The 72089-nt window shown below is 37.8% G+C and overlaps 3 protein-coding genes across 6 annotated transcripts; 2 read left to right on the top strand and 1 right to left on the bottom strand.

Moving 5' to 3' along the window:
* The first annotated feature begins 12903 nt into the window (after positions 1-12903).
* Positions 12904-22197, top strand: LOC145093703 (rab GTPase-activating protein 22-like). 4 transcript variants are annotated; one of them, XM_079031928.1, is made up of 13 exons: positions 12904-13180; positions 13786-13980; positions 15020-15118; positions 15266-15369; positions 16332-16805; positions 16878-17047; positions 17699-17821; positions 18222-18310; positions 18529-18729; positions 18925-19335; positions 20069-20152; positions 20546-20718; positions 21946-22197. In XM_079031928.1, exons 2-12 carry the CDS (start codon positions 13846-13848, stop codon positions 20585-20587), a joined length of 1932 nt encoding a protein of 643 aa, XP_078888054.1. In that variant the 5' UTR covers positions 12904-13180; positions 13786-13845; the 3' UTR covers positions 20588-20718; positions 21946-22197. The 4 variants fall into 4 exon arrangements, with proteins under 4 accessions (XP_078888054.1, XP_078888052.1, XP_078888051.1 ...); XM_079031926.1 differs by having other exon boundaries at positions 16332-17047; positions 20546-20685; XM_079031925.1 differs by having other exon boundaries at positions 12905-13180; positions 16332-17047.
* Positions 22198-22753: 556 nt separating this feature from the next.
* LOC145093705 (putative peroxidase 26) lies at positions 22754-25735 on the bottom strand. Its single transcript, XM_079031929.1, has 4 exons — positions 25451-25735; positions 24426-24605; positions 23895-24054; positions 22754-23365 (listed from the first exon to the last, which is right to left on the bottom strand). Exons 1-4 carry the CDS (start codon positions 25703-25705, stop codon positions 22944-22946), a joined length of 1017 nt encoding a protein of 338 aa, XP_078888055.1. The 5' UTR covers positions 25706-25735; the 3' UTR covers positions 22754-22943.
* Positions 25736-69387: 43652 nt separating this feature from the next.
* LOC145093706 (uncharacterized) lies at positions 69388-71670 on the top strand. The gene has a single exon (XM_079031931.1). The coding sequence runs from the start codon at positions 69530-69532 to the stop codon at positions 71456-71458; it is 1929 nt and encodes a 642-aa protein (XP_078888057.1). The 5' UTR covers positions 69388-69529; the 3' UTR covers positions 71459-71670.
* Positions 71671-72089: the final 419 nt, after the last annotated feature.

A 72089-nucleotide genomic window follows, 5' to 3' on the forward strand; every position in this document is an offset into this window, starting at 1 on the left:
TTATTCGACAAAAGGGTTTTATTCCAAGTTTATTTCAAAAATATAAATAATAAATCTCCAGGATCTTCAACAGTGGCAGTGTGTACGTGTCACGCCGGCGCCTTTCCACGGTCATCACTAGTACCTGAAAAACATAAACACAACTAGTAAGCATAAATGCTTAGTGAGTTCCCCAGTATACGACTTACCCACATACGCCTTCCGGCCCGAACCTTTCGGTCCACATAACATTGCCTTCCGGCCCGTAATATAATCGCCTTCCGGCCCATAATATATATCGCCTTCCGGCCCGTATTAGATTGCCTTCCGGCCCATAGTATTTTGCCTTCCGGCCCATGATAGTATAAAACATAACACATGTAACATAATACACATAACACATAAATCATACATCATACCGTCCTTTCTATCACATAGAGTCTCGCCTTCCGGCCCGTATAAGCATACATCACATATAAGCACACATCACATATAAAGCATCTACCTCTCTAGACATAGCATGAATATAACACATACGACCTTCCGGTCTCACAGTCAAACCCTTCCGGGTGAAGTATAGTGAGAAGACTCACCTCGTAGTATGCAAGCTATAGACTCTTCGAGCTACTCGCACACGATCCGCTAATCCGCAGGTTCCCTATAATACCACATCCTTTGTTAATGATCTTATCAAACAAGACAACTGACCCTACTAAGTTATATACAGGTCAACGGTCAATCTTGACCGGACTCGTCGAGTGCAAAGGGTAACTCGACGAGTATAGACACCCTGACACCACTCGCCGAGTCTGAAGAACGACTCGACGAGTTCCAGTAGATCTTCAAGCTACTCGCCGAGTCTGAAGAACAACTCGGCGAGTCCTAGTGAACCTTCAAGCTACTCGCCGAGTCTGAAGAACAACTCGGCGAGTTCTAGTGAATCTTCAAGCTACTCGCCGAGTCTGATCATTGGACTCGGCGAGTCCTCGCCATGCAATCAATCCGCTGCCTCCTGTATTTCGCATGATTTCGAAGTATATAGATATAGGGCTTCCTGGACTTTCACATATACTATTACAGGGGTTTTTAACACTTATAACAACAATATAATCTAACAAATCCTTAAATGGGTTTCCTAAACCCTAAACTCGCATACAACGTAAAAGTTACAGATTTCGATCCGAAGATTACCTGGAAACGTGTTCCCTGTGTCTCCAAACCTCCAGTACTCGATTCCTTTGATCACCACCTTGCTCCTCCTTGTCTAACAATCTCTTCAAGCCTTCTCAAGTCCTCTCTCTTGCTTCAGATGCTCACACACTCCCAGGGGATCTTCAACCGGCCAAAAGACGCGACATGACGGCCATAAGATCGTTATATACGATCAGAAATGAAACGGCTAGGGTTCAGCTGAAACAGCGTCGACTCGCCGAGTCCTTACTTGGACTCGTCGAGTCCAGTCGCGTATCTGCGACTGCGACCAAGACATGGCCCTACTCGGCGAGTCATGCACCTACTCGCCGAGTTCCCTCTTAAATGTGCCCAAAAATAATTTAAAGAAATACCTGAAATTCCGGGCTGTTACAGTTCGATGCCGGGGGATAGCCCGATGTAACTTATATGTTCCGGACTTCGGTCTGATGTCGGGGCGGTCTCAAGAAACGTTTATATATATGCTTGATGTCTTTGTGATTCTTGCATGTTATGTGTTATATGTTCCAGACTTTGGCCCGATTGCGGGGCAAGCCTGATGAATGTTTAGCTTATATGTTATGTGTTCCGGGCTTCGGTCCGATGTCGGGGCAAGCCCGATGAATGTTTAGCTTATATGTTATGTTGTATGTGATGGGTTTTAATCATAAGAACATCCTATGTGCTCATACAAACCCTAATGCTTGGATCTAGGTTTCTCTATTGTACATGCAATTTATCCAAGACTATAAACCCTAGATCTAGCATATGATAATCAATTTAACATATAATTAGGGTTTAGATCATACCTTGATTGTTACGCAGCAATAAGAATCTCAAATCCTCCTTCTAATGACTTTAGAAAGCTTAGAATCACAAATGTCACTCCTCTAATGGTTCACAAACACCAAGAGCAAGAGGATGAAGAAGAGAAGAGAAGGAGGCTCTCAAAAACGTGTGGAAACCCTAGACCATTAGTTCACCACGTTTTTGGAGCATAAGGGCTCTATATATAGTGAGGTTATTAGGGTTATCTAACAAGGAAACCCTAATTTGGATGCTTAAGCCCTAAGCAACCCATGGACTCCTTTCCTTAAAGGCCTAGGACGATTTCTAATGGGTTTCCCCATAGAATTTGTCCAACCTTATAATATAAGGCAATCCATAGCCCAATTGCAATTATCTTATAATTACAATTCCAGTCCCTTAAATTTAATTAATCTCTTTTAGTCACAAAACTAATTACCAATTAATTCTTGACTAATATTAATTAAACAATATGATTTCTCCTTTAATATATTATTCTCATAATATATTAATAAATCATATTTAATCCTTTCTCTCCATAATTCATCCTATCAAGTTGCTTTGGTGAAGGCAACCCAAAAGGACCATGCACCATCGGGTCAAGTACATACCAAAATAGTTATGGACTTAGACACTAATCCAACAGTCTCCCACTTGGATAAGTCTAATAACTATTATGCGTATGACTTCAGATCCTGATCTGCAATTGTAGCTTTCCAAAGCCGTTGTCAACTCTGATCCTATCAGATACGCGTGTCCTTTAGATAAGGGATCATATATTCCTCCATTCTAGATATCGTAAGACATGATTTCTAATCATTCTCTCTGTACTATTTCTCGACTTCCGATTTATGACGACTGACTAATTGAACAAATCAAATTAGCCCTAGCCCGGCCGAGCATTTACGTTTGTCATCACTAAATCATCGAGGGGCCCAAAGATATCGCTTTTATCCTACTTTGGATAAAAGGAACGGATAAACTTTGATTCAATGCTCGCTTGCACTTACTCACCGAATCACACACAACAATATGTTTTATAACACCAAGTTACTGGTGCGTTTACATATTATCAATGTGCAACCGATTTGCAAGATACAACTCACACATCTCGGTTTCAATAATATAAGATATTATCGTCTCACCAATCACTTGTGATACAATTCATGGAGTGATCCAAGTGAGCGTGGGTTTAATCCAATGCTCAAATCATATTCATAAGCACTCATGAACGTTGCAGCAAACATTTGCTTATGACTAATACTCTTTAGACAATCCACACACCAATTCATGACAGTCTTTATTCATACCTACTTCCAACATATGAAACGACTGTGGCCCGTTCGAATAATTTGACTGTTCTAAACCAATTAAATTATTCAGGAAGTCAAAACATGCAAAGTGAAACACAAGAATAATACTAATCCCATATGGCCTCAAACCTTTAAGCATAAATAAAACACCTTTTATTTATCACCATATCGATTACTCATTATTTGTTGTTTCGGGTAATCAACCTTTTACTTGAATTATTACAACACTTGTCCCATGCTCTTAGCATGCACACAATGTTTATCTATGGTTCTTACTTTGTGAAATAGATCAAATGAACACATTTCCAATCATACTCATTTCACAACTCCAAATCCTTTTTCATAAGTGAAAGAATATCAAATTCTTGCCACTTATAGAATATGCTAGATTCTAACATTTTATGCAATGATCCTTTCGTAATGTCATAGCACAAAAGTCACAATGACTATTGCCAATGGTGTTACAAAGTCCTCTATCGGAGATTGTTACAATACAATTCCTTAGATATGATGTCTCTCACTCAAAGTACATTCATTTGAACATCCTTTTGCATAAAAGTTTCTAATCTAGACATAGATTTTCAATATTCAATTCCCAATATGAAAAACTTTCCATACTTACCATATGACGACTCATTCTCAATAGAATCTTATCTATTCATAATAAAGTCGATATGGTCCATCCAATACTATACTTCCAACTACTCACAAGCGACCAATCCTCGGCGAACTTTGGATTGTCCTTTGATAGTTGTTTAATTATCTTAGTCAAAACCGATTCTTGTCCTTTTTCCCTCTAAATGCGCTAGACATTTGGAAAATTTTAGAATGGTCAAATATTATAGCATTTGCAAACGATCCTATACCTGAAGCGTATGGGACACGATGCATAATGTCTTACATAAAGATTTGATACTTTATCAATCTTTTGCCATAATATTTTATGTGCTACGTTCTCAAAATTCGAATTATGAAGAGGAATGCCGTAATCATAATCGAAATTTGAGAACACACTATGTATCCTTGACTAAATTTATTAACATTCCACAACCTAAGCCTTTAGATTTGAAATGTAGCATAATATTCTCTCCCTTAATTATAGCAAAACAACTTTTCAACTATTGCGACTCTGCAAAGTATAACTCTTGTTTTCTATAATTAATATTGCTAACTTGCAATACTTTCCATAATAATCATACAATCATAACATTTATGCTCCCACTATCATGATGATTATTATAAACATAACACTTATGCTCCCATTAGCTTTGACATGTATTCAGAAACCAGCTTAACTTCTAGAAAAACAATACTTATTGAATTTCTTAAGTTCATGTTTCTAATACCTAATGCTTTGATAATCCTTTATCTAAGCTTATACAACTTTCCTTTAGATAGCTCATATGTGTGTCTAAACAATTCAGACTAATTGCCAAACCTCACAATTCAAATCATGGAAAGGGATATCGTAACCATAATCGAATTCGAGAATACAATTTTTCACAATCACTATCCTTTTAATATCTTTCTTAGTGAAAACATTTCCTCACAGTCATGTTCATGAAGGAGGGAATCTTATGACACTTAGATTTTAATGGTGTATGTGTTCCTATCCATGTGAATTTGTCAAAACCAAAGTTTACGACAAATTCAAACTCATATGGACCGAACTTTCTTAATCTTGATTTCTTGCCTTATGATAGCATAGCTGCCCACCATGTCTTCCAAGTAGTTATGCAGCTCACCCTTTCTTATCAATGTACTTTTCATTGATCAAGGTCCTTGCCTTTTATGCATTCAAATGAGAACTCATAGAACTCACAATCATAATTAACTCAATTGGAATGGCACAGAAACAAAATAGTGTCAATACGATAGGTTGTAAACCTCAACTCGTGTGCTAGTGATGATCGATAAGGTTTATTTTGATTTGTTCTTGAAACCTTTGAAGACCATTAAGACTCCCACTGACTCCTTGACATATAAGATTCTTTTTCCAATAAACATTTCTTAACAAACAAATATGCAAGAGTTAGTGTAGTTTTTATCAAAACACTTCATAAATTGGTCCTAGTTGGTCTTTGTCTTATCCAAGACATCACAACTTTCCACATTTGATGAATACTTTTCACTCAATGTCACAATCTTAACTCTAATATTTGTTTTGGAACGAAGTATGATTGACTTCTTGATTTAACCATTTCTTCAATTCTTGATTCCTCTTCTTAGACATACAATTGTACTAAGATTCGCTTAGAGGATCAATTGAGATATGGTTCTTAATCATTAAGACCTATCATAAAGCATAAAAGGTACTTTCCATTCTTCCTAGAATGGAGAAACTTTTATCTTTCTGCCTATTTGATTCTTCTTATTCGTTCTGCTATTGATTTAAACTTTTTCAATCAATTCGGAATTACACTTAATCTTATAAGTATAATCATATTTACTAAACCTTTAGTAAATCATGACGAATATCTTTGTTACTCTTATGGTGGAATTGATCAACACGCAACTTTGTATACTCGATCTCCTAGTCCTTCACTTGAAACTTTGTCAATGAATTAGTCTAATTTCCAAATATGTAATTTCTCATTCATCGTGCAACCAAGTTGCATGATTCCAAGTTTCTGTCCAATTGAAACTTGGGCGATGAGAAACTTTCCTTATTTGATAAATTTTCGACATTTCCACAAACAACATAATTAAGAATCAAATCCATTATTGATAATATTAGAAACCTTCAAACATCAATTTTCATGCATGCCATTGCAAGGATAAATAAATAATATAAAATCAAAATTTATTTCATTGCGGAAAATTTGTCCTTACAATGCAATTCATTGAAAAACTATGCTAATACATATTTCTTAGTAATCTAATTCTAACTCTAAGTAGTAGATCAAGAATCTAATCTTCAAGTAATGCGATCGAAATCCATTTCTTCACGGTTAGATTCTGCTCACTTCTTCCCTTAAGCTTCCTCTCTTTTCTTTGATCCTACAAAACATCAATTGTAATCTTATCAGATTATGTATTAAGAATCTAGAATAGGAGCTTAAAGATTTAGTCAATGGATTTTACCTAAAGTAGAGCCATACGTTTTGACTCTCCCATCTCTTAGATCTCTTAGGTAAATAGGGCAGCTTCGTCTCTAATGCCCCTTCTCTTGGCAATAAAAACAAATTGACTCTTTTGGAACAGGACATGGAACTACTTCAGACATTGCCTTTCTCTTATGATCAAACTTTTTGATTATAGCATGTCTTTCGTTGCCATTGTCTATATCCATAGAGGTCTTGAAGGCAGATTCACCAATCAACTTTGCTTTTCTATTGCACCAAACCATTGCTGATTCAACAACAATAAGCATATAGGTGAGATCTATAAGGGTCACGTCGCAGTTCATCATATAGTACTCTCTTACGAACTCACTATATGAGTTAGGAAGTGACTAAAGAACCCAATAAACATCCATCTCCTCACAGACAACGGATCCCAACATTCTTAACCTATCAATGTGTGACTTCATCCCTAGGAAGTGTGCACACACCGACTTTCCTTCTTTATGTTTACTTGCCAAAAGGGCTTGAGTGAGCTTGAACTTTTCAAGTCTTCGAACTTGTGGGTTAGGGAGAATAATTGGAGGAGGTGGAGGAAGTGAAGCATGATCTTTTGTTCCTCGATCAAATCGTGGAATATCATCTTTATGTGGAATGCTTGTTCCACGGGATTTGGGAAGACCATAGTTGTCGTACTTTGACATCTACAAAACGGGTGAAAACATATTCAAGTTAGTTGATTGATTGAGTCCTTAGTAAATCACCTAAATGAGATACTAAGGCTAGGACCCAACACAATACGCTACAACCTAGAAAAGGGATGCCGTAATCTAGTTGCAGAATATTTGAAGGTAAGTGAATGACGATTCACTAATTTCCACCATGAAAAACGAAAAAGAAATTTAAGTTTTATAATGGAAGGTTTAGTTACTTTTGTAAAACATTTATAATGGAAGGTTTTGTCCTATCCTACCCGTTCGGCTAACGACCCTCCACTAGTCAAGATTGCGGTGGGTAAGAGTGGATACTCATGCAATCGCCATTTTATAGGCAATTTCCTTAAATACCCCTTATAGACCAGCTTCGTGAATGAGGCCTACTAACGGTAAGACTGACTTTTACTCATACATATATCCAATGTTAGACTTTTAATGTTATATATAGTATAGGGTGTATTTTACACTTTTAAAATACTAGGAGGTCAAATTTAACAATTATACTTTTAATTCAATTAAATTGTAAACCTACACTTTTATGGATTTATTAAACCTCTTTTAATTATACACCTTAATTAATTAATAAAACTATAAGGGTGTGATTTGAACTTTCAAAATTCAGGGGGGGCCAAGACCCCTCCTGGCCCTAAGAAAGATGCGTCCCTGGATACATTGACATTTGTTATGATATTTTGAGATACATGTCTTATGATTTTTATATGATGAGGATATAGGGTTTTACTAATGATTTTAAAAATGAAAATTTTGAATCGTATTTTTGGGATGTTTCATACATTGTTACTACTACAATTATTACATTCACATCAAGTACAATTGCCCTTGATGTCCTTTGCGACATCAGACATGAGTGTATACTAGTTTGTGTTTATGCTTTTTTATTCTTGTTCCTATTATCCACTTATTGTTATTGTTTCATGTTTGATGTTTTAGTTCCAACTCATGTTGTCAATGTTCATATTCATGTTATTTATGTGTACGTGCTTCTATCATATAATATGTGTCTGTAGTTACCTAATAAGAGTAAAATAAAGAAAGACAACTTAGTGTTATTATAAATAAAATAAATATATAAAATAAGTCATTAGTTTATGAGAAAACTACAAATTTGGTCCATGTGTTTGTTCAAAAATTAGGGTTTAATTCCTTTTCTCCCACCATCGTCTTTTTCTCTTGTCACTCAAACACACATATACACACACCAAAATTTTATTGCTACCCACAACTAAAAGAAACGTACATATAGACACGTCGAAGCTTAAGAACACATAATAGATCACAACAAAACACTAATAAAATATCAAAAGCTTAATAACACATTACACATCAGCTACAAGTGAAGGCAGAAAACAAAATAAAAGTCGAATTTTTTCTTAACAAATCCAATAACACATAACTGATCCAACATACCCTATATTTTAGCATAAACCCAAACATCATCATGACATTCTTGATTAACCCTTTGTATGATATTAGTTCATGTTCAACAACTATATATGATTTTATATTTTCCGTATATTTGGTGTCAGGTTTTTGCTTGTCGTACTTGACATAGACAAGTTGGATTGACATGTTATATATAAGTCTGTGTGGTTATCTGGAGGATCATTCTGTTTGTTTGAGGTTTTCTTCTCTGGAATTGCATGGAGATCCCATGATCTCATTATTGATTTATTTAGAGAAGTTTATTGAGGTTTGGATACTTGATATTTTTCACCCTTTCAGTTTCGTCTTTTGAAACAATGATTGTTTATTCACCTTTCTAGTCTATTTATGTAGCACCTGGTTCCTGGTATGTAAAGTTTATCTAAGTGTTTTGCATTTTTAGCCTTGGACTCAGCGAGTTGTAGGCCCGACTCGCCGAGTAGAGACAGGAGATGGAGCACGTTTAAGTTGGCGACTCGGCGAGTCCATATTCTGGACTCGGCGAGTCCCCACTGTCTGATGAAACCCTAATTTCAAGGGTTTGCACCCTATTTAAGTCATCTTATGCGCCCCCAAGCTCGCCCCCTTCACCCTCAGAGCTCCCTATATCGTCCACCCCTTGTTCCTTGTGAGATTGAAGTGCTTTGGTGTGTTTTCTTGAAGATTTTGAGAGAAAAGGAGAGTAGATCAAGAAGAGAAGAAGGAGGCCAGACATCTTGGTGTTATTTCAGTGATTTCCTTGAGGTATAACTCAGTTTCCCTCTGTTTTCATGCTTATAGTCCCTTATAGCTCCATTAAAGTCCTTCTTGAGCCATTTCCAAGCTTGATTATGAATTAGGGTTTGGAATAAGTTGATTAACCTTTAGATCTAGGCATGATTGAGCTCCAGGAGCTCGGATCTACTGCCTTTATGGAGCCATATTGCATGAAAGCCCTAGATATACTCTTTTAGTGCATTTTGAGCCCTAAAACGTTCATTGGTGTTTATTTACACGTAAAGTTGGAAACTTTACGTGTTAATCAAGCCCTAGAAACCCAGATCTAGGTATGGCATGAGCTGGATTCAAGCAAAATCGAGTATATAGTATTTGCATGTGATAGACTCGGCGAGTCGTTCATCGGACTCGGTGAGTCGAGTCGCGAGTCCCCGATTTTTCTCCCTTTTCGTGTTTGCGGAGTGGAGTAGTGAGTCATGGGGTGTGACTCAGTGAGTCGGAAGCCAGACTCACCCATGAAGTAACTTGACGAGTCAATGCCCTGACTCGGCGAGTCCAAGACAATCTTCTTGCCTCAAGAACAGACTCGGCGAGTTGTTCATACAACTCGGCGAGTCTCAGCATAGAATGTTCTTCAGATGAAGATGAACTCGACGAGTTGTTCATACAACTCGGCGAGTAGGATGAAGGACTATTGGACATCGGTTAGAAGAAAACTCGTCGAGTCAATGCCTAACTCGACGAGTAGAGACGGGTTTATGGTCAATCGAATGGATAGGAACTCGGCGAGTTGGCAAGCCAACTCGGCGAGTCGGGTCAATTGGAAGTTGACTTTGACTTTGACTCTTGGCTTGGTTAGGGATAAATGGTCATTTTACCCTGAGGTCGGTTAGCAGTATTTGACTGAGTGTTTTGTGGGAAGTATAGACGGAGGATTTCCGGGGCAGCAGCAGCAGAAGACAGTCAGTTCCCACGCAGATCAGCAGCTACTTTGAGGTGAGTTACCTTCTAGTAGCGGTGGGTCTACGGCCATAATGCCGACCCACCAGTAGGAATTGTATGATAGATGTTTGTCTCTGTGATATTCATCTAGGGTTGCTACTACCTGTGATATGTTATTGTGCTAGTATGATATGATGCTATGTGCTAGTGACAATAAGGGGAAGATAGTCCCCCAGAATACCGGTCGATAGGGTCGAAGGGGCGGTCATGCCCAGCCATGCTAGATAGATTATGTGATATATGTGTTATGTGGTAGTAGTAGGGGTGAAATAGTCCCCAGTATCCGGTCGAGAGGATCGAAGGGGAGGCCAGCTCCCAGATATGCTAGTCAGTATCCGGTTGAGAGGACCGAAGGGGAGACCAACACCCAGATATGCTAGTCAATATCCGGTCGAGAGGACCGAAGGGGAGGCCAGCTCCCAGATAGACTAGTCTATACCCGGTCGAGAGGACCGAAGGGGTAGGTCGGGCACCCAGATATGCTTGACAATATATGTATGTTATGTGATTGTATGGTATGTGGTATGTTGGGGGAACTCACTAAGCTTCGTGCTTACAATTTTCAGTTTTGGTTTCAGGTACCTCTTCTTTGAAGGGGAAGGAGCTGGCGCGGTAGCGACACATCACATACATGCTTTATATTCCGCACTATGAGATCTTCCTAGGGATTTGTACTCTGACATTATTATGTTTTATAAAATGGTTTCCAGACACGCAACATCTTTTATGAAATGATATGATCGGTGAATGTTTTATTTCTAATGTTTTGCAAAGTATATGTTTTAAAAAAAAATGAAATTTTTGGCTCGTATTTTTGGGATGTTACAATTTAGGTGTGTATGTATGGGTTAGAGACGTTTTAGATTCAGTTGGGGTGTATAAGAGAATTGTTCATGTTGATGTTTCATTCTAAATTTGTATAAAGGTGTTGGGATTGTTTGTTTGGTATGTATGGGCTATAGTTTTTGTTAAATTATACACTTAGATTTGAAGCGACCATTATTGGTTTTGCTACCATTATTTAGATTTGTCTCCATTTGAGTATGTTGTGTGGGTATTCTTAGCTTTGAATGATGGATGATACACGACTCGACCGATCATTATTTGGATATTCATTTTGGTTTGTTATTTCTTTAAACATCATGAAGGAGTTTTGGTGTAAGAGTTGGTCTCTGGTGCTTATACACTTCTTGGGCCATCTTGATGTGTTGGGTAATTACCATGATGAGTATGGATATTTTCATGATTTTATTCATTAAATGAAGGTTTCATGCATATTAATATAAATGTTTAGTGGATGTTTTCATGGATTTATTTTATGTTATCTTTATCCAAGTTTTAGGTAATATACATATAAATAGATACTCATAAACAGGGGTGACTCAACCAATTTGGGGGCTCTAAGCAAACAAAAAAATTGGGGCCCTTCGGTTTATAATTTAAACTCACTTCCAAACTATTTCTTAATGCATCTTAGCTAATCACTTATATAAACATGAAGTTTGCTAAAGTTTTGATCTTCCAGCTAATGTTGGACTCAAAGGTAGAGTTAATATGAAGCAATAGGATGGTCGGGATTATATAAGAGAGGAAAGTTGGCCTAGTTTCATCCATGAGCGATGTGGGATATGTTTAAGTAACTTCCAAAATAAAATGAATGAAAGGTAAGCAAACAAATTCGAACCTAAGACCCTTAGTTTAATAAACCAACGCTTTTACCACCAGACCAATCTCCAACTTGTCTTTGTAAATGTTGTGATATGTTGGAGAGGATTGAGTTGGAACTGTACGAGACATCTGTGCAGGTATCTTCTCCTGATATCACAGTACAAAAAAGAGAGATGGTCGTTAGTCGACGTCCGGGAGGAGATCCCGGGACGAAGCTCCGACGATAAAGTTAGTATGAGATCTGAGAGAGATTATAGTAGATTACAGGAAAAAGAGAATTTCGTCCCCTTCTTCGCGAGGAAGAAGGATCCTTTTATACCTGTTCGAGAAGCGCGTCCCTCAAATGATTTTGTTGAGGCCTCCTTAGTGAGGTGCGACGTGGCAGACCCATATTGGAGGGTCCTCCGTCACGTCTTTTGCCTCATTCCCTCATTGGCTAAAAGGAGATCTTTTAATTGTTATGAATATCATGACTATCATCTAATGGGCAAGTGGAACTCTCTGATTGGTCCTACGTTTGGCGGGATGTAACCTCTTGGAAAAGAGGTTAAGGTGCGACTTTGCACCTTGACCACCGTACCAGTGATCTTCGCGTTGGTGAAAGCCCAGACTTGGCTTTTAGAGTGGGTTCTGACCAGGCAAAGCCCGACGTTAGTTTGACTTCTCCTTTTTTGACGTTATCCCAGAGGGATACGTTAACAGTAACCCAAGAAATACGTATACATACATATATAATTAACAGAATAAACTTTAAAATTAGGGGCTATTTAGAATTGAGGGCCCTGAGCCCTTGCTTAGTTTTACAAAGAATAGAACCGACCCTGCTCATAAAACACCTTCTTTTGGAACTAGTAAGATGTTGCACAATCCCAACAATCCCAATAAGAACATGATACATTTCTTATTATTATTGTGTCTAGGACTTTAAATGCGTGTAGGGTCATCCCAATGAATAATTTTTGATAGCCAAACTTCAAAGGAAATGAGTTCATAATTCTATAGATATCCAAACAATTTTGACCATCAAAACACTTGTATTCACACCCATTTCCCAAGTGCAAATGCCATAGTTAACTCTAAGGTGAGATCAACTCGTTTCAAACAAGTTTTATCTCAGCCCATTTTTTTAATAAAAATCAAAAGGGAAAAACAAAATTCAGGCGGAAACTAAAGAAACGGTCTCTGTTGTGTTGATGGAGACGAAGCTGGTAGACCGATCTCTGATCTTGAAGTTGAGGGATATTTCAATACCTTTGCCATAGTTATATGCGTTTATGTTCAGGTACAACTGCATCATATTATTCGATCGAATTTAACTTCAAGCAATTTTGCTGTCGATGATCATCTACCATTGTACTTACATGCCAATTAGTTCTTCTTTTTCACTGGATTTAGGGTTTCACGATCTGTCGTTAAAACCGGATACCATCTATTCCCTCAATTCGAGTACGCTTAGCAAATGTGGTTTTCCCCAAAACAAGCGTCCAATTGAAATACAAAGCGAGCAAATCTTTGTGTCGAACGTTTTTTTTTTTTTTTTTTCTTTCTGTTTTCCTTTTGTTTCTCCCCTATTCGCGAGGGCAGGTTAAAGTAAAGTAGAAATGAGGTCGAACTTGTTTAAGTTTAACTGAAATTCATGATTCGGTTGCAAATTTATTTGATCGTATTCAAAATTAGAGGTAGTTTTTGATCATCCAGAACATTTCTTCTTCTGATTCATCAGAAACTCTTGGTTTCTTACGAGTTAGGCCACTAATGTCGTCTTTTTGTTAGCACAGTAACTGCATTTCATAGTCATGGTGCATGCTTTTTTCTGATTGAATCTGATTTGTTAATTGTTTTGTGGTTTCCTGATTTGGTGTTTTTATGCAACTTGGCATGCTATAGGACTTTGATTTGATTGCTAGACATTGAAGAGAAGTAGTAGACATTGAGAACAATTTGGAGATGTCTTTTGACGGAGATCACAAGCAATGGATTTGTGGAAAGAGTGGTACAGTGAATTTACAAAGAGTTGGTTCTATTGTTCAACATATTGGGGAGCCTTGTCTTCATCAGTCACCAATAAAGGTTGTTGTTACTGTAAGACTCTGAAAAGCCCTCTTCTAACTGTTTTCTTCTTGAAATTTTCAACACTTCTTTCATGATAATTGAACTTTAAACAAGGATGCAGGGTTTTACAAAAGGAAGGCCTATGTGGTTTTGTTACATTGTTTCAGTTTAATATATGAATTGTGCTTATCTAATGGTTGTAGTAAATGAAAAGTGGCTTTTTATAAAGGGCTAAATGCAAGAAGTAGCAATGCAGTTCCTTTTATTTGTTTCTTACAGGATTGTATTTAATACAACATTGTGCTTTCAGTTTTTTTTTCTTATTAGAACATTTTACTTGAAAACTCTAAGTAATTATAGCAGTGAAACTAGCTTTGTTTTTGGATGACATTGCTATAATTAGGTAAAGTTTTCAAAGAATGATGCTGTAACAGGAATAAATGCATAAGATGTTATAATAAACAAATAAATGAAAGTACATTTCTCTTTCTTGCATTTAATCCTTTTACAGAATCCATGTATGAACAAAGTTTACAAAATGTATCAAGCTCTGTGATGATACTGAAAAGCTGTTGGTTGAAATTGAATTTGGGTTTCTATAAGGAATCATTAAGGCCAGTTATAGCAAATTTAGAGAGGGGAGGCTTTTGGTGGGAAGAATCATATTTTCTTTCACATGTTAAATGTTTTTCCCATGACAGAATTGATAAAATTTAGTAGAAAATAATATGTAAGGCATTTTTATAGGGTTAAATGCAAGAAACCACAATTTCCTTTCATTAATTTGTTGATTCTAGCACCCAACTTCCATTTCTTCTTATTACAACATTTTACTTTGAAAAATCTATCAACTATAGCAATGACATCAAAATACAAAGCAATCTCATTGATATTATTAGGTAGATTTTTAAAAGTATATTGGTCTCATAAGAAAAAAAATGGAAGTACAATACTATAATTGGGTAGTTTTCCAAAAGCAATGCTGTAAATATAATAGAAAGAAATGAAAGTAGCATGTGCTACATTTTCTATGTATTGCCATTAATGACTCTTTGTGTAAATTATGCAGATAAACAAAATGCTTAAACCAGAAAAGTGGCAAACAACATTTGATAGTGATGGAAAGGTTTTTGGTTTTCAGAAAGCACTGAAATTGATTATTTTGGGGGTAAGCTTTTACTTTTTCTTCATCTTTCTTTTTTTACCTTTTAGCTTTATTATGTGGGATAATTATTACCATAAGTACACAATATTATATTTTCCAGTTTTTTAGGCATAGAATATAACTTCCCTAATGTTTTTAATTTGTGTGTAGGGGGTAGATCCGTCAATAAGACCTGAAGTGTGGGAATTCCTTCTAGGCTGTTATTCTTTGAGCAGTACAGCAGATTACAGAAGAAGGCTAAGGACTGCAAGGAGGTCTGTACTCTGTACTATGTTGTTTATGTATTCTATTTTAAACTGCTTATTTTAATGTTTATTTAATTCATTCTTTCATTGTATAAATTCTTTTCCACCAATTACCAGATTTTGAATGCCTTTTGTGACACATATCATGTTGCATGCATTGACCTAGTTTGTAATATTAGTTTCTACATCACTCTAATCATTAGTATGATTGGAAAATATATAACACCAGGAGAGATAAAGAAAAAGGGATTACTTTAATTAATAAATAAATATTGTTTATAGGTGCTAGTTATTCTAAAATACCAACTAAAATAGTCTTAACTATTACTTTCTCACATAAACTTATCCTTATTATCAACTTTTAATCCTATTTAACCAAAAAAAAAATGATATACAGTGTTAATTGCAAGAACTAGCAACATACCCTCATTGATTCGTTAATTAATTATTAGGGTTAATATCATAAAAGACCTTATATATTGTGTTTCTTCTGGATTAAATCTAAATTTTTTTTTTCCTGAAAAAGACCTTGCATTTTTCCATTTTTTTATTTGGCCCTTTTAGTAGTTTTTTCTTTTCTGAAAAAAATTGTCAAATGTGAGGGTTTTTTCAGAAAAAAAAACAAAAAGTCGAGGTTTTTTTTTTCGTAAAAATGAAAAAAATTCAAGGTCTTTTTTACGAAAAAAAAAATAAAGTTGAGGTACAATCCGTAAAAAACACAATATATAAGGTCTTTTTATGATACTACAGTGTTGTGCTTTGAAAGATATAATGTCAATTAAAAACAAAGCAATTTTCACAGCTATGTTTGGATATATTTTCCAAACTACAATGCCTTAACAGTTAACACACAAATAAACAAAAGTATAAATCTATTTCTTGCATTACCCCTTTCTTTTTATGGACTTATCTTTTATATATACACCAATATATGATTTAGTAAAACTTTTTTATAAAAACTTTGGATGCAGGGAACGCTATAAAGACCTTATTAATCAATGTCAGTTAATGCATTCCAGTATAGGCACAGGTTCTTTAGCCTATGTTGTGGGGACAAAAGTCATGGACATGAGAACAAAGTCAGAAGATGATGAAAGAAGAAAATCTGAAGCAAAACAAGAACAATCTTCCACCATTGATTCTAATCTACTAGAATCTTCCTGCAATTGCTCTGATATTTGTGTAGAAACTTCTTCTACTACTCCATATAATAGAAGTGAAGGGGATGATGAATCACAATACAGAACTTCAAATTATTACGATTTCCCCCCTTTACCTGTGACAAATTTATTTGAAAAAAGTGATGTAGTGGTAGATAATAAGAATGAAGTTAAGTCAAAGTCAAACGATGAAAGAGTTTCCACAAGGCGGAAGCTTAGATTTGAAGAAGAAGAAGATGATGATGGTGATGGTGATGATGACGATGATGATGATGATGATCATGTGTATGATTTTCAAATTAATAACAATGTAGATTTAGTAATGGAAGAGAATTCTAAATGTAGTAACAAATCCAGAATTGAAGTCACGGGGTCTGAATCAAGATCTGACAATGTGGAATATGAAATGGAGGAAAGAAAGAAGGATGTGTCTGAAATTAGGGTTTTGAATAACACAGTGAAATCACATGGAAGAACAAGGAGTCAAGATAGAGTGTCTGAGTGGCTTTGGACTCTACATCAAATTGGTAAGTTTTTGTTTATAGTGTATGATAATCGAGTAATAGTCAATGTTAGTCAAATAGTCAACTACAATTGGTCAATGGTAGTGCTATATACAAGCTCAAACTTAGGAGCTTTTTTCATTGTTTATTGTCTTTTATTCTTTTTAATCTATTAACTAGGAAGTAAAAATTGTTTTTTTTTTGTTTAATTAATGTAACTTATATGCATAAAGTTCTAACCTTATAAAACGTGCTTTTTAATTTTGTATAAATGTAAATAATAGAAAGTTAGAATCTTGGCGACATTAAGAAATATATAAATTAGAAAATTTTCAATAGTTAAAAAATATATGAGTCTATAAATATTTATTATTATTATAATATTTTTCTAGTTTGTTTTATCTTTATTTCCTTTGTTGTAGCAAGTAATTAAAAATTGAATATTATTATTGATTTATATAACAAAAATAAGTATATATAAATTAAAATCAGTGGGACCCATGAATAAATTGTGGACAGGTTTTTGTTATGGTGGACAATTGGAGATATACCCTTTGACTATGTTATTAATAAGTGTGGAAAAGTTGATATATATTCCTTACCTTGATTTTGTTATGTTATGTTATTTATTTATTGTAGAAGGTAGTTATTGTTTCTGTTTGTGCCTTTTTGCAGTTGTTGATGTTGTGAGAACAGATTGTCATCTGGAATTTTATGAAGATACAAAAAATTTAGCACGGATGTCAGATATTCTTGCTGTTTATGCCTGGGTTGATCCTGCAACAGGATATTGTCAAGGTTGTGCTTTTTTTGCCTCTCATAATCTTGTTTTTTTTTTTTTTTTTTTTTTGAGTTAAATGCAAGAGATAACAATTTACTTTCATTGATCCTATATATAGATGTATAGCATCCCACTTTCATTTCTTCCTATTACAACATTGTACTTTGAATAATCTACCCAATTATAACAATGCCATCGAAATACAAAAGCAATTTTCAGTGTTACAGTTGATTAGATTTTTCAAAGTATAATGTCCTAATAAGGAAAAAAAAATTACAATGCTAAGTTGTGGTAGATTTTTGAAGTACAATAGTTTGATAAGAAAAAGATTGGAAGCACAATGCTCTAATAGAAAGAAATGAAAGTTGGATGCAAGGTGTAATCCGAATTATGAAGTGAATGCAACTCTGATTGCAGGTATGAGTGATTTGTTATCGCCTTTTATTGTGCTCTTTGAGGATAATGCTGATGCTTTTTGGTGCTTCGAGATGCTTTTAAGAAGAATGGTACTTCTAAACTTGACACATATATATTATTTATGGGCTAAATGCATGAAATAGTGATGATGTATTTCCATTTATTTGTTTATAATAGCATCTTACTTCTTCGTTTCTTCATATTACAAAATTATACTTCAACTCTTTTCATATATAATATCTACCTAATTATACATCGTATTTGCTAATCCTGCAATTATAAGTTTGTTTTCCTTCCTTGTGTCCAGCGTGAAAATTTTCAGATGGAAGGAACGACAGGTGTCATGAAACAATTGGAAGCACTTTCACATATTTTAGAACATGTAGACAGGGAAATGTTCACTCACCTTTCACAAATAGGTGCTGAAAGCCTCCATTTTGCCTTCCGGATGCTTCTAGTACTTTTCCGACGTGAGTTATCTTTCAGTGAGGCACTTTGCATGTGGGAGGTATGTATTCATTCTTCTTGCTTAATTTGTCTAGCTAGGATATTAATTAATTAATTAATATAATAACATGTCCTACATGTAATAATTACCTTTGCATTAGCAGCAACTAAGAAATAGCATTGTGTTTTCAACTTTTTTTTACCATACAGGACGTAATGGAAAAAAATTACTAAATTGCCCTTTTGTTGTCACCAGATGATGTGGGCGGCTGATTTTGATGAATCCTTGGCTTTCAATCTGGAGAACAGTTGTCCTGAACTTCTAGTCCTACAAATCCCAAAGGAATCAACTACAGCCACAGCCACACAAGAGGAAATTATTGAGAATGAAAACAGTGGATCAAAAAATGGTGGATCAGAATCAAAATGTGGGAATTTAGAGCGCTCAAACTCCGAAAATAATGGAATAAAATCCACTTTAAATCATCCCTTTTGTGGATTGACAAAAAGCTTGTGGTCAAAAAATGATCGTTTTCAAATATGCACGATAATATCATCGACAAGGAATGGCGATGATGAATTGCCCATTTTCTGTGTAGCTGCAATTCTTATTCTCAATCGCCATAAAATCATGAGAGAAACACGTTCGATTGATGATTTGATAAAGGCAGGTGGATTATAAGTTTTTATTTTTACACTAAACACAAGAAATAGCAATTTACTTTCGTTTATTTGTGTGTTCTATAGCATCCTACTTATTATGTCTTTCTATAACAGCTTTGTACTTTTTTTTTCTTTTCTTATTAAGGCGTTGTATTTAGAAAATGTCACCCAATTTTAGCATTAAGTTTTCACTTTTCATATTGGGACATTATATTTTGAAAATTCTACACAGTTATAAACAGTGAAAATTATGTTTTATTTGAATGACATTGCTATGATTGGGTACATTTTTCAACATACAATGTTGTACTAAGAGGAATTGAAAGTAGTGTGTGCTATTTCTTGCATTGAACCCTTTAGTGTGTGTATCATAATATCTTACACATGTTTCTTTCTATTACAACTTTGTACTTTAATTTTTTCTATTAAGGCACTGTTTAATGAAAAATCTACCGGATTATAGTATTGCACTTACATTTTTTTTTCTTTATTATGGCATTATGCTTTGTAAGATCTGCCAAATTTATATCAGTGAACATTGCGAAAATTGCTTTGTATTTTGATGACATTGCTATATTTTGTTAGATTTTCTGAAGTACAATGTTGTAATAGGAAGTAATGGAAGTATGATGCTATAATACACATATCAATAGAAGTATGTTGCTGTTGTTTATGTATTTACTATTTACACATGATATGTGTCCCTTATTTGGTTTTGATTTCTACTTATGATGCAGATATTCAATGACAATATGCTGAAGATTAGGGTTAAGAGATGCATACGTACAGCCATTAAACTCCGAAAGAAATACTTTTACAAGGTTTAAACATATAAATTATATTCATCTTTTTCCTTTCTAATTCACTTTGCACTTCTTATCATGTTAGATTTTTCATACCTTTTTAGTTAAACTCATTAATTATCATTTAGTTTGAAAGCTTTTACTTTTTTTTTTTTTTTATTTTTATTTTTATTTTTATTTATGTCAAGTAAAGTATAATGGGTGAATTTCTTGTGTTTTTTGTAATTTTTGATGTTCGTAAAGTAATAATGTACTTTTGCTTTTTATCCATCTTTTAGTTGTACGTTATAAATAGTGTTTATAACTTGTAAACTATTAAATTTCTATTATTATTATTATTTATTTATTTATTTTTAATATATAAAAGTAGAGATATTCGTCTTTCTGACACTATTTTTTCATGTAATCCAGCTAATCAAGAATAGAAGCCCAGCTGCTACCTATGATGACTAGTTTGTGAGGCTTCAAATTTGTGATCAAAGATTTTACCCTTTTGTTTTATATTGGAAGAGTTCATAGCAATGTGCTTATGCCATTTCAACATTCATCAAGTACGTTTAAAAATCGCTCGATTTTTAGTAAAGGTACTTTTTGTTTTCTTATGCATGAGCCAATTACATTCCATGATCATGTTTTGTTGGTATGTAGGGGTGGAATGAATTTTTTCATATATTATATGTAAATACATTATTGTATAGTTCTAACTTCTATGTTCTAACATATATATATATATATATATATATATATATATATATATATATATATATATATATATATATAGACACACACACACACACAATTTAAATATAGTTATTAAAATTTTATTTACAAAAATAAAATATTAAACATGATAAAAGCTCATTAACACCCAAATAAGATTATAAGAAAAGTTATATTTTCTGGCTATTTTTATAAAATGAAATTGTAACTTTATTAAATTAGGGAAAAAATTTACAAAGATCTGTGTCATTAAAAATTACATAAATAGGGTTGTGTTGCAAATTTTTGTTCGATTGGATGGAATGGAATGGGCAGGTAATGGAATAAGCAATGTAAGAGAATGATTCATTACATTCTTTGATCATGTTTTGTTGGTTTTTGGAATAAAATGAGTTTTTATATAAACTTATGTAAATAGAAGGTTTAGTTTTAACTCTATTCTGCATATTACTTAATTATATAATATAATTTTATTTATATAAAAAAAATTGACATATAACTCAGATAAGACTAATAAAAAAACATATTCTAGCTATTTTTAGAAAGAAACATGTGTTATGATTAAAATTTTGAAATTAAAAAAAAAGATCTGTCATTAAAAGCCACATAAAAAAAAATTGGTTATATTGCAACATTTAATTTCATTCGATCATGGAATGGAAAAGAAAACGCCATCGTCTGGCTTGCTAAGGAAGGAAAGTTAATAAATTGGATGGAATCACATTCCTTGAAGAGTGGTCCATTCCATTCCATTGGACAAACAAAACAACTTTTTTCCATTCCAATGGAATGAACCATTCCATTCCCTTCCTGATTACATTTATGTAGAAAGGAGTTGCCCTTCCAACTTCCTACATTTGTGAAGTTAATCAACTATATTAACATTTATGTAGAAATAAATCTAATATACCCCTCTCTGGACTTGCTAAATAAACTTAACAAATGATTTCATTTTAGTGGATGTTTGTTCTCATGATTCCATGAGATTTGGCCGGAATCGGAATTCAATTCCATGGCATTCCAGCCTTTGATTGCAAAGGAGTATTTTCATTTTCTGAAACATCTTTTATGCTGTTTTGTTTGGTTTTCAGGATTATGAATTGGAGCCCTAAATGATTGTCATAGGAAGAGGCTGTTCATGGGTACATCTTGCAAGGTCAGAAGAACACAATCTCTTTATTTGTGTATTGTGTTTAGACATTTTTTTTTTTTGTTTTAATATTTTGAGGCGATTATAGAAGGTTTCACGTTTAGCTTCCATACAACATGTAAACTTAGAATCAAAGAGCTCGTTGCAATTCTTGCTTTTCAAGAGGAATAGATTTTTTATTCTTTTTTCTGTATATTATAGCATCATGATTTCATTTCTTTCTGTTATAGTATTGTACTTTGAAAAATATACCCAATTATAGCAATGTCGTTCAAATACAAAGCAATTTTCATTGCTATATTGGGTAAGATTTTACGAAGTATGCTGTTTTAAGAAAAAAGGTAGAAACTACATTGTTATACTAGCTAGCAGAGTTTTAAAATTACAATGTGTTAATAAGAAAATATTTAAAAGTATAATGTCATGATAGATATGGGTGTGCAAAAAACATTATTGAATAAAAAAATCAAATCATTGTGAAAAACCCAAGGTCTGGTTTTTTGTGTTAAGAAAAACTTAAATTTGGTTTTCTTTTATATAAGAACCGGAATCGAATGTGAAAACCCTAAAACGACGTCGTTTTGTGTATAAGTTTTAATTTATTAATTTACTATATTAAAACGATGACATGTGTTTACGGTTTTTATTTAAAATTAAAACAATGAAATGCCTTTACATCGTCTTGTATCTTTTTTTTTTTTTTTTGGTAAATTACCTTTATTGTTTTTGATTTTATCAGCAAGGTTACAGAATGAACACAAAAACATATAAAAAACCGGAGAAAACCCGAAAAGACCGAAGATAATCGGTCTCTTCAAAGTCAAAAACCAATGCTACAATACACAAACAAATGAAAGTACCTTGCTGATCTTACATTTAGTACTTTTATTAATAATAAAATGACAACATTGGCTTTATAAATAAGATAACTATATCAATCTATTTGTTGACCATTTTGCAATTGAGTCGAATCTGACCCTGGGTTCCCGTAAGAACCTTAAGCCCACCCATCCGGCTCATGGAAAAAGCAAACCCAAGCTTGAAATCTTGGAGCCCTGCAGCATATTCATCGGATAGGTCATGTGTATCTTCACCATAGATTAGCTGTTGGTCAACTCCTAGAACTGATTTATTTTCCAACACTCGAGAGTAGTAGGAGTTGGTGAAACTGTGACTCGGGTTACTTGGGTTTAAGTTTATGAGTGGGTTGGGTTGACCGAGTCTTACTTTCTGAGGGCATTCGGCCCGCAAGTAAGTTAGTGTAGATGGTTCCATACTTGGGTCGGGTTTCCCGGTGTTGTTGAAATTGTAGAGACGATCTAGTATGTTACTGCATCTAACTCGGCCCATCATATGTGCTCCTGAAAGTACAAAAGAAAAAACACATAAGAGCAGAACAAGTTGTACTGTGTTTGGTGTGTATTTGATTTAGACTATTTAGACTTTCGCCGATGTCAATAGGACAAAAATTGCAACCTTTTTGTCATAGACATGGACTCGCTCTCGATCTCCCGTTTTTGTAAAAGACGTAAACACTTTCCTCATTTCTCACCATCGAAAATATACATAGAAAGCGAAAATATACATAGAAAGTGTGTCGAGTCCTGTCTAGTCTTAGTATGTGTAACAAACACGGTTGAAGGCTGTGTTTGTTACTTAAGACAAGACTCGACAAGCTTTCTAGGGCTATTTTCGATGATGGGGAGGGCATTTATGTCTTTTACGATAACAAGAGATTGAGGGCGAGTCCATGTCCCACCTTGTTTAACCTTTTTATGTAGGACAAAAAAGTTGCAATTTTTGTCCCATTGACATTAGTCTCGGTCTCAGTCCAATGCATATCAAAACCAAATGCTGTACAATGACAAAGATACTTGTATGGATGCTTACCTAGGAGAGTAACCATGTCTTGCAAATCCAAGCCTTTAGATTCAAAATATGCCAAAGACGATTCCCAAGACATGGAAGGCGAGGGGAAGTCTACCCATGCTGCATTCGATTCGAGTCCGTCCCTTCTTCCCAAGAAAACCGGATACGATGGCCCGCCCGACTGTTTAAATTCATCAACAAGTTGTTAACTCTTCATATGGGATGAACTTAATTTCGGATTTAAGTTGCCATGTCCATACAGCTTGAAAATGCAAGAAATAGCAACCTACTTTCACTTTTTTATTATAGCATTGTGATAAATTTCAACACAATTTGAATTTGTTCATCATATTATAATGTCCCAAAAAGAAAAGAAAAACTGAAAGTAGAATGCTACAAATGAATAGAATTTTCGAAGTACGGGTGTTAATAAGAAAAACGTTAAAAGCACAATGATGTAATAGAAAAAAAAATGTAAAACAAATAAATGAAAGTGCGTTGCAATTTTATCCTTTGCATTTATGCATTTGTTTTACTAGTATGGGCACTTACCAAATACACGGCATCTCTAGCTGCAATATTGAGAATGTCAGCACATGAAACTGCTCCTGGGCATCGTGATTCCAAGACTTGCTTGATTTTATCGATAAGCACGAATGCTGCTAATCCTCTGGCTTTTGGTGATGCTTTCTCTGTATTTGGCCCATCTAGTAGAATCGATGCATCGCAGCCCTATCATATTTTCTCCAATTAGCTTTTCATATTTCAAACTCTTTATAAATCAAATCCTCAATGTGTGTGTGTGTGTTTTTTTTTAAATCTTAATATTTTCAAAGACAAACATGGTAGGTAAATATGATAAATCACTTATTAATTTTTTTTTAAAAAAATGACAAAAGATAAATGAAAGACATTGGTGCTCAACTCCCAAAATATCTTAAGTGAGAAAACGTGTTGACTCATCCACAAAACAAGCCTTCTTTTGCTCCTTCAATCGGGTGACGTAAAAAACGCTATCTACTCTCTTCAATGCCTCTCAAGTTTTCTTCACTTGTTTTAATATATATATATATATATATATATATATATATATATATATATATATATATATATATATATATATATATATATCGCAAAGTATCTGTCGTTTTATCATTAAAAGGCTGATGATGGTTGACGTAATCTCAAAGACTCAAAGTTGTAAAAAATTGTTTCATAATTTATCAAACCATCAATCTATCTAACTTCAAGTTGGAACACAACAAGTTTTCTGGAGAGGTCTTGTATCTACATACATACATACATACCCAATATACATCCTAACACATAAATATATACTTACATATGTACAAGAACATACATATATATCTATGAGGATGTATTTTTATATACGTACATGCATATATGTGTGTATACTTTCATATATTCACATAAATCATACATATATATACAAATAAATAGACATACATGCATATATAAGTATATATATACACGTACATGCATGCTTTGAATTGCAAAAAGTGCAAGATTAGTAACTAATATGATGACCATATGTTAGAGAGTCAAAGAGAACGTACATTGACCATGCAATCAGCATAGAGCAACTTGATGAGCTTTGGAGCAACAGTCTTATCATTAGCCCATATAAGCTGCACTTGGTGTCGAACAAATGGCTCCACGTTCGCACACGTATTGTGTACTTTATAAAAATGGCGAATTAGTGGTGCTGACTCAGGCGGCATCCCTACTGCCGCCTGACTGCCGCCAACCATCATCTCTAATGCAACCAGTGCAAGAATGGAAAGAATCACCAACCCTTGTTCTCTCTTCATCTTTGTATTAAGCTCAATTGAAAAGGTTGATGTGAATGCCTCATTGGAAACATGCTACCATGTATATATAATATATATTGGTCTCCTTACTTTCTAAGGAATAGTTAATATTTATATGTTAATCTTCTGTCATGTTTTTAAAATTAGAAAAAGTATGTCTTAAGTCTATCATATTGTATTTCAAAAGACTTGGTATGGGTTATGGGAAAATGGATTGATTTAATAACAAGAAACGAGTGGATGACAAAAAAAATGTTGAAGGGCTTAAGACGTTTATAATGGTAATGCATAGTTTAAATGGTTTTGGTAAAAGTTTTTGAAGGCCAATAATCAAATTAGAAAGGAAGTGAAAGTGTGCTATAAAAACCGTAATAATAACATAAGAACTAAACATTCAACTAGGGATGTTTCTGATATGAAACCAACACAAGAATCAGACATAAAAATAAATGAGGTTGGGTTAGAAATTTCAACCCGTTTAATTAAACGAATTGATACAACATGAAACGAAATTAAATGAGTAAGGTTAGGGTCAAACTATCAACACAAACATGACTCATTTATTATGTTCAACTTTTTAAATTTTTTTTAGGTAAACTAGACATGACGAAAACCAAAACCAAATATAAAATAAAACTTTAGGTCTAAGTCTTTTTTGTAACTTGGAAGATTGAAAGCTACTAATTAGCAATTCCAATGGGTACTTATTTTTACTTTTTTACTTTCCCAACTCGCCAACTATCTCCTCTAAACTTAACGTGAATTTCACACCTACCTTCCAAACTGGTACTCCTTCCTGTTTTTCATTTTTTTTCCCACTTTTCCAACTCCTACTCTTTCAACTTGTTTATTGTTTCGGTTTAAGCTGACACAACATATTTACAAGGTCTAAACCCTAAACACGCAAACTCGACACACAAATAAACATGTTAACATTATACGATAATTAAATGGAGTAGGTTAAAATCAACCAATCAACTTATCTCAACCTGTTTCGTTTCACACAACATGACATGGTTGCTACCCTTACATTCAATCATATCATCTTATCGAAGGATTTTATTTGGATAGACCACAAATAACTAACTTTCAAGTACATAAGATTATTAGTAACAATTTTTAAAATTTACTAACAAATTTAAATAAAACAAAAAAAATGTTATGTATGGTTTTCCAATAATTGATATACAAGCATACAACTATTACGCTTAATATGTACTCTAGTGAGTCGACAATGCCAAGTTGGCAAATTTATATAAACCTAAATTTTTGCTAGTTGACTTTCTAAGTTTGACAAAAAATCATTTTCACACTACATTCTTCAAGAAAAAGTTAATATTACACGTTCTTGAAAGTAAAATAGATGAAAACGTATAAACTTCATCTAGCATAGAGCATGACTTTCAAATCTTGAACATATATACTAGACCCTTGCAATGAAAGTCTTTGTTCAAGTCGTTATTGGAAGGCTTATTAATTACCCTTAAGTCCTTAACCGAAAGTATTTTATGATACTATTATCATATATATATATATATATATATATATATATATATATATATATATATATATATATATATATATATATATATATAACTTTTATTTTATTTATTTTTTTGTTTGTTTGTTTAAGCTATGCGACTTCATCATTTTTTCTCAATGTCAACTCGTCAAGTACCACTTGTAAAATCGTTGTGTTCAAAAAAAAAAAATTTGAAATCGTATAACACGCTTTACAGAAAATAGGTCATAAGTTCCTAGCATTAGAGTAACATCAACGAAAGTCGTTTGAATAAAGCCGACATACATCATTATTCCAAAACCACGTAACATGACCATAACGCTAGTAAGTGCATTTAAACACATACAAATGCAAACTCAAGTCTCTATAACTTAAACGGGTCAAACAAATTTGGGTATAAGATCGGGTTGGCAATAATATCAAAGATGATACGTAATTGTTAGTGTATAGAATATTGTATCATTTGTATGTATCGTATTATGTTAGGCCCACTTTGGGTCCGTTATAGTATAGCCCATTAGCACTCTTGTATTTTGTATATTTATTGTGAATCAATACAAAATACCTTTAGTCTCCCTTCTTTTTCTGTTCATCACACCAATGTCGACCCTTCCTCTTCGTCGACCCCTCTCACTAGTCACTGCACCATGCCTACCGGCAATGATTCTTCCAACATATCTCCAAAGCCCGCCGACTACCACCGAGAAATCATGTGGGATTACTAACATCAAGGCCTTCATCCCACCCATACTTGATCTCAATCGCCTTAAGTATGATGCTTCAAGAGAGCTTTTAAGCACATTGCATTGGGTTTAGCATGATTGATTATTTATATGGCTCAAGGGGTGCTCCCTCCTTACCTATAATGTAAAGTTTAGAAAACAAGAATGCAAAACAAAATAATAAAAATAACTCTTTGATGAAATGGAAAATCACTCAAAATCAATGTTTACAGTCTATTCTCATAATCATAAACTCGATTATGGACATGTATATATCAATGTTTTAAAAACCGGTTTGAACCGGAAACCGGGGAGGGAGCGGTTCAACTATCACCGGTTTTATGTCAATTTCTGAACCGGATTTAAACGGCCGGTTTTTAGAAAAACCAGTCGAACCAGTCAAAATAAACCGGTTGAACCGGTTAAACTGAATAAAAACGTATGAAAAAAAAATATTTGCATAATAAACTTTGGAGATTTTTTTTTAAATATATTTAGTTTTCTCTAAATAAAAACATATGATAAATGTTATAAATTTTTTTAATGTGTTTGTATTCATCTAAAACTATATTTTGTTTCGGTATTATAATTTATTTTCTTTTTTACGTATATGGATTGATGTAAAACATTCAAACTTATGGTTATGTGTTATTTTAATGTATTTTGATTCATCTACAACTTATTTTTATGTGTATTTTTAATATTTGAACTTGTAAACATCAAATTTATGATTTATATATGTATGTATGTGTAAGAAAATAAGAAAGAACATGAAAATATTGAAACCAGTTGACCCGGCGGTCGAACTGGTTAAACCGGTTGAATCGGGAACCGGTCATCATACCGGTTCAACTAAAAAACCGGTTTTTAAAACATTGGTATATATAGCCTAACATAGCAGCTTGTATTAGACTAGAAAACTTATGACCAACTTGCTATAAACTAAACTTTCAATAAATTCGATTGCTTGGTCTTCAAGTCCTCATCAACTTAGGATTCCAACAATCACCCCCGAATCTCTAAGTCCTTCTAGAGAATTCTTCAACCCCGATCCGTATTTAAAATACAGGCTCGTCGTTGTTGTCACATTCTGAAAAATCACCTTCTTGTAATTTTTAGAGTCGTTCCGGACATTCAGAGGCAAAGTGACCTAGTTTATCACACCGAAAACAAATCACATTTGATCGGTCTTTTTCCCTATTTTTCCGATTTTTGTCACAAAAACAATTACAATTTTTGCAATTGTGAGTTAAATCAGAATTGGACTGTTTATTGGGCCGATTACTTTGAAAAACCATATTATTCCCTTTAGGCCCGCCTGACCTAGATAACCCATCGGGATCCACTTGACTCATCAGTCCCATTAAACCCATTCGATCCACTTGTTCTTTCCACTCTCCTTTCTTGATTCGAGTATAGATCATCTGATTTCAGTAGTACGGGCCCATACTACCTTCCACATCTATCTGTACTTTCCTCAAGAACTGCCTTGACTCCACCAAGTCCCTTCTACTGCTACTCTCATCCTAGGCTTGCCCTAGGGTATTCACCATCCCACTCTCTGCGACCAGCTGCATCAGAAGTCTCTGCTTTCTTCCCCTAACTAGCTCGCAAATACTATTACATATTACTTAGACTAGATAATTCTTCGAATGAGAGGTCCTACCCTACAACAGTTGGACTCAAACAAGAGCTGCGAAATAGAGCTAGACCTAACCTTCTGAAATTATTTAGTCCTTGCAATATGTAACCTAACATATTCGTTTACTAGTTAGTGAAAGACAGCTAGAACTCCTAAAAGCACAAAACAAGCAGCATTTAGACATCGAGTACACATAATCAAGCATATACTACTCAGACTATCATCCTGACTAATCTGTACTAGCATGCAGTTCTCATAAAGCTGAAACACATATAGCAGGCACATAAGGCATCCTTCTAGATCCTTAGTCCTAATCTATGTCACAACTAGGAATTCTGATGCTTTGTAAACACTTAACAAGACTAACATTGTAACTAAAACTTGAAGGCATGAATGATGCTTATTTAATGACAACAAAATTTCCATCAAACACTCTATACAAACACTTCAAATGGTCGACAAAAGATTGGAAACCCTAAAAATCCTGGTTTAAGTCCATTATGGAATAGGATTTCCTTATTGGGCCTAATGGACCAATAAGCTTCCAATTTGACTATTTTGGGCTTAGGACCCTTATATGGACCCTAATTGAACCCACTTGCATGAAACTTAACTTTTTGGGCCATAATGGGTCTAAAATGGATTAGTTTACCTATAATGGGCCGTTTTGGGCCATAACAAATCTAATTATCCTTAATGGGTCATAAATCCATTCCTTTATGTTAAATTGGGCTGTGAACTATCCAAAGGAGCCCAATGGGACGAAAACCTTTCTAAGAACCTCATGATTTCGAACCTAGGCTAGAAGTGGGCCAAAATTCATTCATACCATCTCCCACTAGGCCCATTTCGGCCCATGTGTAAAAAATAAGAGAAATTGCATGGGAAAGAGGTTGACATCTCATTTTTGCATATGGGACTTCCATACTAATTATACCTCATTTATCTAGATTATGATCCTAATCCATCATGCAATAACCCACTTGGAAATCCTCCCCTCTCTCTTTATCCCTCTCGGCCGAAGGTAGTAACACACACACACACACATCAAACTCCATTCCAATACTATCACAACCTCTCAAGAACATCTCCATTCTTCCTTAAAAATTTCGAGATTTGCTTGCATGCCAAGAAGATCTTTCACTCATAACACAAATCTTTGGTAAGTTTTTACTTAAATCCAAAGTTTAACTTCTATATCTCATCAAAAATCATCTTTTAATTCATTCAAATTCATGATCATACTCCTTAGAAGCAATCTAAGCCCAAAGACTTCTAAAGAAGCTTGTTATGCCGAAAGATCTCATCATTTTCATCCTTCCTTCTTCAAAACCGTGAACATCAAATCAAGGTGAGTTCATACCCCTCTATTTTCGGTTTTCACATGTTTTATGGGGGAGAATACAAATAAAATGTGTAGATCTATGTGTATTTGTATGTTATGTGTGATTTCTTGTGTTTATGTGGTAAATATGTGCCAAACTGAAAAATATTCGAGATCTATAGTTCATAGGGGGAAAATATGTGATCTAGGATGTATTACGCTTAACAAGTTAAGAAAAATTATCATCTAAGGTTATAATAAGCAAGTTACAACATAAAACCCATTTTTGGACTATTTTTGTCAAATAAACAAAAGTTGGAAAAAAGCTGTCATTTACGACTTTTACAAGAATAAAAAGGGTCAAAACAGTTAAAATATAAGTTTTTATGAACATTATGCTTTTCAAAGGGCTAAAAATGTAAATTGTAGCCTATTGGGCTAAAATTTTGGGCTTTTCGGCCCATAGGCCCAAATTTGCGAAAAATACGTGTTTTAAGGGGCTGAAATGATAAATTTCTCAAAAAAGTGGGTAAAAAGGTAAATAAATCTATTTCAGGGGTTAAAATGATTCTTTTTGCCAAAAAGGACTAAAAATGTAAAGTTTTTGGATTTTGAGCCAAATTTGTAAAAGTTGCGAAAAGTTTGGACTATAAATGAAAATCTTTTTACTAAAGGGGCTGAAATTGCCAAAAGGTGAACTTTAGGCTGAAAACATTATTTAAATAAGTCTATGGGCTAAAATGTCAAGAAAGATAGTTTAAGGACCTAAAATGTCATTTTTTTAAAGGGACTAAAATCGTCATTTTTATTAAAGAAGAGCTGAAAAGGTCAAACCAATATTTTTGAGTCGATTATTTTATTATTAAGATATTGGGTAAAAAAAATTCCAAATTATAACTTATGAGTTTAGAATGAAGAATATACCTATATTTTCATAAATTCAAATATCGTTATAAAACTGTAACACCCCAAGTTCAGAAGTGCAAGTTCAGGGTTCTTGGTATAATTAAGGAAGATCGACTCGGCGAGTCTATGGATAGACTCGGCGAGTCGAGTCGCGATTGGTCACGTGCTAAGTGACTGACTCGGCAAGTCGGCGGCTAGACTCGGTGAGTCAGTGCTAGAATGAGAAACCCTAATTCTTGGGGTTTGCACCCTATATAAGGAACCTTAAGTCCTACCCCAGCCTCTTTAGCACCCCCTTTGACGTCCATAAGCTTTCCCCATCGATTTTAAACCCTAATTTGAGAGTGAGAAGGATTTAAGTGTGTTTTGAAGCTTGGAGAATAAGGATACTTGAAGCAAGAGTTGGTAGGATCATAGTGGAGCGAAGTGGATCTGATTTCCTTGCTTGTTGGCATCAGATTAAAGGTAAAAAGTTGTTGCCTTGACTTTGTTGTGCTTAGATTGTTCATGAGTGAATTTTTAAGGCCAAATTGTCTTATATGAGCCTCTTTTCGAGTATTGGGTCCAGATCTGTGGTTGCTACTACAGATCTAGACTGGTCTTGACTCATGAACCTGGAAAGTGATAGCTTTGGGGCTTGATTGAGTCTGTTCTTGCTACTACAGATCTAGACTGGTCCTCCATTTTAGCTTGAGTAGAGCTTGTTGAGCCTTTCATGCACATAAAGTTGGAAACTTTACGTGTGGATCTGGCCCTAGGAGTCCGGATCTATGTATTGGAAGCAATGGATTGGCATGTGATCGTCCGAATGAAGGTATTATGTATGGACTCGGCGAGTCGGACTAGAGATTAGACATGAGTCGCGTAGTGACTCGGCGAGTCACATGGGTGTACTCGACGAGTTGCATGAAGATAGACAGGAACTCGACGAGTTGGAAGAACAACTCAGCGAGTCTGTTGAAGATTGCCTTGGACCCGACGAGTCTGTTCTTGGACTCGGCGAGTCTGGTCATGGAACCCCAACCTTTTCTGGTTAAATCGTGAGTCGGTGAGTCGAGGGATGACTCGGTGAGTTGAGCATAAAGGGACTTAGAGTTCGCTGGACTCGGTGAGTCTTGGGGCGACTTGGCGAGTTGAGTTGTGATATGGGAGTTTTCAGGGCATGGGGACTCGACGAGTCAGCGGGTTGACTTGGTGAGTAGAGTCAGTCAGGAAGTTTGACTTTGACTGAGGACTTTGACTTTGACCAAGAGTTGACCGGTTGACTTCCAGGGGTATTTTGGTAATTGTTGATATTTGCTGAGTTCAGTAATTTGGTGTTGTCCAGTGGTGGAGTTCGTGTCGGAGGTCGGATCAGCGTGATCGTATCCTTTCAGTCAACAATTTCGAGGTGAGTTATCCTCACTATATCGACAGGGTCTACGGCAGGCCCCGGTGCAGTCGCAGCCGGCGCCGAAACGGTCCAAGGCCATGGATTCTAGGTTGGGAGATCAGGGCAGCCGCACTTGTGGGAAGTGCGGGAAGGGTCACACCGGAGTTTGTAGGTCTGGTGGTGCATGCCGCAAGTGCGGGAGAGAGGGGCATTATGCGAGGGATTGCCGTCAGTCAGCCCCAGTTCAGGACATGAGGATTTGTTATCAGTGCGATCAGGTTGGGCACATGAGGGCCAACTGTCCACAACTTACTGCAGGACCGGTGCAGGCTCCAGCACCGGCCACTCTGAGGATTACGGGTGGAGGTCAGGGTGGAGTAGAGCCCCTGAGGGATCAGGGACGTGCTTTTCAGCTTATAGCAGAGGAGGTCAGGGCAGAGCCGGACGCAACTACGGGTATCTTTCCTTCTTTATATCTTGTTATCTCATGGTTATTATAGATTATGGTATATCTGCTAGTCTCGTTTGCATGATTCATGGTAATGTGTTCTTTCGTCCCCTTTGTCGGTTATCATATGATCGAGGGTTTTGGTATTGGGAGTGTTAGTAACTAGAAGTTGTAGGTGGTTAGCATCCAATGGATTAATGGTCAGAATTTGGTTGTATGGTCTTGTTTTCGGGTATAGCAAATGTGTTTTAAGAAATGTTCAGCGGGGATTCAAACTCGCTTAGAGTTCGTAATGTGCAATGTCGGAATGTGATTTTATAGAGGTTGCTCGTTTCAAAAACGGTTCGAGTATAAGAGAGTTTGTTGAGTAGGATTGTTTAAGTGATGTCGGTTGGGTTACCGGTGGTTGGTAGCCAGCGCTCTAAGTGGGGAGAATTGGAAAATTCTCAGGGGGACCAACAACATGAGAGGTCAATTAGCTGTTTGGGTTTCAACAGTGTTTAGTCAGCCGAGAGTGTGGGCTAGTATGAGTGAGTGACAGGCAAATGGGGCGGGATACAGACCAAAGTTTGCGGAAAAGGTGATTGGTTGTTGTGAGGCCTAGGATTAGGCCGGGATTTGAGTAGATGGGATGGAGTTAGAGTTCGGAACCCCTAGAGGGCTAGAACAGTATGTACAGTGAGAGATTTCCAGGAAGGATAGTTCAGGATGATGTATGATAGTCTGAGCGGTCCGGGGAGACTAAAGGCCTGCGGGCGTACCAGTCAGACCGAAGGCTCGGGGGAACGGTCCAGACAGGCCGAAGGCCCGGGAGGGCGGTCCAGATATGCTGAAGGTTCCGAGAGTGGTCCAGATAGGCTGAAGGCCTGGTAAGGCGGTCCAGTCATGCTGAAGACTCTGTATGTGTTAGTGGATCGGTACGAGGAGAATGAGGAAAAGCGTCACCAAGGGGTGATAATTGATATGGTCTGGCCCCAAGTATTGATCATGTTAGTGGAAAGCAGTACATGGACTCGAGAGTCCTTGCGAGCAGATTCAGAGTATATGGAAGTTCGAGGATATCGGTTTCTCTACATGGATAATGTAGAGTGAAGTGTAGCTTAGTGGCACGTGCTGATGCAGTAAGGGTGGATGAGTGGATTTCCTGGAAAGGAAAGGCATGTAGCTCCGGAAGGAGCATGGGTACTTCAAAAAGACGAGGAAGTGGAATAAGTGGATTATTGACGGTGCATCAGCTATTGGTAGTAAGTACTGGGATGGTACCAGTGGTATGGAAACACATCCGGATTGGGTGTCTGTTGAGGTTGCGGATGGAGTTCCGGTAATATAGAATTAGAGGAGTTCGTAAGGGATGCAAAGATGGAACCTTGGATTTTCTGTATGGTTGTGATCAGAAGGTGATGTATGTAGTCGTAAATCATCCTAGGGATGTCTGGAGGTACCATCAGTGTGTCGGGTTTCCCACCCTGAGGATCTTAACGCAGGTTCAGCATGTGTATGTGATTGCTGAGGAGAGCACATGGGAGTTGCTCAGGATCTGAAGGATGTGTCATCCTGTCAGCGCGGAAAGAGAGGAGTTGGATTCGGAATGGAAGCGGGATGAGACCCAGCGGTGAAATTCGATAAAAGTTATGCCAAGCGAGGTAAGGGATAGCAGTTGGTACCAGGTCAGGACCCGGTGGTTCAAGGTGATATCTAGCTTTGCAAGAGTCGAGTGATTGTTGTGATTTGGAGTGAGGAAAGTATCATCGGGTGATCATTGATTAATAAGCATTGTTATTAGAGAAAGAAGTCGGTGGCCGGCTTGAATAAGTTGTCATAACTCTGTGAGGGAAGAGTTGGACTTTATAGAGGTTTGATAGTAGTGTTCGGAGGAACCTGGGTCGCTCGATACCAGGAGGTGCATTGTGGGAGTATCATCTGGAATGGTGTGATGCAGCAGGCTTTGAGGACGAAGCCTAATTTAAGTAGGGGGAATTGTAACACCCCAAGTTCAGAAGTGCAAGTTCAGGGTTCTTGGTATAATTAAGGAAGATCGACTCGGCGAGTCTATGGATAGACTCGGCGAGTCGAGTCGCGATTGGTCACGTGCTAAGTGACTGACTCGGCGAGTCGGCGGCTAGACTCGGTGAGTCAGTGCTAGAATGAGAAACCCTAATTCTTGGGGTTTGCACCCTATATAAGGAACCTTAAGTCCTACCCCAGCCTCTTTAGCACCCCCTTTGACGTCCAGAAGCTTTCCCCATCGATTTTAAATCCTAATTTGAGAGTGAGAAGGATTTAAGTGTGTTTTGAAGCTTGGAGAAGAAGGATACTTGAAGCAAGAGTTGGTGGGATCATAGTGGAGCGAAGTGGATTTGATTTCCTTACTTGTTGGCATCATATTAAAAGTAAAAAGCTGTTGCCTTGACTTTGTTGTGCTTAGATTGTTCATGAGTGAAGTTTTAGGGCCAAATTGTCTTATATGAGCCTCTTTTCGAGTATTGGGTCCAGATCTGTGGTTGCTACTACAGATCTAGACTGGTCCTGACTCATGAACCTGGAAAGTGATAGCTTTAGGGATTGATTGCCTTAAACCTCGATTTTAGCTTGAGTAGAGATTGTTGAGCCTTGCATGCACGTAAAGTTGGAAACTTTACGTGTGGATCTGGCCCTAGGAGTCCAGATCTATGTATTGGAAGCAATGGATTGGCCTGTGATCGTCCGAATGAAGGTATTACGTACAGACTCGGCGAGTCTGGGAGATGACTTGGCAAGTCGGGCTAGATATTAGACATGAGTCGCGTAGTGACTCGGCGAGTCACATGGGTGTACTCGACGAGTTGCATGAAGATAGGCAGGAACTCGATGAGTTGGAAGAACAACTCGGCGAGTCTGTTAAAGATTGCCTTGGACCCAACGAGTCTGTTCTTGGACTCGGCGAGTCTGGTCATGGAACCCCAACCTTTTCTGGTTAAATCGTGAATCGGTGAGTCGAGGGATGACTCGGTGAGTTGAGCATGAAGGGACTCAGAGTTCGTTGGACTCGGTGAGTCTTGGGGCGACTTGGCGAGTTGAGTTGTGATATGGGAGTTTTCAGGGCATGGGGACTCGACGAGTCAGCGGGTTGACTTGGCGAGTAGAGTCAGTCAGGAAGTTTGACTTTGACTGAGGACTTTGACTTTGACCAAGAGTTGACCGGTTGACTTCCAGGGGTATTTTGGTAATTGTTGATATTTGCTGAGTTCAGTAATTTGGTGTTGTCCAGTGGTGGAGTTCGTGTCGGAGGTCGGATCAGCGTGATCGTATCCTTTCAGTCAACAATTTCGAGGTGAGTTATCCTCACTATATCGACAGGGTCTACGGCACCAAGGCCGACCCTTTTGTCAGATGGAAATCCGGGTAGTTGTTGTTATGTTATTGCTTTGTTATATGTTTGCATCCTGGTAGTCAGGAGGGTATATGTTAGAGACCTGATTAGGGTCGGTATCCTGGTTTATAGGATGATGCAATGCTAGTGACCAGTTAGGTCGGTATCCTGGTAGGGATGTGCTATGTATGTGATATGCTAGATTGATTGATTGGTTGTGAATTGCTATATGATTATATGTTTATGTGCACATGGTTGTTTGACTGGGGTTGGGTTGAGGCGGGTCCTGCTTTGTGCTATAGACCAACATACCCAGGGCGGACCGGTTATCCCGAAGGCCCAGCGAGCGGTCTGGATAGGCTGTAGGCCCCAAGAGGGCGGACCAGTCGTACCGAGGCTCGGAGAGTGGACCAGGCCGACTGAAGGCCTGGTGCGGGCGAACCAGTCATATTGTAGACTCAGAAAGTGGACCAGGTGGATTGAAGGCCCGGTGCGGGCGGACCAATCTCACTGTAGACTCGATGTATATGGCTAGACCCGGAGGGTGGACCAGGTGGACTGTAGGCCCGGTGCGGCGGACCAGTCACACGGTAGACCCGAAGTGCATGGCTGTTTTGTTCTGTGTTTATGATATGATATGTGTATGGTATTGTGGTTGGTATTTTGGGGGTAACTCACTAAGCTTTCGGGCTTACAGTTTTCGGTGTATTGTTTCAGGTACTTCAGGAGATCGTGGTAAGGCGAAGGCGTGATCGTACCGCTCCTCATGTTTTATGTACTTATGATGTGATTCTGGGAAATACTCTGATAATGAATGAATTGAAAACCTTTTTGTAATGAATTAATGAAAATGGGTTGTTTTTGAAAAGTTTAAATTGGTTTGAATTTTTAGAGTGTTACAAGTTGGTATCAGAGCCTTGGTTTGAGTGAATTAGAGGAACATTCGTGTGAATCCAGTCTAAAATCAAGGAGAGATTTCAAAAGAGAATTTAAAATGGTTTTCAAAAATGAATAAAGGAGGACGTGGTGGTACGATCAGCCGGAGCCAGTAAGTAGCCCCAAAATACCATACAAGTTATTTGTTTATGAGATATGATAGAACAACATGCTAGTACTAGGCTAGGGATCTTCAAGAATTGCATGATAGAGTTGCCTGATTTATGATGCCTGCTAGCCTAGGATTTTCCCTGTATGAGATTTTCAGTGTTCCTCTAGGGGTGAGGGTTGATAGCTTGTTATGTATGTTCAACATTAGGGTGTTGTGATGATACTTGATATAACTATGGGTAGGTGTGGAAGGTAGTATGGGCCCGTACTACTAAAAGCATAGGACCCATACACGTATCAAGGAAGTCACAACCCCTAGGGTTGGGTTGGGAGTTGGTTCCCGGGTTAGTGGGAAGTATCTGATGTTTTGCTGTGTTTTCAGTATGGCGGTTACGAGGCATGCTGGGTGTGGATCCGGGTCAGGATCGGGAGCCGGAGAGGGCGGTCAGGGTGGGTCGGTGCCACCCGAGGTCATCGGTCAGATGAGTACGAATGAGTTGGATGCTAGGATTCGCGAGATCCTACATGATGAGGTTGCTGCTATGTTCCGGGCCGAGTTGCCGGAACTGTTTGGGTCGATCAAGACCGCCATAGTCGAGTATTTTGATGAGCGTTATGCGGCTCTAGCAGAGACAGCGGCCGCGGTAGCCGCAGCGGCTGTGGCAGCGGCAGGGGGAGGAGCTAGTCGGGGCTTTTAGTATCGGGATTTTGACAACACAAATCCCCTACTTTTGATGGAGTTCAAGATCCGATAGTTGCTATGAGATGGTTGTCAGACGTGGAGGGATGTTTCTTCACATGTTCATGCACTGCTGATCAGAGGGTGAGGTGTGCTCTGAACCTGTTGAGGCTCGGGGCGAAGGATTGGTGGAGATTGACTACGGGATCTTATTTTGATGCGCAGCGGGCTGCGGTTACTTGGGATCAGTTCTGAGACATGTTCAGTACTCGTTATGTTCTGCGGGTGGAACGGGAGAGATTGGCTCAGGAGTTATTGGAGCTGAAATAGGATTCTGAGTTGGTGACGGAGATCACCAAGATGTTCACGGAAAGGGCGATGTTTTGCCCTGAATTTTCTTCGGAGAAGGCTCAGATGACCCGATATCTGAGTATGCTCAAGAGGGATATTAGACAGTTTGTATCTATGCAGAGATGTGATACCTTGTTAGAGTTGCAGGAGGCCGCTAGGCGGCGTGAGTTGGAGATTGAGTTGCAGTTGCGAGAGCAGAGGCAGGCCCCGGTGCAGTCGCAGCCGGCGCCGAAACGGTCCAAGGCCATGGATTCTAGGTTGGGAGATCAGGGCAGCCACACTTGTGGGAAGTGCGGGAATGGTCACACCGGAGTTTGTAGGTCTGGTGGTGCGTGCCGCAAGTGCGGGAGAGAGGGGCATTATGCGAGGGATTGCCGTCAGTCAGCCCCAGTTCAGGATATGAGGATTTGTTATCAGTGCGATCAGGTTGGGCACATGAGGGCCAACTGTCCACAACTTACTGCAGGACCGGTGCAGGCTCCAGCACCGGCCACTCTGAGGATTACGGGTGGAGGTCAGGGTGGAGTAGAGCCCCTGAGGGATCAGGGACGTGCTTTTCAGCTTATAGCAGAGGAGGTCAGGGCAGAGCCGGACGCAACTACGGGTATCTTTCCTTCTTTATATCTTGTTATCTCATGATTGAGGACTTTGGCTTTGACCAAGAGTTGACCGGTTGACTTCCAGGGGTATTTTGGTAATTGTTGATATTTGCTGAGTTCAGTAATTTGGTGTTGTCCAGTGGTGGAGTTCGTGTCGGAGGTCGGATCAGCGTGATCGTATCCTTTCAGTCAACAATTTCGAGGTGAGTTATCCTCACTATATCGACAGGGTCTACGGCACCAAGGCCGACCCTTTTGTCAGATGGAAATCCGGGTAGTTGTTGTTATGTTATTGCTTTGTTATATGTTTGCATCCTGGTAGTCAGGAGGGTATATGTTAGAGACCTGGTTAGGGTCGGTATCCTGGTTTATAGGATGATGCAATGTTAGTGACCAATTAGGTCGGTATCCTGGTAGGGATGTGCTATGTATGTGATCTGCTAGATTGATTGATTGGTTGTGAATTGCTATATGATTATATGTTTATGTGCACATGGTTGTTTGACTGGGGTTGGGTTGAGGAGGGTCCTGCTTTGTGCTATAGACCAACATACCCAGGGCGGACCGGTTATCCCGAAGGCCCAGCGAGCGGTCCGGATAGGCTGTAGGCCCCAAGAGGGCGGACCAGTCGTACCGAGGCTCGGAGAGTAGACCAGGCCAACTGAAGGCCCGGTACGGGCGGACCAGTCATATTGTAGACTCAGAAAGTGGACCAGGTGGATTGAAGGCCCGGTGTGGGCGGACCAATCTCACTGTAGACTCGATGTATATGGCTAGACCCGGACGGTGGACCAGGTGGACTGTAGGCCCGGTGCGGCGGACCAGTCACACAGTAGACCCGAAGTGCATGGCTGTTTTGTTCTGTGTTTATGATATGATATGTGTATGGTATTGTGGTTGGTATTTTGGGGGTAACTCACTAAGCTTTCGGGCTTACAGTTTTCAGTGTATTGTTTCAGGTACTTCAGGAGATCGTGGCAAGGCGAAGGCGTGATCGTACTGCTCCTCATGTTTTATGTACTTATGATGTGATTCTGGGAAATACTTTGATAATGAATGAATTGAAAACTTTTTTTTGTAATGAATTAATGAAAATGGTTTGCTTTTGAAAAGTTTAAATTGGTTTGAATTTTTAGAGTGTTACAAAAACAATCGACAAACTTCGTGCCTTTGTGATTCGACAATTGTTCAAAAAATATTCCCAATATTTATACTATACAAAAACAAGTAAACATTCAAATTGTTGGGCTTGAAAGATTCTAATCATGCTTATTGGGCCTTCGTGACCCCTTAACATGACTCTTGGGCCTAACATAAATATCACATGTTTATTGGGCCACCTGTGGCCCAATTACATGCTTAAGGGACCCTCAATGGCTTTTACATTCTATTGGGACTCAGTGGCCCATTAGCATTGCTAGTAAGGTCCAAATAAATCATATGTGAAATAGGCCAACGCGTCCTTCGTATACTCGATAGCCAACAAACGTGATTAGCAGGACCTCGTGGTCCTCTTCTCCTCGTCTGTTAGGCTAACCTTCTATTCAAGTAAACAAAATCAGTTCGTTAATCAAGGTTAATCAAATTCATTTGGATTAAGTGAGTAATAACGGGCGGCACTAATAAGTGTCGGTCGTAGTTTGTAGTTATAATCAAAGTCTCCTGGAGGGAGAGCGAGAGTTTGTGTATAGATCTATACGAGGGTGACTCCCCCACACCTAAGCTATTCGCTACAGTTAGACTCGAGCAGTCTAGGGTGACAAAATCTTAAGATCAATTCCAGCGTTCACTAGAATGCCAAGACAGACAAACTAGTCATTATCATGCATGGTTATAACGACTCACATAAAAAAAATCCAATACCATCTAAGTAATCAGGGGAAATCATATTTATTCGATGCGACGATACAATAATACAAAACAATCATACTGCTTTATCGGAAAACATCGGGTTTTTCAGGGAAATCTACAGTATTCACTTGTACTTTCAATAACTATAATGCAAAACTTCTCATTTATACACGTTTTGAAATCATTCATGCATATATACCTATGGATCTTCACACCTTTTGTATAAACAATTTTCGTTTCAGAAAATATCGGTTTTCTGGGTTTTATAAACTACAAAAAATATTTTCATATCAAACCTGCTTATGAACTCACCAACATTCTATATGTTGACGTTTTCAAAATAACTTTTATTCTCAGGTAACAGATAAGTTGAAGATAATACCAAGTGTGTTAGAATGTTATGTTTTGAAAATTCTCAAACCATTTATGCTATGGAAATGTAATATTTAGACAATGTACTTGAAGTGAACAATGTCAGTTGTAATATATTAATGCATGGTGATGTTTATGTTATGTTTCATGTATATACATTGTGATGATATTTCAATTATGTCATGCGAGCCCTCGGACGTTTCCGCCGTCTGGTTCGGGGGGGGGGGGGACAGGTTGGTATCAGAGCACTGTTTATAGTGAACTGGCATATCTAACCATACATTTATATGCAACTATAAACCAAAGAGGGACTAAACAAATCTGAACAAAACAAATAAAATATAATAATAAAACACCTTTTACTTGTGCGACATGGGGAAAAGAACATAATACCAAATCAAATAAGATGATCCTGACATCTCGGTTAAGCCAGGACTGTTCACAGTTGTATTATGGGGCGAATGCTGCCTGATCAACTACATTTCCTCCGGAATACAACTGTCACATGCCCTGGAGAAATCGTGATGGTCGGTAAACTTAAAACATACCCCTTTGTTACCAAGAAGAGTGCATAAACCCAACCGTTTAAATATCTAAATAATAAACCTTAGGAATAATAGTAGTATATTTATATACACTCTTGCAGACGGCGTGGCTGGTTTCCACCACCCTGGAGATCCGTATTTCCCCAACCAGGGGAATAACGGATGGTTGGAGGAGGAACTTGAAGAAGACCCCGAAGAGGAGTCTGAAGAGGAACCTGAAGAAGACCCCGAGGAGGAGTCTGAAGAGGAACCTGAAGCGGAAGTCGAGGGCGGACCTGCCGAACCAGTGGTAGACCTGGAAGAAGAAGAAGCCGAAGGAGACCTCGAGGAAGAACCCGATGATGAAAATGACGGTGATTCGGACGCGGAGTCCGAAGTCATCAACCCACCTTACCCGATTAGGGTGCACGCTCATCGGATGGGCCCAACTGGCCCTACACCCCCTGGGGTATCGACATTTAGAGGTGGAGCAGACAACAGGGACAGCGACCCCCATTTGGCATGGGACGCAAGTTCTATGACTTGAGGGAGGGAGGACCGGCTGATCGTGCACTTCCAATCATGGTGAGACGATTGCGGGATACTGGCGATCTGGCTCAGAGCACCGCCGATCAGATGCACCAGATGCGGACTAGGGTTGAACGTGCAAAGCACGAGACGTGATAGGTTATCCGAGAGTTCCACATGAGGCAGGTGAGGTGGGAGGCTCGACTCCGAGACGTGGAATGATAGGTGGCTTGTCTTCAGGGAGCATCCACTTCCTCAGCACCACCCCCTGGCACATCCCACCATGGCTAGGATTAGTCGTATCCGTCTTTAGTATTATGCTTATATGATCTATGCTATGTACTACCGACTCTATGTTTAACTGATTACACTACTTATAGAGTCGTTACACTGCCAAACTTTGTACCCTTTATGTATGCTCTTTCGAGCAAATTTTCATGTATCAAAGTACGGATATTATTAGTGGAAAATAATATGTGTTCTATTGTGATGTTGTTATCTGTTATGTGTTATGTACCCATGATTATATGTCAATATGTAAATACTGTATGAGTATATGCTATACACCTAGCTTATAGGACCACAAACTCACAAAAATTATAGGCACTCGCCATCTTTCCGTTCCATGACAGAAAGATGCCTTAGTGACCCGCCCGTGGAAATCCTAAGCCGATACCACCAGAAATCAACTTAGTTGCATTTCAAGCAGCTGTATCTGCGGCAGTCACGACGGCACTAGCACAAATCCACAATGGGAACAATGGTAGAGGCTATGGACAAGGGGCTGGAAGCTCAAACAACGGAATGAACCAGGGGCCTACCAAGACTTGCTCCTACAAGGATTTTACCAACGCCAAGCCACGAAACTTTAATGGCATCGGGGGAATGATAACCCTAAATAGATGGATTGAAAAGGTGGAATCGGTGTTCGAGATATGTGAATGACCCGAGGAGGTGAAAGTGAAGTTTGCAGCATGCACATTCGTTGATCAAGCTCTCACCTGGTGGAATGGACATGTAGAGGCCATGACTCTTCCCGTAGCCAATGCCATGTTGTGGGCGGAATTGAAACAAATGTTGATGGTCGAGTACTGCCCGCGTGGCGAAATTCAGAAAATGGAGCAGGAATTATGGAATCTCACCATCCGAAACTCCGACATCTCCGGCAAATCTTAGAAACCCTACGAACCGAAAAGTTATACGCAAAACTCTCTAAGTGTGAGTTCTGGCTCCGTAGTGTGAACTTTTTAGGTCATGTTTTCAATCAAGAAGGGATAAATGTGGACCCTTCTAAGGTCAAATCCATTGAAGGATGGGCAGTCCCGACGACGCCCACAGAAATTCGTCATTTTTTAGGTCTCGCAGGCTATTACAGGAGATTCATTCAAAACTTCTCCAAAACAACCAAGCCACTTACCATGCTTACATAGAAGGGCGTACCCTTTGAATGGATAGATAATCAAGAAGTTGTATTCCAAACTCTGAAGCGAGCTCTCTGTAGTGCACTGGTACTATCATTACCAGAGGGAACAGAGGACTTCGTAGTTTACTGCGATGCGTCGAATCAGGGTTTAGGCTGAGTACTCATGCAACATGGTAAGGTGATAGCTTATGCGTCCCAACAACTAAAGAAACATGAGGTGAATTATACCACTCATGATCTCGAATTAGGAGCTGTGGTTTTTTCCTTGAAGATTTGGAGGTACTACCTTTATGGTACGAAGTACACCATTTTCACCAACCACAAGAGTCTCTAATACATTTTAAATCAAAAGGAGTTAAACATGAGGCAACGAAGATGGGTTGAGCTGCTGAACGATTATGAGTGCGAAATCAAGTATCACCCAGGAAAGGCTAATGTGGTAGCTGATGCGTTGAGTCGAAAAGAATACTCAAATCGTCGAGTGAAGACTCTTTCAATAACCATTCAATCCCACCTGACCTCGCAAATCAAGTCAGCCCAGTTCGATGCCATGAAGGCAGAAAACAAAACAAGCGAAGCGTTACGCGAAATGGAAAAGAACTTCGAAGTCAAGGAGGACGGAGCACATTATTTCATGAACCGAATTTGGATCCCTAAACTTGGAGGATTCAGAGAGGTAGTCATGAATGAGGCCCATAAGACACGATACTCCATCCATTCGGGTTCAGATAAAATGTACTTGGATATCAAGCAACATTATTGGTGGCCTAACATGAAGGTAGAAATTGCCACTTACGTTAGCAAGTGCCTTACTTGTGCTAAAGTAAAGGTAGAATATCAGAAGCCCTCGGGATTATTACAAAAACCAGTAATACCCGAGTGGAAATGGGAAAGGATTACTATGGACTTTGTGACCAAACTACCCAAGAAAATAGATGGTTTGGATACCATATGAGTAATAGTCGACAGGTTGACAAAATCCGCTCATTTCCTGCCAATAAAAGAGTCATACAATATGGAACGATTGACAAGAGTCTATATCAAGGAAGTCGTGAGACTCCATGGAGTACCAATATCTATCATCTCAGATAGAGATAATAGGTTTACTTCACGCTTTTGGCAATTGCTTCAAAAATCTATGGGAACACAACTTGACATGAGCACTGCCTACCACCCACAAACGGGTGGTCAAAGTGAACGAACCATTCAAACGCTTGAAGATATGCTTCGTGCATGCGTGATAGAATTTGGAAGGTCGTGGGATACCCACTTGCCTTTAATTGAATTTTCATACAACAACAGTTATCACTCAAGCATCAAAGTTGCTCCTTTTGAAGCATTATATGGGCGTAAATGTAGATCACCGTTGTGTTTGGCTGAGGTAGGTGACACTCAACTAGCAAGAGGACAGATACCAAGCAATGTGTTAACAGGACCAAAAATCATACGCGAAACGATAGAGAAGATAATTCAAACCAGAGCTCGACTACAAGCATCACGAGACAGATAGAAGAGTTATGCTGATAAACATCGAAAGCCCTTGGAATTTCAAGTCGGGGATCGGGTGTTGTTAAATGTCTCTCCCTGGAAATGGGTGATTCGTTTTGGGAAACGCGGAAAAATAAACCCATGATACATTGGACCATTCGAGATTCTTGCCCGAATTGGTCCAGTGGCTTATAGACTGCAGCTACCTGCCGAGCTCAACAGTGTACACCCTGTGTTCCACGTTTCCAATTTGAATAAGTGCTTATCCGACAAAACTCTCGTCATCCCATTGGAAGAAATTGAAATTAACGAGAATCTCCTGTTCATCGAGGAACCAGTTGAAATCATGGACAGGGAAGTGAAGCATACTAAGCAAAGTCGTATTCCATTTGTGAAAGTTCGGTGGAACGCGAAACGTGGACCGTAATTCACATGGGAATGCGAAGACCAGATAAAGCAGAAGTACCCTTACCTATTCTCGCATTCTCAAATCTAGCTTCAAGAAGAATTTCAGGAAGAAATTCCCTCTAACGGGGGGATGATGTCACAACTAGGAATTCTGATGCTTTGTAAACACTTAACAAGACTAACATTGTAACTAAAACTTGAAGGCATGAATGATGCTTATTTAGTGACAACAAAATTTCCATCAAACACTCTATACAAACACTTCAAATGGTCGACAAAAGATTGGAAACCCTAAAAATCCTGGTTTAAGTCCATTATGGAATAGGATTTCCTTATTGGGCCTAATGGACCAATAAGCTTCCAATTTGACTATTTTGGGCTTAGGACCCTTATATGGACTCTAATTGAACCCACTTGCATGAAACTTAACTTTTTGGGCCATAATGGGTCTAAAATGGATTAGTTTACCTATAATGGGCCTTTTGGGCCATAATAAATCTAATTATCCCTAATGGGTCATAAATCCATTCCTTTATGTTCAATTGGGCCGTGAACTATCCAAAGGAGCCCAATGGGACGAAAGCCTTTCTAAGAACCTCATGATTTCGAACCTAGGCTAGAAGTGGGCCAAAATTCATTCATACCATCTCCCACTAGGCCAATTTCGGCCCACGTGTAAAAAAAAAGAGAAATTGCATGGGAAAGAGGTTGACATCTCATTTTTGAATATGGGACTTCCATACTAATTATACCTCATGTATCTAGATTACGAGCCTAATCCATCATGCAATAACCCACTTGGAAATCCTCCCCTCTCTCTTTATCCCTCTCGGCCGAAGGTAGTAACACACATACACATATCAAACTCCATTCCGATACTATCACAACCTCTCAAGAACATCTCCATTCTTCCTTAAAAATTTCGAGATTTGCTTGCATGCCAAGAAGATCTTTCACTCATAACACAAATCTTTGGTAAGTTTTTACTTAAATCCAAAGTTTAACTTCTACATCTCATCAAAAATCATATTTTAATTCATTCAAATTCATGATCATACTCCTTAGAAGCAATCTTAGCCCAAAGACTTCTAAAGAAGCTTGTTAGGCCGAAAGATCTCATCATTTTCGTCCTTCCTTCTTCAAAACCGCGAACATCAAATCAAGGTCAGTTCATACCCCTCTATTTTCGGTTTTCACATGTTTTATGGGGGAGAATACAAGTAAAATGTGTAGATCTATGTGTATTTGTATGTTATGTGTGATTTCTTGTGTTTATGTGGTAAATATGTGCCAAAACTGAAAAATATTCGAGATCTATAGTTCGTGGGGGAAAATATGTGATCTAGGATGTATTACGCTTAACAAGTTAAGAAAAATTATCATCTAAGGTTATAATAAGCAAGTTACAACATAAAACCCATTTTTGGATTATTTTTGTCAAATAAACAAAAGTTGGAAAAAAGCTGTCATTTACGACTTTTACAAGAATAAAAAGGGTCAAAACAGTTAAAATAGAAGTTTTTAAGAACATTATGCTTTTCAAAGGGCTAAAAATGTAAATTGTATCCTATTGGGCTAAAATTTTGGGCTTTTCGACCCATAGGCCCAAATTTGCGAAAAATACGGGTTTCAAGGGGATGAAATGGTAAATTTCTCAAAAAAGTGGGTAAAAAGGTAAATAAATCTATTTCAGGGGTTAAAATGATCCTTTTTGTCAAAAATGATTAAAAATGTAAAGTTTTTGGATTTTGGGCCAAATTTGTAAAAGTTGCAAAAAGTTTGGACTATAAATGAAAATCTTTGTACTAAAGGAGCTGAATCTGCCAAAAGGTGAACTTTGGGCTGAAAACATTATTTAAATAAGTCTATGGGCCAAAATGTCAAGAAAGATAGTTTAAGGACCTAAAATGTCATTTTTTTAAAGGGACTAAAATTGTCATTTTTATTAAAGAAGGGCTGAAAAGGTCAAACCAATTTTTTTGAGTCAATTATTTTATTATTAAGATATTGGGTGAAAAAAATACCAAATTATAACTTATGAGTTTAGAATGAAGAATATACCTATATTTTCATAAATTCAAATATCGTTATAAAACAATCGACAAACTTCGTGCCTTTGTGATTCGACAATTGTTCAAAAAATATTCCCGATATTTATACTATACAAAAACTAGTAAACATTCAAATTGTTGGGCTTGAAAGATTCTAATCATGCTTATTGGGCCTTCGTGACCCCTTAACATGACTCTTGGGCCTAACATAAATATCACATGTTTATTGGGCCACCTGTGGCCCAATTACATGCTTAAGGGACCCTCAATGGCTTTTACATTCTATTGGGCCTCAGTGGCCCATTAGCATTGCTAGTAAGGTCCAAATAAATCATATGTGAAATAGGCCAACGCGTCCTTCGTATACTCGATAGCCAACAAACGTGATTAGCAGGACCTCGTGGTCCTCTTCTCCTCGTCTGTTAGGCTAACCTTCTATTCAAGTAAACAAAATCAGGTCGTTAATCAAGGTTAATCAAATTCATTTGGATTAAGTGAGTAATAATGGGCGGCACTAATAAGTGTCGGTCGTAGTCTGTAGTTATAATCAAAGTCTCCTGGAGGGAGAGCGAGAGTTTGTGTATAGATCTATACGAGGGTGACTCCCCCACACCTAAGCTATTCGCTACAGTTAGACTCGGCCAGTCTAGGGTGAAAAAATCTTAAGATCAATTCCAACGTTCACTAGAATGCCAAGACAGACAAACTAGTCATTATCATGCATGGTTATAACGACTCACATAAAAAAAATCCAATACCATCTAAGTAATCAGAGGAAATCATATTTATTCGATGCGACGATACAATAATACAAAACGATCATACTGCTTTATCGGAAAACATCGGGTTTTCCGGGGAAATCAACATTATTCACTTGTACTTTCAATAACTATAATGCAAAACTTCTCATTTATACACGTTTTGAAATCATTCATGCATATATTCCTATGGATCTTCACACCTTTTGTATAAACAATTTTCGTTTCAGAAAATATCGGTTTTCTGGGTTTTATAAACTACAAAAAATATTTTCATATCAAACCTGCTTATGAACTCACCAACATTCTATATGTTGACGTTTTCAAAATAACTTGTATTCTCAGGTAACAGATAAGTTGAAGATAATACCAAGTGTGTTAGAATGTTATGTTTTGAAAACTCTCAAACCATTTATGCTATGGAAATGTAATATTTAGACAATGTACTTGAAGTGAACAATGTCAGTTGTAATATATTAATGCATGGTGATGTTTATGTTATGTTTCATGTATATACATTGTGATGATATTTCAATTATGTCACACGAGCCCTCGGACGTTTCCGCCGTCTGGTTCGGGGGTGTGACAATCTAACATGCTGTTCTACTAAAACTAATAATCATAACATAAACTTGTGTGGGTAATTTGGGAGTACTTACTTGAGCTCGGCTGATTGCAGGCACCACACACTTTTCTCTTTTCAAAGTTCTTTTGTTTCTTAAAATTCTTTTCGCTTTTTCTAAAACTCTTTTCTTTTCTCAAAACTCCTTTTTACAAAAAAAATTGATTTTCCTTTTGAAAATTTCTATACCAATTCCTTAGTTTGAGTTCAGACACACCCGAAAGTGTGCCCGAATCCCTGAAACCAAGGCTCTGATACCAACTTGAAACATCTCAAAAATACAAGCCAAAAATTTTGTTTTTAAAATCATTTAATAAACATAATATTATCACTATAACATAAAATCATCAAACATGTATCTCAAAATCTCATAAAATCTGTCAACATATAACAGTCTCATATAAAATATCATCGTAAGCTCCCAGGCTAATAAACTGTGGTGTGTGCCATGCCATCAACTCGAGCCCTTCCCTTTGCTAGCTGAAGTACTTGAAACCAAAACTGAAACTGTAAGCACGAAGCTTAGTAAGCTCCCCCAAACTACCACATACCATACAAAGCACATATAACAAATAACATAACTATGGGACTACTCCCAACTGCATCGAGATGAATCCCGACATCGGCTTACCCGACATCAGACTCCTGTCCGACATCGGGCTCACCCCAACATCCGACCGCATCGGGCATCAGGCTCACCCCAACATCGGGCTTGCCCCGGCATCTTGTTTACCCCGAAACATACACAACATAACATATATCCTAAACACATAACATAATCACATAATCTGCACCGGGCTTGCCCCGACATCGGACCGAAGCCCGAAACATTTAACATATAACATAATCACATAATCTGCATTGGGCTTGCCCCGGAACACATAACACATAACATGCGACTAACATACATCGGGCTTGCCGCGACATCGGACCGAAGCCCGAAACACTTAACACATATCATATAACATGCATAAATCACAAAGACGTCACACATACTTTAACTACTTCTCGGGACCGCCCCGACATCGGACCGGAGTCTGGAAACATATAAACTGCATCGGGCTAAAACCCAGCATCAGGCTTACCCCGACATATTCTACTACTTAAATGGGCCGACATTAGTGCCTTAGACCCGTTCCTACTGGAGGAAAACTCACCTCGTGTGACTGTCTGCTGCAACTTTGGGTGAGAAATCTCTGTCTGCTGCTCCGACGACTCTCCGCCTATAAATTTCCATAAAGGTACTTAGTCAAAAACTGATAATTACTCTTAGGGTAAAATGACCATTTACCCCTGGCTAAAGTCAACATCCTGGTCAAAAGTCAACTTCCAGTTGACTCAAATCGTCGAGTTGGTCCACCAACTCGTCGAGTCCCTATTCTTTCATTTGCCCCAACCCCAACTCTACTCGTCAAGTCTAGCAAGAAATCGACGAGTTCTCCTTCAATCAACATTGGGACAATCTTCAACTGACTCGTCGAGTTCGTCCTTGAACTCGACGAGTTCTTCTTCATCATATGAATGTGTCTAGTCTGTGACTCGCCGAGTTGCATGAACAACTCGTCGAGTCCGTCTTCATGGGTTGTGAGATTGCCTAGGACTCGCCGAGTGTGCTCACCTACTCGCCGAGTCCCATGGTTTCCAGGTCCATAACTACGTTTATTTTGTTGAGTCCTTCCTCTGGACTCATCTGGATACTGAATGGACTTAACCAGATCCCTTCGAATCAGAAAGGGGTTAGGGAACCAAACCCCCGACTCGTCAAGTCCTAAGAGCGACTCGTCGAGTCGACTTATGTCCAAGTCCATAACTCGATTTATGTTGTGCAAATCTCGTCTGAAAGGTAGATCTGGGCTCCTAAGGCCGATATAACACGTAAATTTATGAACTTTACGTCCATGCATGGGACTTTTAAGCTTAAAGAACCAAAAATGGGGTTTATTACATGCATGGGGTTCTCATGGTCATAAAGATGGCACCTTTATGCCATGAGGACTCTCCAGGGTTCCAGATCTGAAGCTTCTACCCTACATTACACCTTAGAATCCGAAATGACATGGAAATGCCCCCAAAGATGTCAAGATTCAATCCCCAATTTAGATCTAACACATAGGAGGTCAAGATAGGGGCTATTTACCTCAAATACACTAGAAATGCAACCAAACTTGGAATTCACTGACTTGCTCCTTGATTCACCAAAATTCCCTTCCTTCTCCTAGCTTCAAATCAAGATGCAAAGGCACAATATAGCTCAAGGATGCTCTCAACTCGTCGAGTAGGTCACTTAATCCCCCGACCCGGAGTTGATCATACTCGACGAGTTGAGCCTTCAACTCGTCGAGTCCAAGGGTAAAAATATGAAGTTTGACTTAGATTTAAATGCATACCTGAGACCGGGTGTTATAATAACCTAATCAGGCTATCATACTGCTGACTAATTAGTCCTAGCATACAGTTTCATAAGCTCATACAGTAGGCATATAATACATCCTTCCTAGATCCTTAGCCCTAATCTAACATGCAACTCTCATAATCAAGATCATATAACATAACATAACATATATGGGTATCTTGGGGAAACTTGAGCTCGGCTGATTGCACATATCACACACCTTATTCTTTTCAAAGTTCTTTTCCTTTTCAAATTTTCCAAAATTTCTTTTTGTAGAAATGATTTTTCTCTTGAAAATTTTCGCATACCAAGTCCTTAATTTGAGTCCAAACACACTCGAGAGTGTGCCCGAATCCCTCAAAACAAGGCTCTGATACCAACTTGTAACATCCCAAAAATCATGGCCAAAAATTTCATTTTTAAATTGACAAATATAAAATAATTTATAGAAAACATCATCATGTTACTTCATTTCATAAAACCATAGATCATGTGTCTCAAAATCAAGTCGTAAAATAGTAACAGTATCAGAGTACCATCCCTAGAATCTCATAATGCGGAAATCATGTGTGTTATGCGCTGCTACCGTGCCAACTCCTTTCCCTTCTAAGAAGAAGGACCTGAAACAAAAACTGTAAACCGTAAGCACAAAGCTTAGTGAGTTACCCCATCATACCACATACCATACAACATGTAATGCCTAAGATCTTCGGTATCTTTCAACTGGTAACCGCCTTCGGTATCTTTCAACCGGTAACTGTCCTCGGTATCTTTCAACCGGTACCTATGTCTATTTGACCCCCTACCATTACCACAGAGCAATGAATCATACTAACATATAAACATAACAGATAGTAGCATACCATATAATTATCACAAAGACAATCATCTCACAAACGTCTCCTACTAGTGGGCCTACATTGTGGCCGTAGACCCACTTCTACTGGAAGGCAACTCACCTCGATGTCGTGCAGTAGTTGAACTTCCCTCAGCGTTGGGATCTACTCCTTAAAACTCCTACACATAACAATTTCTTTCAATTACCCTACCATACTCATAACCTATAACGCCTGTGTTTCCGGGCTTGCCATTTTTAGCAATGTAATAGTCTAGGTTAACCTTTGTAACCCGTTTTGAAATAATAAGATTGTATTATTTGAGTATTATGTGTTTTGTGCTTAATTGCTTAATTATGTGGTTGGATTAATTAAGAATAAAAATAAGCGTCAAAATTTAAGTGTAAAATAAACTTGATATCTTTGGTTAATGTTGTAGTAATTGAAACGAGGTTTCCGAATATATATAGAACGCCCAAATCTGACTTCGTATGAGGAAGTTATGATTTATTGAAGTTTCGACTTAACGATGTGTAGTCTGTTATACTCAATTTGAGATCGAGGGGTTTTTAGCTGAAACAATCTAAACGAGGATCGAAGGTCTCGTTGTTGGTATCGAAGCGATAAAAAGTTAGGCGAGAACGGACGTCAAATGAAGAAGTTATGAATTTATAACGAAGTTTTTCTGTCCCGGCCTATTAAAAATAAATAATAAAAATAAAGTTAAAATTAGTCGACGAAGTCTAAACGAAAGTTGTAGAGCGTAGTCTCACCTTCGCGTGGATATAAAGAACGTCGAAAACGGAGTTCGTATAAAGAAGATATGAATTTCCGAAGTTTATTAAATATTTTGTATTTAATTTTAAATGGAAAATCCGGCATTATCCGAAGAGGAGTCATCGGACTCATCCGAAGTACGCCCCGCGTACACCGAAGAATGTCGACACTCGCACTCGAGCACTTCGGATACGTAAACAGTGACAATTTCGGACCTGTACGCCCCGCGTACTCCGAGGCTCCAGCCTCCTATAAATAGGATGCGAGGGCAGCCGAGTTCTTTTGCTATTTTCTCTCTTCTCTCTCCCGTTTTGCATCGATTTGCGTGCCAGAAATACCCCGAAGCCCCGGTATTATTCTCGAGCCCCGAGGCAAGTCCCGAGATCCCGAAGATCCCGAGAAGTGCGGTTCCCGAGCCGAAGCTCTGCCCGCGAGAAGTTCGATTTTTGTGAAGATCTTCCAGATCTGCTGAGGATTACTACTTCTGCAAGTCGTAGTGCTGTCCGATCATCTTCTGATCAAGTAAGTGTATACTACCTTTCATAAACACGATAATAATACAAGTACGGTTTGAGTGTATTAAGTATATTGTTGTTTATATGTGTGAATGTGTATTCACTTTCTTCTATCTCATAGATATGATTTATTCTCTATGAAATACGTGTTATGTGTGTGTGTGCCTCATCTGTTATGTGGAATATGTATTGGTTAAAGCATGCTATACAGGTTTTTAAACTATGTATAAAAATGTATATTTTTATCTACTAATATGTTGGGTAGATAGTTGGTGTGTAATAAACAGATGAGAGGCCTCGTTGTTGTTTGATTTAGTCATCTAGCGGAGTTTAGATGACGACCACGAACTTTTCTAGACAATCTTGTGGAAACATTAACAGGTTCGCCACCTGTAGGTGTTAATGAACTCGGGTGTTCATTCGCTGTACTCCATCCCCCTCATGGTTGCCTTATTTGACTTATATTGCTGAGGAACCCCCGAAGCATGTGTTGTCGCCCCGATGAAATATTCTTAGATTAGGTCCCTTATGTTAGTTGTTTTAGGGACATAAAGTGAGAATAACGAGAATGGGTAATTGGGTTATTGTTGGTTGGTGGAATTAAATATAATTATTTATTGTGGGTTGAAAACCCTATATGCTCACCAGGCTCCCAAGCCTGACCCACTCAGTTTTTATTTGTATTACAGGAAGTGGCGCGAGGGCATATGATGGATGAACCATCAAGTTGTTTTGTTTACAAGTCTGTATATGTATATATTTGTTGAATGACTTGTAATGTTATCGGTTATGCTTATTGGTCTGTATCGGAACATGACACCCCGAGTTTTGATTATATAATGAAAAATACATTTCTTTTATGAAATGCTTTGGTAAACATTGTTTTATCATGTTTTGTTTTTTTGGGAACAAATTCCGCAACTCTTTCAAATCAAAAGGATTTACTCTGAAATTATTTGAAAACATAAATGAAAATCGGTCTTTTCTGGCCGAGATTTTGGGGATGTCACAGTTGGTATCAGAGCATTAGTTTAAGCGAACTAGGAATTTGTAGGATTTCTAGACTTAAACTTAGAATGCTAAGTGAAGTTTTGAGATGTGTGTCTGTTATGTTTTAGACACGAGCACTGGTTTATTTTAGGAAAATTGCCTAAAATGCTTTTATGTGCTAAATGTTATATGTTGCCATATATGATATTATTTGTTCGGATCTATGGTCTGTTGCCGACCGGATCTAGAAACCTTATGTGTGTAGGATTCTAAGCGTACATCTACGATATTAGAACTAGCATGTAAACGTTTCGGAGTGATAAGGATGATTTGAATATCTATCGTGAATGAGGATCTAATTTCACCTTATTCGTTGTATAGATCAAAAAATGGTGAGAACAAGAAGTGGAGTTGGAAATGCTGATGAAAACAGGAATCAACCACCAGTGATTGAACAAATACCTATCGTAGCAGCAGCACCTGAGCCAATAACCATGGCTGGTGTGCAAATGATGATTCAGACGATGTTGGATCGTCAGATGGATGAAACTAGACGGTTGCTTCAACAGAATCGTGAAGAACTGTCAATTCGTGTGGAAGAGCCTGAATTAAATGAAGGGCACTCGGAAGGTGGAAACTTCAGTGGGTCTATTGGTCAAGCCAACCCACCGATAGTTAGGCAAAACAACCATGATGGAAGGAACGATGGAATGGGATGCAAGTACAAGGACTTTCTAACTTGCAAACCATCGACCTTCAATGGAAAGGAGGATCCGATTGGAGTTATGGATTGGATCTCCGAAATGGAGTTAGCCTTCATGACTTGTGGCTGCAGAGGCAAGTTGCAGACTATCTATGCAATGCGTCAATTCCAAGGTGGAGCCGTTCGTTGGTGGAACACTCTAGGGAAGACGTTGAGCCCTAATGAGCCACTGCAATTGACATGGGCAGAATTCTTGGTGCAGTTCAAGCGCAAGTTTTGCTCGGCCCAAAATCTGTTGGAACTAGAGAACAAGTTTCTGACATTGATGAAAGGCAGCATGTCAGTTGATGAATACACCAATAACTTCACCGATAAGATGGAGTTTGCTTTGTGCATCGTTCCAGATGAGCTGACAAAGGTGGACCAGTATGCGAAGGGACTCCCATGGGAGTATGAGGTGCCATTACGTCAGGCATATACTCTAGAGGCAGCTATCTAGGCTGCCAAGTCTGTTGAGAACATGATTAAGGGGAGAACCACCGACAAGGTTGAGGTTGGGGAGAAGAGAAAGTTTGAGGGAACATCTGGTTCTGGTAAGAAAAGTAAATTTTCGAAATCTGATTCGAAAAAGTTTGGTGGAGGAAAAGGAGGAGAAGCGAAGTGGTGTGATAAGTGCAAGAAAAAGCACTTTGGGAAATGTAGCGAGGATGTAACCTGCTACAAGTGCGGAAAAATTGGACATTTTGCCAATGAGTGTCCGAACAACAAAAGGATGTGTTTTGGTTGTAATGAAGAGGGACATATTTTGAAAGACTGTCCGAAGAAGAAGGAGGCAGCAAAGCCCAACATTCCACCAAAGCCGAAGGCGAGAGCCTTCTAGATGACACTTGAGGCTGCGAAAGATGAAGCTGATGTCGCTTCAGGTACCTTTCTTGTTAACGAACTACCTGCTCAAATTTTGTTTGATTCTGGAGCCAACTACTCCTTTATTTCACATGAGTTTGGTAGAAAACTAGCTTTGCCTGTTGATAGACTAGATAATGCTTTATTAGTCGAAGTTGCTAGTGGCAAGTTTGTACCTGTTAGCCATCATATGAAAAACATCTTAATCGACCTTAATGGGAATAAGTTTCACGAGGAATTATTGTCTATCGAGCTTAACGGTTTCGACATCGTGTTGGGAATGGATTGGCTTAACGCCAATGATGCCAAAATATTGTGCAAGAAGAAGATAGTTAAAGTAAACCCGCCTGGGAAAGATTCGTTTATGGTGTATGGGGACAAATGGCGAGTAAATTTTGGAATCATTTCCCTAATGAAAGCTAGAAAGTGTTTGACCAAGGGATGTACATCATATTTAGCATTCGTGATTGATGCTAAGAAGGAAAAGAAGGTGATGCAGAATATTCCAGTGGTGTGTGATTATCCGGAAGTATTTCCCGAAGATCTTCCTGGATTACCACCTGATAGACAAGTGGAGTTCAGAATAGACTTGTTACAAGGAACCACGCCAATAGCAAAAGCACCTTATCGATTAGCACCGACGGAGATGAAGGAGCTTATGATGCAACTTCAGGAGTTGTTGGACAAAGGTTTCATTAGACCTAGTTCATCACCGTGGGGAGCTCCGGTGTTATTTGTGAAGAAGAAAGATGGAAGTATGAGAATGTGCATCGATTACAGAGAGCTGAACAAGGCAACAATAAAGAATAGATATCCGTTGCCGAGGATTGATGACCTATATGATCAATTGCAAGGTTCGAGCTATTTCTCGAAGATCGATCTAAGGTCAGGATATCCTCAGCTAAAAGTAAGAGAGCAAAATATCGAGAAAACTGCATTCAAAACTAGATATGGACACTACGAGTTCTTGGTTATGTCGTTTGGACTAACCAATGCTCCAGCAGCGTTCATGGATTTGATGAATAGGGTTTGTAATCCGTTCCTTGATAAATCTGTGATAGTGTTCATAGACGACATTCAGATTTACTCGAAAAGCCAAGAGGAGCATGGCAGACACTTGCGAGAAGTGTTAGAAGTCTTGAAGAAGGAGAAGCTGTATGCAAAGTTCTCTAAGTGTGATTTTTGGATTCGCGAAGTCCAATTCTTGGGTCACGTGGTCAACCAAGAAGGGATAATGGTTGATCCAGCGAAGATTGAAGCTGCAATGAAGTGGGAACAACCGAAAAGCCCCACGGAGATTCGAAGCTTTTTAGGATTAGCCGGATATTACCGAAGGTTTATCCAAGGCTTTTCTTCGATTGCTACTCCATTGACAGCTTTGACCCACAAAGGAGCTACTTATGCTTGGAGTGATAAGCATAAAGAAGCATTCGAGCAGCTAAAGAAGAAACTATGCGAGGCACCGATTCTTTCTTTACCCGATGGAGTTGAAGACTTCGCTGTTTATAGCGATACGTCTGGGGTTGGATTGGGTTGTGTTTTGACCCAAAGAGAAAAGGTGATAGCATATGCGTCTCGACAGCTGAAGGAGCATGAAAAGAATTACCCGACTCATGATTTGGAGTTGGCAGCGGTAGTTTTCGCTCTGAAAATATGGAGGCATTACCTCTATGGCACGAAGTACAAACTTTTCACTGATCATAAGAGTCTCCAATATCTCTTTAATAAAAAAGAATTGAATATGAGGCAACGACGCTGGCTAGAATTACTTAAAGACTACGACTGCGAGATACTTTACCATCCCGGTAAAGCTAATGTTGTTGCTGATGCTCTCAGTCGGAAAGTCAATCTTGAAAGGAAAAGGCCAAGAGCATTGAGAATTGAAGTTGTCTCGACTATTTTGGAAAGTATAAAGAAAGCTCAAAGTGAAGCTTCTGAGAAGAATGACCGAAAGGAGGAACGTTTGGGCAAAACGTTGGTGTTCGGTGTAAACAGTCATGGACTGAAGGTGTTCCAAGATCGGATTTGGATACCAAAGACAGGAGGAGTCAGAGACCTTCTGATGGAAGAAGCTCACAAAACCATGTACTTGATTCATCCCGGTAGCACTAAAATGTATAGGGACCTGAAACCCTACTATTGGTGGCCGATGATGAAGCTTGATGTTGCAAAGTATGTGGCTGAGTGTGTGACTTGTGCGAGAGTAAAGACACAACATCAGAAACCGTACGGGAGTTTAGAACCATTGCCTGTGCCTATGGGTAAGTGGGAAGACATTGCTATGGATTTTGTCACTAAACTACCCAGAACAAAGAATGGTCACGACATGATTTGGGTGGTCATTGATCGATTCACTAAGAGTGCACATTTCATAGCAGCCAAGGAGAAATGGTCTATGGAGAAGCTTGCGAATTCTTACGTGAAGGAAATTGTGAGGCTTCACGGTGTTCCGTTAACGATTGTGTCGGATCGTGATAGCCGTTTCACCTCGAGGTTTTGGAAAGTCTACAAGAGGAAATGGGTACCAAGTTGTGTTTAAGTACAGCTTACCATCCGCAGACTGATGGTCAGAGTGAAAGAACGATACAAACACTTGAAGATATGCTGAGAGCATGTACCTTGGAATTCCTAGGTAATTGGGATGAACATTTACCATTGGTAGAATTTTCCTATAATAATAGTTTTCACTCGAGCATTAAGATGGCACCTTATCAAGCTTTGTACGGACAGAAGTGTCGTACGCCGTCTTGTTGGCTTGAGGCTGGGGAAAAGCAGTTTATGGGACCGGAGATGGTTCATCAAACTGCTGAAAAATTGAAAATAATTAGGGAAAGAATGTTAGCAGCTCAAGATCGTCAAAAGAGTTATGCTGACAAGAAGCGAAGACCGATGACTTTTGAAATTGGAGATTCGGTTTTGCTTAAAGTCTCGCCGTGGAAGGGACTTATAAGATTTGGTAAAAGGGGAAAGTTGAGTCCAAGGTTTATTGGACCGTTTAAAGTTCTTCAGAGGATTGGGAACCAAGCTTACAAGCTTGAACTATCGGAGGAACTGAATGGAATTCACAACACTTTTCATGTGTGTTATTTGAGGAAGTTCACAGGAGAAGTTCCCGACATAATTCCAATTTCTGAATTGAGAATTGATGAGAACAAAAGGTCGATTGAAGAACCAGAGGCAATTGTTGACCGAAAGACTAAGAAGTTGCGACGCAAAATGATTGGGTTAGTGCTTGTCCGATGGAAACACACGAATGGGCCAAATCTCACCTGGGAGACGGAGAGTGACATGTTGAGTCGCTATCCGCATTTGTTTGTTGATGTGTGATTCCGGGGACGTAATCATTCTAAGGTGGAGAGAATTGTAACGCCTGTGTTTCCAGGCTTGCCATTTTTAGCAATGTAATAGTCTAGGTTAACCTTTGTAATCCGTTTTGAAATAATAAGATTGTATTATTTGAGTATTATGTGTTTTGTGCTTAATTGCTTAATTATGTGGTTGGATTAATTAAGAATAAAAATAAGCATCAAAATTTAAGTGTAAAATAAACTTGATATCTTTGGTTAATGTTGTAGTAGTTGAAACGAGGTTTCCGAATATATATAGAACACCCAAATCTGACTTCGTATGAGGAAGTTATGATTTATTGAAGTTTCGACTTAACGATGTGTAGTCTGTTATACTCAATTTGAGATCGAGGGGTTTTTAGCTGAAACAATCTAAACGAGGATCGAAGGTCTCGTTGTTGGTATCGAAGCGATAAAAAGTTAGGCGAGAACGGACGTCAAATGAAGAAGTTATGAATTTATAACGAAGTTTTTCTGTCCCGGCCCATTAAAAATAAATAATAAAAATAAAGTTAAAATTCGCCGATGAAGTCTAAACGAAAGTTGTAGAGCGTAGTCTCACCTTCGCGTGGATATAAAGAACGTCGAAAACGTAGTTCGTATGAAGAAGATATGAATTTCCGAAGTTTATTAAATATTTTGTATTTAATTTTAAATGGAAAATCCGGCATTATCCGAAGAGGAGTCATCGGACTCATCCGAAGTACGCCCCGCGTACTTGTGTACGCCCCGCGTACACTGAAGAATGTCGACACTCGCACTTGAGCACTTCGGATACGTAAGCAGTGACGATTTCGGACCTATACGCCCCGCATACTCCGAGGCTCCAGCCTCCTATAAATAGGATGCGAGGGCAGCCGAGTTCTTTTGCTATTTTCTCTCTTCTCTCTCCCGTTTTGCATCGATTTGCGTGCCAGAAATATCCCGAAGCCCCGGTATTATTCTCGAGCCCCGAGGCAAGTCCCGAGATCCCGAAGATCCCGAGAAGTGCGGTTCCCGAGCCGAAGCTCTGCCCGCGAGAAGTTCGATTTTTGTGAAGATCTTCCAGATCTGCTGAGGATTACTACTTCTGCAAGTCGTAGTGCTGTCCGATCATCTTCTGATCAGGTGAGTGTATACTACCTTTCATAAACACGATAATAATACAAGTACGATTTGAGTGTATTAAGTATATTGTTGTTTATATGTGTGAATGTGTATTCACTTTCTTCTATCTCATAGATATGATTTATTCTCTATGAAATACGTGTTATGTGTGTGTGTGCCTCATCTGTTATGTGGAATATGTATTGGTTAAAGCATGCTATACATGTTTTTAAACTATGTATAAAAATGTATATTTTTATCTACTAATATGTTGGGTAGAACATGGGTAGATAGTTGGTGTGTAATAAACAGATGAGAGGCCTCGTTGTTGTTTGATTTAGTCATCTAGCGGAGTTTAGATGACGACCACGGACTTTTCTAGACAGTCTTGTGGAAACATTAGCAGGTTCGCCACGTGTAGGTGTTAATGAACTCGGGTGTTCATTCGCTGTACTCCATCCCCTTCATGGTTGCCTTATTTGACTTATATTGCTGAGGAACCCCCGAAGCATGTGTTGTCGCCCCGATGAAATATTCTTAGACTAGGTCCCTTATGTTAGTTGTTTTAGGGACATAAAGTGAGAATAACGGGAATAGGTAATTGGGTTATTGTTGGTTGGTGGAATTAAATATAATTATTTATTGTGGGTTGAAAACCCTATATGCTCACCAGGCTCCCAAGCCTGACCCACTCAGTTTTTATTTGTATTATAGGAAGTGGCGCAAGGGCATAAGATGGATGAACCATCAAGTTGTTTTGTTTACAAGTCTGTATATGTATATATTTGTTGAATGACTTGTAATGTTATCGTTTATGCTTATTGGTCTATATCGGAACATGACACCTCGAGTTTTGATTATATAATGAAAAATACATTTCTTTTATGAAATGCTTTGGTAAACATTGTTTTATCATGTTTTGTTTTTTTGGGAACAAATTCCGTAACTCTTTCAAATCAAAAGGATTTACTCTGAAATTATTTAAAAGCATAAATGAAAATCGGTCTTTTCAGGCCGAGATTTTGGGGATGTCACATAACCCTTCCAAGGGTCAACTTAGGTCAAAGTCCAAGTCAAGGTCAACATCCTGTTCAAAGTCAACATCCAGGTCAGAGTTAACACTCAGGTTTACTCAACTCGTCGAGTTCCATATACCAGAACTTTCTGAAATCGCGATCTAACTCGACGAGTTCTTCCACAACTCATCGAGTTCCTCCTATCAACAATATCAGGACTTTTTCATTCAACTCGTCGAGTCCCTCATTGGACTCGTCGAGTCCTTCGTTTACAGAATCAAGACATTTGCTCACAACTCGCCGAGTTCCTCCTTGGAATCGTCAAGTTCTTCGATCTTCAAGTCCAAAAACCATGTCCAACTCACTGAGTCATCTCTTAGACTCAACGAGTTCACTCAGAATCAGAAAAGGTTAGGGGACCACGACCCGACTCGCCGATTCACATGAACAAATCATCGAGTCTCTCATATACCAAATCCATATGGTCGATTTTAGCTGAGTTCAATGCCTCTAGAACATAGATCTGGTACCCTTAGGCTAGCATAACACGTAAAGTTACTAACTTTACGTGCATGCATGGTGTTATGAAGCTAGAACACCAAAGCTAAGCCATAAAAGAGGTCTAATGCATGGAATAGGGCCATAGATCAATAAACGTGGCAAATTTAAGCTTCATGAGCTCAAATGTACCCAGATTTGAAGTCATTACTCTAATATGCACTCAAATCCCAAAAATGACTTTGAAATGGCCCAAAAGTGACAACATGTAAGCCCTAAAGAAGATCTAAGTGATGGAAAGCCAAGGTATAAGCTTTATACCTCAAATAAGTTGGAAATGCAACCCAAGCTCTGGATCTACTGCCTTCTTCTTGAATCTCCAAGCTTCAAATCACAAAAATGGCACAAAATAGCTCAAGAACACCCAAAAGTCGATTAGGGTTTTGTGAATAGGGTTTGGAGGTGATGGGGGCTAGAGTGGAGGCCATTAAAGGTGTTTTAATAGGGCGCTATCACACCCCTAAACCAAGGATGGCAGAAACGTCTGGGGGTGGCGGACTTCATGTATAGTATCACAACAACGAGTATAATAGTGCTCAAAGTAAATACAACCAATCATAAATATAATCAGAAAAAAATTACATGGTTTCAAGTGTTACATATTCCAACGATTGATTACAACATGATATAAAATAGTTGTTCAACGCTGTAGCGTTCCATCCTTAAAAGCTTGTGGTTACCTGGTTTCGTTGATTTCCTGAGAATACAAGTAGTTTTGAAAAGTGTGTCAACAATTAAGTTGGTGAGTTCATAAGATTTTTAGATGAAGAGTTTGGAAACAGATCTTTGTAATGAGTTATGTGTTACCAAGAAAAATCCAATATTTTCCTTACAAAAGTGATGTGTAGTCTTAAATACCAAGACCGAAATGTACAAGTAATATCCATACTTATTGATATAAAAAGTGATTTTAAATCGACATAAAACCCTTTTTGATTTGAGAAAATCCTCGTAAACTTCATGTGTTGTTAACTGACTATGTGAGTCGCTATAACCATACTATGACTAGTGAGCCTGCCACGACGTTTCTCAGGCGTCGAAAAAGATAATGACACTTGTCACCCCAGACCTGCCGGTCTAACTGTTGCATGCAACTCAGGTGTGGGTTTGTCAGACCCAATATAGATCTATACACAACTATCACATTCTCCCTACAAGAGACTCTAATTATAACTACCAGGAATTTTAACCTGTACTCTAGGAGCACTAAGAAGAATGTCTCACAATTTACGTTAACAAATTTACGTGTAGTGTGCGTGAGTGTAAAACCTTTTTTTCCGTGGAAAATAAAACCTTCTAAAATGTGCTTGTTGTGTTAATGGAAACATGTTTATAATGTATACGAAACATAAACTATACTTACCATAGTTTATCATAAAAGTTTGTAATGTATACGAGACATAAACTATACCTATTATAGCTTATCAAAACGTTTTGTTATGATAGAAATACTCTTTGCATATGATGTAAACCTCTATAATGAGGTAAAGGACATGTAATATAAACAACATGTATATATATATATATATATATATATATATATATGATACTACACACCTTGCTCAGCAAGTTACAAGGTGTAAATGAGTTGATAACAATTTGCTAGTTTTATACTGTTTGTTCCTGTTCTTGGAATAATTATAGAAAATTCATACGGAGTCAAAAACTGATTCCGTAAATTCTGTGAGTTTAGAAATTGTATCTAGTTTGTTCATAATTTTTCTCATGATTTTTAGAAGTCTAGAACTGGTGTGAAAACGTTCATATTCACAGACTGGTCTGAATTCGTAGCTACAGTGATAGACAGTTTTGTAAAAATCACCAAAAATTGTGTGAATATGTGCAAGTAGTCATTTTAAAGGTATAAACCTGAGCTATTTGCATCTAATACAGTTTTGAAAACTAAAAAGTTTAAGACATTCAAAACAGTCCGTGAATGAACATTAACTTTTCTGTTGAAAGCTGATGTTTGAGTTTAGTTGTGTTCTTGGTGTTTTAACTTGTATTCCCCCCCCCCTTTAAAACTTAAGAAAAACATGAAAAGATAGGGGTACAAACTCACCTTGAGTGATTTCTTAGGATGGATGATGAATAGAAGAAGTTTCCAAGTCAAGAACACTTGGGAGATGCTTGAAGATTCGAAGATCTAGCAACAATTATAATGATATTTGTGTAAGGAACCCATGATTTGAGTGAAGGATGCAAGAAAATCAAGTGAGGGATGAAATTTACTTACCAAAGGTGGATGAAGAACTCAAAACCCCTGGAGAATCTCGAATTTCTTGGAGAGAAAATGGAGAGAGAAAAGTGTTATCTTTTGGTGTAAGAAATGGCTTCTTGGAGGAGAGATAAAGAATTCCCTGCCCTTAATCAAGTTAGCTTGCTGGAGAAGGATGTGAGTGGACAAGTAGTAGAATAGGGGTGATGGGATTGGTGACTTGAATCATGAATAGTGACCTGGAGTGGGTATTGGGGGGGGGGGGGGGGGGAGGGGGGTAGAGAGAGAAAAGTGTTATCTTTTGGTGTAAGAAATGGCTTCTTGGAGGAGAGATAAAGAATTCCCAACCCTTAATCAAGTTAGCTTGTTGGAGAAGGATGTGAGTGGACAAGTAGTAGAATAAGGGTGATGGGATTGGTGACTTAAATCATGAATAGTGACCTGGAGTAGGTATGGGGGAGGGGGGGGGGGGTTGTTTGTGTCATACACTAGTTAAAGTCAACACTCCACCCATATATCTAACCAACTAGATTTTATTCTTAGACTAAGAATTTCCCTCAAAATTGATTAAAATATGAGTTTAGGGAGTTTAAAATGATAAAAATATGAATTTGGTGGAAAATCCTCGTCAAAAACGGGCTTAACAGGCAAAAGTAGTCGAAAACCGGACATTTAGGAGCGAACCTGCGAGGTTCGGCTCTTAGGAGATGAGAACCAAAGGTTGGGAGAAGGAACCGAAGGTGCGAAGGTTCAGGCCCGAGGGTGCGAGGTTCGGTCCTCTAAGGCTCGGTCCGAGATGCGGAATTCGGTCTTCTGTGTAGCTCGGTTCTAACAGGTTCGGTCCTGACATGTTCGGCTCTCTGGTCCTCGACTTCGGCTCTGTGGTCTCGCTTCCAAGGGGTTTCGGTCCATGAGGCTTCTTGGGGTTTCGCTTCTTAAGGTTTCGCCTCTAAGAGGTTCGGCTCTAAGAGGGTTCGACTCCTTAAAGCTGTTTTTCGCATAAACTTCCGTTTTCGAGCGGTTTTTGACTAAATCAAGGGTCAGGATGCCCCGAGTGATTATAAAAAAGTTGAGAGAGATTTGGGAGAGATCTCACATACTTGGAGAGATTTCACATACTTAGAGAGATTTGGGAGAGATTTCACATACTTGGATAGATTTCACATACTTAGAGAGATTTGGGAGATATTTCACATATTTAGAGAGATTTCACATACTTAGAAAGATTTGGGAGATATTTCACATACTTGGCGAGATTTCACATACTTAGAGAGATTTGGGCGAGATTTCACATACTTAGAGAGATTTGGGAGAGATTTCACATACTTAGAGAGATTTCACATACTTAGAGAGATTTGGGATAGAGAGAGATAGAGCAAGAGAGGTTTAGAGAGGCTTTATTTGTGACTTTTGTGAGTGTTTAACTTCGAAAAGCAAGGTTTGTAAGCCTCGTTTTGCCTTGTTATGAGTGTTATACACCCCCAAAGGGTATGTATTAGTGTTTTATCAAGTAGTTCCATCACTTACCCTAATTTGGGTTTAAATTTTTTGAACACGTGAAACTTCTAAGCGATGCTTTGTATTAAGATGGTGTGTTGTACAATAGTAATCATAAGGTAAACCCTAATATACAAGGGTTAATTGAGTTGACCGATTTGACTTGTTGACTTTATTTGACTTTGACTTGACCAGAAATTGACGGTTATCACAGGCGCAAACCATGAAAATTAGGGTTTCACTCTGGCAGTCCTACTCGTCGAGTAGACTTTGCCACCCGCGTCCAAAACCATTCCTACTCGACGAGTTTGGGGCCTCCAACTCGTCGAGTCCCTTCATAAAAATAAGTAAATTTTATTTAAAATGCGTACCAGGAACCAGACGTTAAACACACATATACCCACAAACACACACCCACCCGACCACCGCTACCATTTTTTAAAAATGAAAACCGATAGAAAATTACACATCTAAACGCGTTTTCTAATTTTGTAAAAGTGAAAATGAAAAATGAATAAGTTTTAACTAAACACGTTTTCTAAATTTTCCAATGAAAACTAAAAACGAAAACTGAAAATGGAAAACAAAAAACAAAAATAAAAACTGTTTTTCCGTAACTAAATACAACCTTAATAATTACAGTAAAATAGCTTATTTGATTGCGCTTACAAAAGAATTGGGGATGCCTTCCACAATAAAATGAAATAATTATTGATTGCATTAAAAATTTAACTATGGTCGTTCATAAAATTTTAGTGCAACGAAAAAGCTTTCGGTGCTGCTGTCTTCTCGAGTTTGGATAATACAAAAATACATCAACTAAAATGCTATTTAATGTTGATGTTTATAATTCAAGATAAAAATATTTGAGAAGCAAAAAAATAATAATAAGTTAGATATTTCAGTAAAAAAAAGGTTATCATTGTTTCTCAAAATTTGATTTGATTTAATTTTGGTTGAGGAATAATGCACAAAATGTAGATGTTGATAACGTAGGAGTAAATAATTGTGAATTAATGTTGTTGTTCTTCAAACTTTGATTTAACCTTTTTTTTAATGAGAAAATGACAAAAATAACCATTTACATTAATTACATTACAAAAATAGCAAAAAAAAACCGAAGTTGCAAAAATAACCATGAATTTCGCAGATGGAATAGTCCCATCTGTGAAATGGACTTTTCCATCTGCGAATGTACAAGCAACTAAAGCATAACTGTGCTTTAGCTGCTTGTACATTCGCAGGTGGTTTATTTTATTTTTTTTTTATTTTTTTTCTCTATATATATTGAAATTGTAGGGTAAAATCGCAGATGGAATAGCCCCATCTGCGATTTACTCCGATTTCATCTGTGAAATTGCGGTTATTTTTTTAATTTTTTTTAATTTTTTTTAGTTTAACTATGAAATCAATTGGTTTGACTACGAAATAATATTGCCGAACAAGAAGTTAAAGTTATGAATAGGCGTGTGGTAGATAAAACTAAAAAGAAAAAAAATTCAAGTCAAAAAAATGAAAAAAAAGCATGTTTACGGGCATTATGTTGATGTTGGTGATGTACGTTTAGATATAACCGAGCTACAAACCAATTGATTTCATAGTTAAACTTAAAAAAACATGAAAAATAAAAAAAAAATTTTAAAAATTAAAAAAATAACCGCAATTTCACAGATGGAATCAGAGTAAATCGCAGATGGGGCTATTCCATCTGCGATTTTACCCTACAATTTCAATATATATAGAGAAAAAAAATAAAAAAATAAACCACCTGTGAATGTACAAGCAGCTAAAGCACAGTTGTGCTTTAGCTGTTTGTACATTCGCAGATGGAAAGCCCATTTCACAGATGAGACTATTCCATCTGCGAAATTCATGGTTATTTTTGCAACTTCGGTTTTTTTTTTGCTATTTTTGTAATGTAATTAGTGTAAATGGCTATTTTTGTCATTTTCTTTTTTTTATTCCTTTTGATTTAGATAAAAATTTTAGGGTTTTTTTTCCGGTTAATTTGAAGGTAATTTATGTTATTTTATATTAAGGACAATCTAGTAATTTTAGTATTTTGTTGTGTTTTGTTCTAATCATACCAAACGCTACAAAAATAATTTGTCCAAGTCCAGTTTAGTCCCGTCTTATCCATACTTCAAACAATGCCTAAAGTATAATTTGTATTTTGTAGTTGCATATTTAACTCTCTTAGTCATTGGAATCTTTGAATGATCATTACTTTTAACTCGGATAAATGTATTATTCAATTTCTTTGTGTTTGCATTTCAAACTTTATTTTGCATCTCTTATTTATATTACGGCTGTCAATTCCATTATACATTAATTTCGTCTTTTTTATTGCATATATTAGTATGCATATATTAGTAAGTGATTTTACAACTGCTTCAACAAGGTTATTTGCTCTATTGTAACATAAAATTATAACACATTAAGTTACAAAATTATAAATGAATAAATTCGGTTAAACGCTATAATTATCAATTTCCACACATTAATACTTAAAGAATGAACATTTCATTCTAATAAATTAAATTCAAAATGAAAATATATAACAAAATGCAATCAAGAATTACCTCGATTTGATGGAAAACCGTCTTCGTAAAAATTATGGGGTCTTGAAATTGATTTTCTGATCTTAGTAAAAAACCTTTTCCGTGGAGTCTTGAGGTTGAATGACGAACTTCCATACTATCACTTTCGAATGTGTGTTGACCTATGTGATATTAACTTTATGAATGGTAAAACTAAAACCTTATAATATGACTTGAACCATGATGATATAATTTTCCCTATATTCATATATTAATTAATATCTGCATCCAATTCATGATAAACTGAGAATGGTTGTTTTATAAATGTTTGATATGAAAAAATTAAGATTCCTAAAAATACCCGCAACCCGTTTTTTTAACCCAGCTTAGACTGATAAAACAAAACGAGGTCAATAGTACGACTTCTTCCGTTCTTCGTTACGCAGGCCAGTCACTTTTAATGGTGAATCCAAGTTGTCGGAGCTCGCATTTGAAGATTGTTTTGGTGCTTCCAGCGAAACCAAAACACGTTGCTTCTTCTGTCGTCTCTCATCCCCTCAACAAGTTCAAAGATACATCCATTGCTCCTTCCACCCTCATTTCGTCATTTTCACAATTTGGCACCGGAATCTTTACCCCCAAAACGATTTCAGCTCGGTTTCTTTCAACATCTTCTCCTAATCGTCAAACACCGGTTAATCATTCTCGGTCTATAAGTGAGAGGATTACTAACCTTGATGATGCCCTCCAACTGTTCGATGAAATGACTAAGAGGGAACCTCTGCCCTCAGTTTTCAAATTTACCCAGTTGTTGCAAGCGGTTACCAAAATGAAACAGTATTCTTGTTCTGTTAAGCTTTTTCAACGAATGAATGCCCTTGGTGTTCTTGTTAATGTGCACACTATTAGCATTGTGATCAAGTGCTGTTGCCAAATGCACCGCACAAATGAAGGATTTGCAGTCTTAGGCTATGGCTTCAAACACGATATATTACCAAATGTCTGCACTTTTAACACACTCTTAAATGGACTCGTCCTTGAAGATAGAGTCCTCAAAGCCGAAAGACTATTTAAGAAGCTGATCAAAGAGGAACTTTGTGAACCTAATGCAATTACGTACAGCACTATGATTAAAGGGCTTTGCAGATTTGGCAACAATGATACTGCCATTGCATTGCTTAAACTAATGGATAGAAGGGGTTGTAAACCAGATGTGATCACATATAGCATCATCATTGATAGTCTTTGCAAAGACAAAATGGTAGATGATGCTTTAGGAATCTTCAAAGAAATGGTCTTCAAAAAAGGCATCCTACCTAATGTTGTCACTTACAATTCTTTGATTCATGGCCTTTGTAACTTATGTCGTTGGGATGATGTCTCAAAATTGCTCAAAGAAATGGAGGATGATAGGATCTCTCTAGATGTTCGGACATATAGTATATTAGTTGATACGCTTTGCAAGGAAGGGAAGGTGGAGGATGCAAATTGTATTATCAACTTAATGATTGAAAGAGGGAAGGTTCCTGATGTGGTGACTTACAACTCACTTATTGATGGGTATTGTTTACGAGGTGAAATGAGGAAAGCAAAGGAAGTTTTTGATTTGATAGGGGTTCGAGGTCTGGTTCCTAATATTGTGAGTTATAATAGTTTATTGAATGGGTATTGCAAGAAATTGAAGATAGAAGAGGCCATGCATTTGTTTCATGAAACAACTAAAAAAGGTATGAAACCAAATGTGATCACTTACAGTATCATGATACAGGGATTGTTTCGAGCTAGACGTTGTAAAGATGCTCATGGAGTTTATAATGATATGCGAGCACACAACCTGATTCCGGATGAATGCACTTACAGAATAATTTTGGAGGGTCTATGCAACAACAATCAAGTGGACGAAGCACTCTCTTTGTTCCATTTGATGGGTGGCAACAAACTAAATTCCAATATAAAGGTGTACAATATACTCATTGATGGTGCAAGTAAAAGTGGGAAGTTTGATATTGCAAGGAACATTTTCAATGACTTAACTGGTAAAGGTTTGCAACCGGACGTTCGGACATATACTGTGATGATCAATGGTTTTTTTCGGGAAGGTGTTTTTAGGGAAGCCAAAGAAATGTTTTTTGAAATGGAAAAGAGAGGCTGCTCACCAGATGATGTGACTTACCGGATTCTTCTCCAAGGATTTCTAAAGAACCAACAACATGATATGGTAGAAATGCTTCTACAGGAAATGGAAGGAAGAGGTTTCTCACTTGATGCTTCAACCGTAGAAATGTTACTTCATTATATAAAAACTAGTTGTTTAGATGCTTCTTTGCTTAAGTTGATTGGTAAGCTTGTGCCAAAGGCAGCAGTGGATGCTCCTTGTTTTACAGTGTAGACGGCATCTTGTTTTTTTAAAAGGTATGGGTTTGGCCATCTTTGGATTTCAGAGCAACTGTGACTTGTTCTTCGCTATAATTTTTTACTTTTTCCATTTTAAATCGCATTCATGTTTAAACATATACAGTCTTTTATGTAATCTTTTAATATTAACTCATTGTTTACGTCTTTTTTTGGGTCCTATTCAAATGATGCAAGAAGCATTGGATACATGATTGTTACATACATCTTAAAGCATATTTAAAATCTCATTTTCAATTACCTAATTTCATTACAACCATAAGAATTAAATAAACATATTACTGGTATATATCACAGTTACAATACACATCCATCATTTTTGTCCAAGAGTTAACGATGATGGCATAGCTTTGCACAAACACAAATAATCATTTAATAGATTTTTTTGAAAGAATTTTAGCCGACCAGAAGTGAAGAAAATATGCATCCGAGACAACTATAAAGATGTATAGAATAATGTAATTTAAAAACATTTATTCTTTTGGTAGAGACACTTGGGATGAGTTATAATAAAAAAAGAAGAAAAAAAAGACTAAAATGTCTTTGTGTGAAGGGCAAACAATGACACTCAATGGAAGTCCATTGAGAGAATTTTCTGAAAGGATCAT

This window comes from Lactuca serriola, chromosome 3 (genome assembly GCF_051521515.1).
Source record: "Lactuca serriola cultivar US96UC23 chromosome 3, Lser_US96UC23_V15, whole genome shotgun sequence".
Lineage (NCBI taxonomy): Eukaryota > Viridiplantae > Streptophyta > Magnoliopsida > Asterales > Asteraceae > Lactuca > Lactuca serriola.

Excerpts from the sequence above, each read along its gene's own strand:
- LOC145093703 (XM_079031926.1), top strand. The coding sequence starts at position 13,846 with ATGTCTTTTGACGGAGATCACAAGCAATGGATTTGTGGAAAGAGTGGT. Across the intron at positions 17,822-18,221 it reads TGCAACAGGATATTGTCAAG|GTATGAGTGATTTGTTATCG; the intron begins GTTGTGCTTTTT and ends CTCTGATTGCAG. Across the intron at positions 19,336-20,068 it reads CGATTGATGATTTGATAAAG|ATATTCAATGACAATATGCT; the intron begins GCAGGTGGATTA and ends CTTATGATGCAG.
- LOC145093705 (XM_079031929.1), bottom strand. The coding sequence starts at position 25,705 with ATGAAGAGAGAACAAGGGTTGGTGATTCTTTCCATTCTTGCACTGGTT. Across the intron at positions 24,055-24,425 it reads CTAGAGATGCCGTGTATTTG|TCGGGCGGGCCATCGTATCC; the intron begins GTAAGTGCCCAT and ends GAATTTAAACAG. Across the intron at positions 23,366-23,894 it reads AGACATGGTTACTCTCCTAG|GAGCACATATGATGGGCCGA; the intron begins GTAAGCATCCAT and ends TTGTACTTTCAG.
- LOC145093706 (XM_079031931.1), top strand. The coding sequence starts at position 69,530 with ATGGTGAATCCAAGTTGTCGGAGCTCGCATTTGAAGATTGTTTTGGTG.